The sequence below is a fragment of the Balearica regulorum genome, chromosome 9, assembly GCF_011004875.1.
Source record: "Balearica regulorum gibbericeps isolate bBalReg1 chromosome 9, bBalReg1.pri, whole genome shotgun sequence".
NCBI classification, from domain to species: Eukaryota; Metazoa; Chordata; class Aves; order Gruiformes; family Gruidae; genus Balearica; species Balearica regulorum.
Genome location: NC_046192.1, coordinates 14,277,498 through 14,349,586, shown reverse-complemented (window position 1 = coordinate 14,349,586; position 72,089 = coordinate 14,277,498). Strand labels below are relative to the sequence as shown.

General features: G+C 38.3%; 1 protein-coding gene across 2 annotated transcripts; it reads right to left on the bottom strand.

The window, feature by feature from the left end:
- Positions 1–12,141: 12,141 nt before the first annotated feature.
- On the bottom strand, positions 12,142–33,686 carry AGTR1 (angiotensin II receptor type 1). 2 transcript variants are annotated; one of them, XM_075761178.1, is made up of 3 exons: positions 33,520–33,683; positions 28,721–28,839; positions 12,142–13,366 (listed from the first exon to the last, which is right to left on the bottom strand). In XM_075761178.1, the coding sequence occupies exon 3, from the start codon at positions 13,311–13,313 to the stop codon at positions 12,234–12,236; it is 1,080 nt and encodes a 359-aa protein (XP_075617293.1). In that variant the 5' UTR covers positions 13,314–13,366; positions 28,721–28,839; positions 33,520–33,683; the 3' UTR covers positions 12,142–12,233. The 2 variants fall into 2 exon arrangements, with proteins under 2 accessions (XP_075617293.1, XP_075617294.1); XM_075761179.1 differs by lacking the exon at positions 28,721–28,839 and having other exon boundaries at positions 33,520–33,686.
- Between the last annotated feature and the right edge of the window lie 38,403 nt (positions 33,687–72,089).

Genomic DNA, 72,089 nt, shown 5'->3' with positions numbered 1-72,089 from the left:
TTCTGGTGTATAAAGTGCTTATGTTTGGATTTGAGCATTAATTCACAGATTGTCTCTTATTGTTTTGTTCCCAGCTTGGGAAATCCTATGGGGTATTATCCCTCAGGAAATCACATGGGGTGATGTCTTAGCTTGATTTATTTTTATTTGTGTATCTAACTTTGCACAGAATTGTCTTTCACAGCAGCATTTTTTTATGGAGATTTGTATTTCTTGGAAAATTTGGCAAAATGGGGAGTATTTAACAATTTGTCAATGAAACTTTAAATGAAATTTGTTGCAAATTTGTTGATGCACTTGATACTGGGCTGATAGGTGTGATGTAGTAAACTAAGTTGCTATTTTAAAGGGCTGTGGTCAAAAGATTATATTATGTTTTTTCGGTTTTGAAACAGCTGTATTCTAGCAAATGACAGGCTACATGTACAAACAGAAGCAGGGCTAGCCTGAGTCTAGGCTTAGTACTTCTCTAATACCTTGTATTTCTGTAGTACTTTCTGTCTTTGCTTCTAAACAAATGTTTCATGTGGCAGATGACAATTCTTCTAGAGAAGTAGTTTTAGCTCTTCTGTCTTTCCTATTCTTGAGATGACAGAAAAGGTTTAAAAATTATTATCTATCGAAAAGGATATTTAAACTGTGGTGGGATCTGCGTAAAGAGAAATATTCAAAGGTTCATGTTATGACTTCAAAGTTATGACTTTGGGTAGATTCTGAGGTAATCTCAGATATTTTTGTAACAAGAAATTTTCTTATATATATAGTTTTCTAATGTCTCAAATACATACTGTCTTGTTTCTGTGTTTCTTAGGTAAATATCTGTTTATTGTATTGTTGTTTATGTTTATCCAGCATCATAAATATACAAATGAATTTACAGAGCAAATGCATGGACTTGTCTCCCTTGCCTGCACAGCATTTCATTTTAAAATTAGATATAACAAGGAGGTCAACAACAAAGCAGGGGAAACTCATACATGTGAATTGGAAGAGGACAGAGAAATTGGAGAGCTCTCTGCTCTGGTGAGGCTCTGTCCCTGTCAACTCCACACAACTCTCTGCTCTCACTTGGAAGAGCAGAACAGGAAAACCCTGCTCCTAGAATTGGTGGCATAAGCACAGGAAGAAGGTGGTCACCCCTTCTGCACAGAGGAAGTGGCCTGCAATACCTACCTGTTTGACAGATATATCTGCTTGGTTGGTTGGGATGGGGGCTGCTGCATTTTTACCTTGCTTTATGGTTACATGCTGATGGTGGGCTCTGAAGTGGCATTTGGAGGGAGCTGTTGTCTGTCTAAAGCTTTGAGCAATTGTTTGAAATGATAGGGTTAGGATTGGACTTTTTTCAGTTTATGGAAATAATGTGATTAAATCAATGCCAAGCTTCTAATAACATCAGAGGATACCAAGGCAGAGCATCTTGTTTGGGTCCCTGCTATGAATAATTGTAAAAGTTCTCTGTTCTGTGGAAGCCTTGTTATGCGACCTTTAAAATGAAAACCCTTTTACATTTCATGACTGAGTAGAAGTAATTTTTTAGCTGTTATAAGAAAGGTTTATCTTTGTTTACATCATGATATAGGTGTTGCTGAAGTGCCTGAAGGACTTTGTGTAGACTTGACTTTATTACAACACTGATTTTTCTTTTTATAACATTTATCTTTCTGTCAATATTTCTGACTGAATTTATTAAAATTGTTTCACAACTCTCTTTTTCTCCAATAATTCCTTCACTATAATTGGACTGCATATTTTTCTCCTGTTGTGCAGCATAATGTAAATACAGGGAACATTGTATACAGTGTAAATATGAAGTGCATATTATTACTTTAAAAACTCTGGGTGACAATAATTACAATTATAAATTATTACAGAAGTCTCCTATTCTACAGTGGGAACTTCAGTGAAATGCTGGCACTGGATAATTAGCTGGTGCTAATCTGTGTCTTCAGTTTTGGACAGTCCAAAACAGTTTTGATGTTTCCTTTCCTGATATAAACAAAACCAGCTTCTGAAGTGTCAGAAAAGAACAGTTGTTCTTAAAGGGCTAATCGCTACCAGCCTTTGTCATGAGGTTGTAATTGTTTCATGAATTCTGCTTCAATCAGGGAAAAATACGCTTAAGTGCCAATAAAAGTTTTTATGCTGCTATGATTTCCTCCTGACTCATCTTCCTCCTCCCAATTTATGGCTTTATTCTACTGTCTCTGTTACTAAGCAACACTGTACGTGGTTTTAATGCAAATGATTTGAAACTCTCTGATAGTGAGGCAGAATAACATCAGGTTAATTTCCTGATTAATATATGCTATATGGGTAGAAAGTTGCTTCATAGCATAAGGAAATAAAGTATTTAATTTTTTTTTTAATTTTCTAGGTTGTCTTGTATATATTTAAAATAACCTTTCCAAAGGTTAAAATAACCATCCAAAGGTCGGATGGATAGAATTCTTGGTTCCATCATTTTGACTTGATCTGTTCTGTGTTGAGCCACCCAGCTGACTGCACAGTGTACATGCCTTGATGATGCAAGTAGTTCTCTTGTGGTTGCATGCTATACTTTCCCCTCTTACAAGAGGAGATAAAATGATTGTTCAGATACTATTTTTTGCTTCATTTCTAAAATTAATGGTAGTACGTGGGACTTTTTAGAACCAAGTGTTGTCTTTTCATTCAAATAAAATTCCAGCTGACATCAATGTGAACAGGATTCAACCAGTGTTCATGCTTGTTTGATAAATTTCTTCTGTTCACCACAGTACCACTCCCCATATTGTCAAAGCTCTTCAATATTGTGCTTGCAGGTGATGGCATATTTTTCTCTTTTTTTCCTTAATCTTAAAATTCAAAGTCTCATTTAACAGGCTAGCAATTATAATCTTGTCCTTACAGCAATATCATTTTAGATGGAAATAAAACAGATTTCAGCACCACGCTACAGAGATCTTAGGAGCGGTGTTTAGACTGCAGTGGCTGCTCACAGGAACAGCTGTGACAGGTTTATGTCCAATGTTTGCAGAACTGCTTTGACTTTACTTCTCTAGATCAATGGCAACGATTACTATTACAAGGTGGAATTTGGAAGTCTAAATGTAGAATATTAAAGGGTTTAAAGTATATTAAATACATGTTTACAACTTTGATTCCTGTGATGCATGAAGACTTACACCTTTCAAACAGCCTGAGGCAACATTGAGCCTTCAGACAACTGCCATTTAGATAACATCTTAGTTTGAAATCTACCCATTTTCAATGTAATGAAAATACTAGTGTGTAATGCAGCTCTAGGAACCACATCTGCATTGACCTGTCTTCAAATGTTTCTTGCTGTGTGTATTTTTAAACTTTTTTTCTCTTTGCTTAAAAAAATATTTTATCTCCCCTTACTTAGAGGCCCTCTGAAGGAGAAAGATATACTGAAATCACTGCCAGCAAAATCCTGTCAAATGCACCATCAGCAGAATGAATAGTAGGCCAGAAATCTAATTTAAATTTTAAAAAAAATAATGTTTAAATCATGATTCAAAACTTGTGCATAAGAATGTTTGTTTGCTTTTGTATTTGGTAGAGAACTCCTGAAAGAATTGCACTGTGCTTTTGGGAAACCAAACATTTCCCAAATTAAAGCATATAGAGAAAATCCTAGACTCCTGTGTTTTCTGTGAAAACACACATTGAAAAACAATGTGGGATTAACACAGTTATGGAGCACATCCTTAGTACTGCCCATGTGTTCTTCTCCACTGCTATAGTGCACTTAACAGCTATGCATGAAATACTCTCTGTGGGTTAGGAAAAGAACATACAGTAGAAAAAACGAAAGTTAAATGTAGACATGATTAATTGAATACAAGACTTTGCTAAATAAAAACAAGCCATAGTATATTTCAGTATGTATTTACAGTACACTAGTGTGCAGCAGTGGCACGTGTATGATACGTACTGGATAGCAGTCAGTATAATGTATTGCCAGTAAATGCAATACTGCAGGCATTGCAGGTGTTTCATTGTAGGTGAAATCTACGGACGTCCCTGTCTACAGTATTTTTTTTTCAGGGCATCATTGCCTCTGTGGTTGTATTGGGCCAGAGGAGTAAACTTTATTTGCAGTAAGCAAAACTGGATTTCATGATGGTGTGCTGAGCACACTAACATCCTGTGCAAGTCTGAATGTCGGAGGTGGTGATCTGCTTGTAGCTGGAAGTTATGGTGCTTTACAGTGTTGCTCAGCTTCTCCTGTGACACAGGCAGATCATCAATCAAATGATATCGCAGGAGAGATAAAGGCATGTTCTGTCATGGAATAACCTTGTCAAAATATTTTAATTAACTTGGCAGAAAATTTAGCCTTTAAACAGCTCCAAGATAAGCAGTGAAGTGTAAGGAAAATTTTATCTTGCATGTAAAGTTCGCAGTTGTCTTTTTGGGTTGGAGGTAAGAGGTCAACTTTTTGGGTTTTTTAGGTTCTTTTTTAAAGGTACCACTTACTTTTCTGGTGTCTTGACAGTATTATGATCCAGTCCCACATTTACTTGTGGGTCGCAGTAATGAATGTTGATATTTTGGCACCGATGTGTCCAGCTTTTGGAGTATATTTGTATGTGTTAGCAGTAAGTCCCACAAGAAAACTGAAGTTAGATGCTTAAAGAGACTATAGGTAAAAGAACTGTAGGAACGTATCCCTTGGTAGAATATTATCTAGCCTTGAGCAGTAAGTACAATGTATTTTTCCAATAAAGATTTAAAGTTTTCTTTAATTAACAGGAAATTGAGTCACAAACCTTGTTGATCAAAACAAAATTATGTGCAATTGCAGAATTTCTGGGGTGTGAACTGTACAGATAATGTACACTTTCATTTAGAATCCAGCATTCCTGTCAGACTCTGTTCTGGTACATGTGTTGGGAGTTAAAGCTAGAAACATAGTTACTTGTAGGTTTGATGAGAAACAAAACTTGAAAGAAACAATCTAACTATACGGTGTGAAGATTAAGTTAAACCAACACTTAAAGTTATTTTGGATTGTTTAATATTTTCAGTATTTCAAAATACAATCAGTCTTATGTAGATGCTTCTGTGGAAAAATGCTTACTTTGCACAGTTATGTTGGACAGAAACCTGTCTAAAATGTGATAAATTCTTCTGAAACAGCTGTGCATATTTACAGTCATGTAAAAATTACAGATGACAATATAGAAACCTATCATAGGTAAGCAGAGAAATTCAAGAATACCAGAAATATAACTTTATTGGATTTAACATGTATACACTGCACTGTATAGCACAGCCTAGTACATAATATAATTTCTCATGTACACTTATTTATGACCTGTCTTTGAAAAGTATCCTGCAAATCATATTAATTCCCTTATTTATAGGTGCTCCTCTACAGAAAGAGGGCTTTGGATCTGCAAATTTTTATCATGCTTGGATCTTTTTTTACTGTGCAAACCTGAATCCTTACAAAATATTAAAGAAAAAGCTACTTACATGAATAAAAACTTGTGAAAACAAACTTATTTTAGATCCTTTAGTATCTCATAGCTCTTCAGCAAAATTAAATATGCATTGCACTACTATAATATTTTTGTGAAATTACTTTTAGTTTGGTTTCTGATGTGGGGTTTTTGTGTATTTGAGTATTGTGTGATAAACTAAGCATGAGGAGGAGTTCAGGTGAGGTAGGCAAAGCTCATGCAAGTCTATATGCAGTACATTGTCGTCTTTTTCCCATGTAATTATCTGATGGGTTTCTAATGCATAATTTAACTTTTTTCTTCTGAGAGAAAAGTCAATAGTGGCAAATCAGTTACTAATACCTTAAACACATCCATTGACTGAAACAGTTCTGGTTATTGATTAAATTTCATAAAAATGGCTGAGTTTACGTTTGCTTGTGAATATTAGTGGGAGATGCTTGAAAATCTGTGGGTGTATGTATGGGGTTGTTCCTCACACATAATGTAAAATCTTTCAGTATTTTCTACTCTTTTTGCTTATTTACAATGAGAGAGAAGCTTTTTGGCTCATTTTGGTTTTAAAAAACAAATTTATATTTTTTAACTTAATGACCCTGTCATTAAGTTAAAAATCTTTGCAGTTTTTAATTTGTTCAGAAACAGTCTGCTTTCCACCCTATTCTAACAATTTTTCACCCTCTGATTATGCTGTATAGCTCTGAGGGATTGTATGTGTCTCTGTATACGTATACATCCTCCTGCACCAGAGCCTGTGCATGACTGTAGCCTCACAGCACTGCCAACACATGAAGCTCAGGTATAATTAAAATACACAGAAAATAAGTTATTCAGTAGAAAAGCTTTAAGAATTTCATAGGTCCAGCCTTTAACTGTTTTTAACTTTTTTCCAGTGTGTGACACTATAAAACAGAGTAAGAAGTGGGGTTTATTAGGCATATGTAGGATTAAATTCAATTTATTTTCATACAAATTCAAAATGGAAATATGTGATCTATTCCACCATTCTTTTCGGGGGGGAAAAAAAAGGCACCAATCATCTCTATTATGCTGGAACCTGATCCTGTTTCCACTGAAGCCACTGTACAATGTGGCACTACTTAGAAACACCAAAGCTAACTCTAAATAGGTGGATATATTTACATTGAATACTCAGCTACAGGCAGCCTGAGTCCAACTTTTCAGGGCCGTTATTCCCTATGTAATGTGATCCTGTATTTGACACAGGATTCTGGGTAAATCTGTGCCTATAACTTAATTTAGCTTCTAAAAAGTTAAGCCTAAATTCTCCTTTAACTGCACAGAAGAAAAACAGCTATTTGTTAAATATCCACTCCAAGGAAACTTACTAGTTTAGCTGGTTCTGGGAAACACAAGTGAATTGCTGAACTGTGGTTTTACATGTGATTCTGGAGCTAGCTGGGTATCCTTTCCACTATGAACTGCAGGCACAGCCTGCAAGAGTTTAGGGGGAGCTCGGTTAGACTTTGCATTAAAAGAAATGAGGAATGGTGGTATAAAATATTACAGTATTAGGTAGAAATACTTTGGTAAGGATGCTATTGTCGAAGTTATATAGCTATTGATATACTGATAATAGTGTAGTACTTACAATAACACAGAAACATAGCTCTTTGCTTTGGATGGATTAATACAGCAGTGGAGATAGCTTTCACAAAGAGATCTACTGATGACGCGTATGTTTTTGGTAATACTTCAGACAATGAAAGTTCTTACATAATAGTAGTAAACTTCTACAACAAAAACCTATTTCTATTGAATTAGAAAATGTTAACATCCACCACTTCACAAATTACAACTGCACAAAAATATTTAAAAGAAAATAATATCTAGTTCTTGTTACTTAATTTACCAAGTACTTTTAAAGCTGCAGGCCATGGCACTAGTCTGCTAAAAAGATAGCACAATGCTGCTCTCAAACGTGGTCTGTACCTATTTCTTGAGAGTCTAGCTGCATCTGCAGAACTCACCAGTGACAATGAACCTGACAGTTCTGCCGTTAACATTGAGGATCTGTTATTTCAGCCTTGGTAATGAGGTCACTGTTGAAACGGACTCAATGATTGATAGAACAACCTCATTGCTTTGCACAAGCTGGTAGGGTGATGGTCTGGCCAAGCTTGTAATGTGATGTAGAAGAGCAGAGCTGGAGACCCTGACCTTGTGAGCAGGGTAAGAATGGTTTGATATGTTCTCAACTGAGCAGGATGGAATTAATAAATTTAAAAGAGCCTATCAAAACTTTCTGGAAGTTTTTACTACTTAGCTGAAAGCTTTATTCTTAGGTTTTGTGGTTTGTTTTTTTTAATCTGTCAAAAAATAAAATTAAGTATTTACATTTAACACCAAATACTTCCAAAAGCAAGCAAGTCCCTACTTTAGACCTTCTGCCCCGTCCCAAATATTTGTTTCTCCTTTCCATGGCAAACTTCTCCCTGGGAATACTTCATTCACTACAGTATACTTAGGAGGTCAGTAAGTAAATCATTGCTGAAGCTGTGCAAGCAAAACTAAACCAAACCTGGGAATCCTACTACATTCTCTGCTGCTGTCAGTTTCAAGTAGATGATGAAAATTATCACCTAAATAGTAATTCTGGTAAAGTAAAGGACTTTTGGCCTCATACTTACTCTATAACATCTTGATTAACAAAGTAAACATGAGGAAATTGTAAAGCTGAGAAGTCAAATTAATCCCTGCTGTACCTGTAATGGTTTTGGTGGAATTTGGGCTAACCAGTGCAGACTATATAGTATGATTTAGGATAGGCATATAATAGGCAAGTGAGTTGAGAGTAGAGCATGAACATGAGTCATATAAAGTACTATTGCACAATAAATAGAAATAAATATTGTGCATGTACATGTCAAACATAATGTGATTTAGTAATTATTTTGCCAGCAAAAAGACAGTATTCATTCAAACAAGTCAACAGAATATAGTTGTGACAGAACAGGAGCTGTGATTCCTGTAGTTAGAGCTATATGCTGTCCCCATTAATACTGGCTTGAGTGCCTCGCACCAGGAGAGCACAGGGACAAAGAGTTTGTCAAGTATTTTACTTTGGTCATTCTGAGAATGAAGAGCACTTTGAATATGCCTTTTAAAAAAAAAAAAAAAAGGCATACTATTACATCTTAATTAACTTTGTGGTTTTTTTAAGATAGTGGGAGTTTGTTCTTAAACATATATAGCTAGTTCTTCTTTTGATATTCTCAATTCAAAAGTTCCCCAAAGAGGGCAAAGTCATACAGAGCCAAACCTTACTCCCTCCTCCTCTATTGGCAAGGAGTAGGTTCTTGCACCAAAGGATACTCTGGCCATCTCCTACCTGCCTCTCAATAGGGACCATACAGCCAAAGGTCCATTACAGTGGCCAGATCTGGCCTCTGTCACCCTGCTGCTCTGCACACCCCACACACAGGTCTCCAGCGGAGTTTTCAGCAAGTAGGTGGGCAGGAGAGTGTAAGGCTCAGCAACAACAGGTTTCTCAGCACCTGCGTTGGTTGCAGCTAGATGCGTGATGGAAAGCGGTGTGGGTGTGTGGAGTGAAACGGGGACGACTCAGTTTGCTGCTGGTGTGGAGCTTTGCAGGGGTGCCCACAACTGCAGGATGTGGCTGTACACAGTACTCCAGAAGAGTTTGCTCTCTGCTGCTGCCCAGTTAAGAGTTGCTGGAGAGTTTTACCTCTGGATACTTGTCAGTATCTATTGATTTGCATAATTTTTTTTTAAGGAAACACTACACTAGGATCCATAGTTGTTTCGCAGCAGATGACCATTTTCCTACCCCTTAAGAGAATAAAAATTTTCCGGCATTATTTAACAGCAGCTTTGCCCTCTGATTTCTTTGCCTATCAATTCAAGGTCAGTATTGCCTTCAAAGCACATCAGCTGCAATCCCTTCCTGCCTTTCCTGTAGCAACCCAGCCAAACGCGCGTGCTTGTGCCTTTCCCCATGACGCAGATCGGCACAGGTGGCAGCAGCAGCCTAGAATACACAGTGTCTTAAAAACACAGGATCTGGCATGAAATGATCAAAATCATTAACCAATGGCTTCTCTCCTGTTTTCTGCTGTAATACAGTCATCTTTAGCATTCACAGTCACTAGATTCTGCTTCTTTTTCTTCTTGGTGATAAATGAGTCCTTTCAGCTGAATACTTAGTTATCACTTGCACAAACGTGCTTTTCTATTTTTATACATATATACATTCTCTTTGGAATGGTTCTTATAGTAATGCAATCAACTTTTTGCAAATGAGCTACCTACTGTGGTTGGGGACACTTCAAAGGGATCAGCAGGTGATGAGGAAATACTTGCTTAGCCCCTGTCAAGGAAGTTAACAGATGGATGAGTTGTATTTCATTTCTACAGGAGTTTTGCCACAGGTAAGGATCTACAGATCCATCAGGAGGCAGGGAAATGGTGCTGTGTCTGCCTTTAGCAACTTTTGAGATGAAAACCAAGTTTGCGGCTGCATCCAGCAGGTGGCAAGCACGGCACACTGAATTATGTCTGAGAAGGAGCTGCTTCTGCCAGGGGAAGCTCCTGATGCTGATCAGCATGTGCCCATGTGTACAGGAACAAAATATCATACAGATAAAGGGCAAGCTCTGTCGGTCCTTTGTCAGCTTCCTGAGTGCTGAGGCAGTGGTACTGCTCTGGATGCTATTTATAATGCGTGGGACTATCCCCATATTCATTTTTAACGAATGGCTGTCTCGCATGCAAGGATAGATATAAGCTGAATATAAAGCATTATATATAATAGGAATAATTTAACTGTGTCTTTAAATGACACATTCAGGTTTCAAATTTTGACATGCTATCTTGCAATTAAATTAACTTAACCTTTAATGAAAGACCATTTTTTAACAAACAGCTTTAAGTGAAATTTTAGTGAATTCTCACAGTGCCTTGCAACACATATGAGTACAGGTTGTTCCCATTTTGCACTTGGAAGAACAACGGTAAAACTGAAGAAATTTCCCTTAAAAATAAGTGAATGAAAGAGCAGGAAGAGGCGCAAGATTCCCAGACCTGGTTGTAGTCCCATTTTTTTTTCTTAAAAAGTACTAAACTACAGAAAACTTTTGTTGTGTTTTGATTTAAAATAATTTCCTGAAGAAATAATTGAAAATAGTATTTGTGTATAAGAGACTGATAATCAGAAAATATGGATAATCCAACCACTTGCTACCTGAGACAAATGTTTAATGTTGACAGATGTATAACTTTGAAGATTATAAATATTGCAAATTCTCAAGGGTCATGTAATTGTCTACATGATATATGTAAAGTTTTGGAGTTTTTCTTAAGTTTTGCTATGTAAAAGTATTTATGAACTCATTTATCTTTGAAGAGAATAAATGAGTGTGAATCAAGAATAAATATTTTCTGGAGCTCATTATTTGAGGTAAAAAGGACATATGAGGATATCATTAGTTGAAACTTCCTACAGTGCTTATCACCTTTTCACCCCCATTTGTACGGAGAGTTTGAGCCAGACTTTTGTTCTGATTTATGCTAGCATCAACTTGAATTTGTTTCGTACACACAAAAAAAGGCTCTACTGAGGGGAAATACTCTAGGCTTAGTTTCGTATAAATGGAGAGAAATTCCATAAAAGCCAAGAGTGAAGTTTGGTCTTGGATGTTTTGTGATGTGACTAAAAGCATTATTAGTTAAACTGTAATAGAAGCATTGTCACGCTTTTGCTTATCAGAATGTGAGTTTATTAAATGCCCAGGAATTTGAAAAAATGAGTGGATTTGATTAGTTGGTAACTTCTCTCATTGAGTGTACTGGTTGCTATACAAAAATAGTTTGAAGTTTTCTGATCACCTCTGTCCCAGACCTCATGTTTTCAAATACAGAATTTCACTTTTAGTCACATAGAGTATGGAGTCAACCCCCTCCATAAGTAATGTTCTTCAAAGTCAGTGTGGCATATCATCAGGAAAGGTTGAGTGAACCCTGGTTTTGTGTGTGTATATACATATACACTTATTTTTTTAAACTACTATAGAAATATCCACTGGGATATAAACGTACTTTTATGAAGTAATGTTTGAAAGCTGTGAGTAGGAATATAAATCTAAAAATATATTTCTTCTATATTTAATAAATAAATCTGTGTTTTATTGCATATATTATTATGAAAAAACTGCCATTTTAAAAAAGAAAAATAGCATAAATCAGAATGAGACCAATTTCAAGGACCTTAAATTTCCATTTCAGTTTAAAATTGGGCCTCTATATATAGCATATATTTTCAAATATATTATAAATATGATGGTATGACATTTATGTCACTAAAAAACCCCTCAAACAACAAAACAAGCAGTGTAGCTCTATCAACTTCTTGAACAAAATTTGGAATAGCTCATGTATGTGCAAAAAAGGTCCTTCTTAATTCATGTAACTTATTTCTTTAAAAAGACCTCTGAACCTGTTAGTTTTCTCTACCCTTCTTTTGTAGTTCTGAGTAAACTCTGACGTGTCTGTCCACTGTTCATGTTGCTTTCAGTAAAGAAAAACAAAATGAAAACCAAGCAGTCCTCTTCACAATGTAAAATAAAAGGCCACTGCTAAACCTTTACAGTGTGATTTCTAGTGTTTCTGTAATGAGCAGTAAGCTGTGATGTTCAGGGCTGCAGATGAATTTTGTCATTCTTGCTGCTTCATTCACAAGGGTGTTCAAGGAAAAAAAAAAGTATATTGCAAAATGCATCACTCAGTGTCGAAAGACCCAGCAGTCTTTTTAGCGGGCAAGCGTATATTTTCTGGTGGCCGATATGAGAGGGAGCTCATTTTTGTTGTTAGGCTTGGATGTGCGCTGACGTTTGGTGGAATGTATTTTATTAGCTGAAGGAAGTATTTTTTAAAGTTTTTTCCAAAAAAAACATAAAAAAAAGGATTCAAACAGTTGTTGAAGTAAGCAATGCAAATGGTGAAGGGCATAGCCGTATCCACAATATCGGTGATTTTGCAGTCTGTTATTACATGTAATTGAATTAATACATCCAGAAAAGTGAACACTTGATGAGGAATCCAGGAAAAGAAGAAGAAAAATACTATTGCCACAATCATCTTAAAAATATCATCATTTCTAGTCTTATTTTTTTGAATTTGATATGCCTTCTTCAGGGTTTTCCAAATTAAGGTGTAGCTTGTTAATATGATCAGAAAAGGAATTAAAAAGCCCAGCAAATTTTTGGATAAACCCAACCCAACCCGGAGCGTTGTGTTATTGTTGTCATACCGAAACCCACAGACTGTCATGTTCAAGTTCTCGGCAAAGAATATATTACGGTGAATGATGACGGGCAAACTGGCCACGCCGGCGAGAAGCCAGATGGCAATGCAAGTTATTCTGGCAACAAACATGGTACGTCGAATTCGGGACTTCACGGGATGTACTATGGCCAGATACCGGTCAATGCTAAGGCACGTGAGGAGGAAGACACTGGCGTATAGGTTGAAACTTATCCCTGCTGATGCCAACTTACATAAACAGTTGCCGAAAGGCCACTGGTACTCCATGGCTGTGTAGGCTGCCCAGAGTGGCAGAGTTAGTAAAAAACACAAGTCAGCCAGTGCCAGGTTTAGAAGAAAGATGCTGGCTACTGTTTTTAATTTCATGTAGCAGTAAATGACAATAACGACCAGGCTGTTCCCAAATATGCCTATGATAAAGATGATGCTGTAAACAGTTGGAACCATAACGTAGATGTAACTGTGCCTTCCTGAAACGGGACAGTCAACGTGGATTCTCTTAACGGTTTCTTCAGTAGAGTAATTTGGGACCATCTTGATCTCTTCAGCTGTAACCTAGTTTCAGGGAGACAATGTGAAGCTCACACCTAGGAAGGGAAGAAGAAGAAAATATGATTCATGACAGGGGTTTAATTTTTAAAAAGTTTCAATTAAATGTCAAGTTTTTGTCTAACACAATGTGTCAATGTTTTCAAATCTAAAAATAAGCCATATTCAAGTGTTTTCTCAACCAATTTCTAGTCTAATATAGACTTTGCAGAACAAAACAGAGGTGCAAATGTTAGGATTTGGCTGAATGTTGTTGGATTCTTTTTAACATCAATGAAATCTAACAAACTTCTTAAAATTAACAAGGTTCCAATTTAAAATAAGACTGGTTAATGAACATATGTCAAATAATAGTAGAGGCTCAAAATAGCAGATAACTATAAATTCAGGAGAGTCTTTGTTTGGGTGTGGGTTGTTTTTTTTTCCATAAATAGGTAATATATCTAATGAGAAAAGTTATTCAGATATCTCAGAAACTGCACTTAAACACTCTGAATACCAGTTCATTCTGTAAATGAAAGTGTAATGCATTAAGAAAATAAGTGAATTCAGATAAGGGTACTCATTTTGATCTCTGTGAATCTATTTTTTTCTGTTCATTAAGATTCTTTGAGACAATTTTTATATCACAGAGAACAAACACAATCTAGCGTTCTGTTGTACCACAAATACCTTAAATATTCAGAAGTTACCCAGCTCCCCATCTGGCTTGGAAATATGGTATTTAACAACTAATGAAGAAAAAAAAGATCTGTGAAAATCCAGATGTGTCAATTTGTTGCACATTAATAACTTCAGAAAGAGATTAAGAAGGGTGCAAGGGGGAACCACAACTCACATTACCTTTTCAGTTACTGACAAAATTTATTTATCCAAGAGTTGTAGTCTTAGTGTATCAAAAATATTTCTGGACTGCATTAAGTGTATGGAAATGCATGAAATCTCCTTTACAGGGCACGGGTTTGGTTTGCCAGGGCTTGTGTGTTCTGAAAGAATGATTTCCTTATTAATGACTTACAGCATATTACCTGCTTCCTAAAGTCATAAGTGACTCTGATAAATCTTTTCCAGAGTCTATAAATAGACAGTCTTACCTCAAAAACTGAAGATTTAAAAAAAAAAAAAAATTCAATAGCTGCTATTGCAGAGTAGTGTTTATTGCTGTCTGCAGGATCCTGACAGCTGCCAGAAAAACCCAACTTGTGCTGCCTCAAACACAGATTAAGTGAAATATATTGGGTTTAAAACAAACAAACCCCTTATAAATGTAAGTCACTTTTAAATAGGTAAATACATACACCCTAAACCCCTGGGCAAAATGGATGCATTCAGAAAGAAAAGATGCCTGTCACTATAGAAATATGGCCTATGCTGTTATGGAGGTGGTTGCTCATTATTTGCGTTGTTCAGCACTGATATTCCTGTTAAGTGCAGAATGCTACTCTGTTAAGTGTTTGACATGTTCTTGCTGGGAGACAAACCTTATTCCAAATGGATTGCCTTTTTAATAGGGAAGCGAGGCATAGATATGTCTCGGCAAAGCCCATGCAGGAAGTCTGAAGCAGAGCTGGGAGCTGAACCCAGAATATGGGTTGCAGGCAGCATCTTGTGAGCAAGGTCACCCTTTGGCTCTCAATTTATTAGCTTTTAGAAGACTTGATATTTCCATAAAGCTAGCAGGCTAATTTCAAGATTTAGGATCTTGATAATTCTATCAAGTTTGGAATATCTAGTTAAATGTTGAGATGTGCAAATGCGACACCTCCCAGTCTCTCCATTCTGTGAATTAATCTCGTTGCCTCAGCTGGTATAGATGCCTCAAAATTAGATCAGCTATTTTTGCCATGTTTAAGAAGTTAAAAAGTCAAGCAAATACAGCTGACACAAACAAACATAAACCATTCTGATCCCGTGTGGGACTGTAATACATCCTAAGCAAAACTTCCTAGCTTTCAAACTATGCTGCATCTAGAATACATGGTGTTTGGCTCTGTGGAAGGCCATGCTATCCATAGGACAGGGAGAACCACAATAAAAAGATTTTAAGATAAATCGTCTTATCTCATCCCTTGATTGTGAAAGTACCCAAGGAGATTTGACAGTAACTGATGGGTTCACGCAACATCAAGGTCTGGCAATATTTGCCTTGTTCCAGCTACATGCTGGTGCTGTGTGGTCTCTTCGTTATTACAGCCTTTCCTCACTTACACACCCACTGAGATTACAGCCCAGAATTTGGTCAAGAAATAGTACGTTACTTCAATTTACCTGTGTAAGACTGTAACCCTTCTGGAATTAAATGTTTTGGTGGAACACTGAAATCAGTGTAATTGCGCAAAGGATGCGTTTGGTATGTTATCATTTTAAATTATATTAAGGAATTACAATCAATAAAGAAATCCATCACTATTTTCAGTAAATGAAAAGGAAGCAGAAATATATAACGCGGTTGCTTTTGAGTAAATAGATATGGATTACCATATGCGTATCTGAAAACAGTTTGAATATTGCTGTGAGAATGGATCTCGTAAGAGCCTTATGACTGAAGCACAGTGAGGCACTGCTAATCCCAAGCCAAATTTAAAAATTTCCTGGAAATTTTAAAGTTTCAGAGCTAGCCTCAGGTAGATCTGCTGCCTTGAGGACATCTGTAACTTTGGAGCATTAGGAAAAACTTCAACACAGGAGAAGACAGTAATTTGTTTGGGCAGGCATGGGCCCATAGCTGTGGTGAGACAGGGCAGCTGTGGTGGTGTGAACTCCTTACAGGCAATGATTTCTTTTCTGTACCACTCTCATCTTTGCTGTTATTCTCACTTGCCACAGTTCACCTGCTTGTCCCAGGATCATGGTTATATACATTTTTTTGCAAAGCAGATATTTCTAGGTGGGAAGTACTGCGGATTGTTTGAAAATGTTACAGAAATAGATGGCTGGTACAGCTTTATGCTGCCAGAATTCACCAGAGCAGATTAAACCACTGGCCAGTTAAATGCAAGTATTGAAATTGTGCACATTGATAATTCCATTTAAAGCATTTCAAATGACCTGAGTTAGCATAACGATAATTGGATCATTTTAAGGCTGATACACAAGAAGCTTTTTCTAAGAGGATTGAATTGATGTGACTGTGAATGGTGCGGCTACATCAATCTCAAAGCAAATTATCTGGTGAGCAGCAAACCCGTGTTGTATGTTACTGTCCTGTTTGACCTTTTATCTTTTTTAATTACAATGATTATAATAAGTCACTGATAATGAAATGCTTGAAACTGCTTTACCAACTATTATTTACCACTCCATTCATTGCTTCTGTTGGGTGAACATGCATCCTAATTAAACTGCCTGGGGAAACAACAAGGAATGCTGAGCCCATGCAAGGTAAACAGCACTTTGCCTACTGAGAGATAAGATAGCACTGACTGGCTTTCTGTGAGAACTTCATCAGCTATAAATAGGTAAGCAGGTGTCACAAGTCAGATTTTAAACAAAAAATGTAGCTTTGATATTTGCTTTGACAAAGACTAAATAAACTTAGGCTGACCAACCTGACACAGTTTAGCTACCTCACCATTAGGTAATGTGAGGGTTTGTGGGTTTTTTTCTTCTGATGTAGGTGGATTATTTACTTTTCTTACAATTGAGAAGATATTTCCATGTTTAAGAAGATGACACATCCTATTTTTATATAAAATTATTGCACAGGGAGAAGAGAGGCTGAAAAATGTTTGGAACAATATGTTCAATATATTAGCTATGTTTGTTTATTTCTGGTGGCATAAGCTTTTTTCCTTTGAGAGTTTAGTGTCCCTCCTTTCCTAATTTCTTCTGAAGTCTTCCAGTTGCTGAGAAACTGATGACACTTTACACATGCTTTATTTCACAGCCTTCCCCTCCCCCCCCCCAGCAGAACAACCCCCTTTAATCTTTGTTGCCTTAATGAACAGAATTTCTTTTTCTTCATATGCCTACTTCAGTGTCTTCTCTGCTTTCCTGGAGTTCCTGAGCAGTAACACTGTGAAGCTATAGACTCACCTTTCTCCTAGCTCTTTTCTGCTGTTCCTTCTAACAGTCTGTATCCCCTACTCACAGCTTTCCTAAGTATTTTTAGTCCAGAGTTGATAGGTGAATTGTGGAGGGTGAGAGAAATGGAAACGTTTGAGCAAATAAAGGCACGTAATTCAAACCATTGTGGCCTCACCGTGTGCCTAGGCCTCCTGTCATCACTGCCACTATCTTCCACAGAGGTCACAGTAAATGACAATAAATCAAAATATTACTGAAATGAAACTGCAATAGGCAGTACAGGACCAGAACAGAGTCTGTATGTCCGTTGATGAGCACCAAGAACAGCAAGCAAGCTTCAAAAGATCTGTATTAGTAACTGTCAAGCTGGCTGTTGCTTTGCAATTTTGGATCAGGAGATGGTCTGACAGGAGAACAAATGGAATTTGCAGGACCTTGTACTGGCCTGTGTGTTGTCATTTAATAGCTGTTCTCGTGGTCAGTCTCTCATGAAGCAATTGCCAGTCTGTTGAAGTTGCTGTTAATTTTGTGGTGTTTGCTTTTCTTTATTCTAGAGTATAGTATTTATCTTTTCAATTCTCTAACCTGTATGTGGATTCTTTATGACTTCCCCTTGCAAGAGCTGAAGCTGGTTCATTTGTTCTAGCTCTATATAGCTGGAAAACAAACTGCCTGTGATCCTTCTAGGATCTGGTTCTTCTATAACATCAAAACTCAAAATTGCTTATTACTTATTTTGTGCTAGCAGAAGACCCATTGCTGCTACCATGTAAATGCAAACTGTTTATGTACTCTGACCTTCTCTGTAAGAACTCTGTATTTATTTCCTCTAGCATACTTCAAAAGAGTGTGCTCTTCTATATGATGTTTTCATAGTTTATTCTGAAAAGAATGAACATCTCTTCTGTTTGTTTTCATAGACTACTCTCATTAATTTTCCCTTCATTTCCCAAGTATCTTTCAACTGTACTCGGTTTCAGTCATAAAATTTATGTGAGAAAAGGACAGATGAAAGGACTTTTTCCTCTGGGAAAAATCAATGCTTGTGGAATGACTGAACAGTGGAATTGGGGGGATTGGGTGATTTTGAAGGGGCGGGAGGGGAATGTAAAGGACAGTAACAGAGTTAAGCATAGTGACATTTAAATCGCTTTGAAGTTTAACTCGTATAATATATATTTCGACCACTAGAGGTCTGTATTTCCTATTTTAAAATAAGAGAATGGCGCTATTTTATAGTCAGTGCCATAATTTTTCAAAATATCTCCTTCCTTCAAGCTTATTTAAGATGCAAACATAAGGCAAAATACCTATCATTGGTACATTTACATTACATAAATGCAGAAGTTCAGAGTGAACTATTTTATCTTCGTATCTACTAGCTTATATCTAATTTCCTTTATTCTAGTACATTCCTGGTTTTGCTAACCTTCAGTCCAGTTTTTGCACTTGTAAATCATGGAACAAAATCCTGATATTTTATTTTTTTCAAAGACATATGCATCTTAAACTTTCTAAAGTTTTTGAGCCAAATTAAGAAGAATATTTTTAAAGGGAAATGAAAAGTATAGTTTACTTTAAAAATGCAGATGGAAGAATAGTGACACCTACTCATCGGACTAAAAGATTATTTTAAAACTAACTAGGCATGTTTTTAATCATACAACTCTTTCCAAATATCAGCCAGGGAGTATTCTTGAAAGTAATTTTAGGTAATTCCAGGTTAACTTGACTCAAACAGGTATTTTCCTTTTTGGAGGAAGATATTTTTATTGTTGAAAATGCCACTTCAGGACTATTTTTAATCTTTTTTTTTTTTACGTGATTTAAAGGATGTCTGAAAATTGAAAGGCAACATGATCCTACACATTTTTTGTTATCCAAATGGTGATTTTTAGACCTCAAGTGCTGTATATATTTCATGAATTGTAAACAATTTAACAATTTGAAAATTTAAGCATCTGTACGCTTTTTAGAGCGCCCCCCTCTTCCCTTTTATTAATACACCTGAGTTTGTCATTACTCCTTTGGACAGTGTCAGTGCATGATAATTTTACTCTGTTTCAAACTATTTACCTAAGTAGTTCTCTAATGCTAGTATAGGCAAACAGCTTTCAATCTAGGTAGAGAAGAAAATTTGACAGTGTTATGGTGACATTTATTTTATAGTAGATGAGCAAAGTAGAATCAAAACATTGATATTAACTCTATTGTCTTGTGCCAGATAAGTAGACATGATCAGTGTCTTGTCCTATATTTATGTCAAATGGGTTATACAGTGTCAGTACATCTCTATGCACTTAAGGGATGTTTGGGTACAAGCATATGACATTTATATCTTGAAGCTGCTAAAAATAGGAGCATTTAGAGACAATACAAGTGACATCTACAGATAGTAAACTAACACGCAGTTGGACAGATTTAAAATGCAGACTAAAGAAAACTAATCTGTCATTTGCACTCTCAAGGACTTTGTGTTAGAAATGGATGTGGCAAAAATTGGCGTGAAAGACCATCTGTAAAACACTATGGGGCTGTGGAGTGATGAATAAAATCTTCCAAGTACTTTTTTTGGACATTAAATGCTTAATAATACTACAATGTAATATGTCACAATTTTTCTGTATGCTTTTTTTAACAGCCTACAGTGTAATGATATCGCAGTTGCAAATCTAGCAGTTGCAGCAGCAGTGAAAGTTTGGACTACCTTCTGCATATGCTCTTGTAGTACTTAGAGTCAAGAAACACTGGAAATATCTCCGTGCTTCTTAGCTCTTTGGCCAAAGTTAACTCTACCAATTCCTTCCTCAAGTATGTTTTTTTTCCCAGAAGTTGGGAAATTCTGATGTATGTATTTCTATAAAATTTTACTTGCAGATGTTAGTGCCTAGGAAGAATTGCTCAACTTCCAGAGTTTCTCAACCTCACTAGAACTTAGTGGTTTAGTGAATGCTAGCATAGTAATGATTAAAGGGGTTTTCTTGTACAAAAGTTTGACTGATTGATCCACAGCGCACTCATAGTTAGCCAACAATTTTTCAGCTGAGAGTAAGTTTCAGTATTTTAGTTTATAGGCTTCATTTTTCAGATCCTCCAGGTTTAGGTTTAAAAGTAAACATTGTTTCCTGGGAGGTTTTCCTCTATATACACAAAAATTTGTTCTCTCCCCTGTTAAGGTCAGGAAAAACATTCTTGGGTTCAATCAATGTAGAACTGGACTCCAAAACACTGAAGGATTAACCGTTCTCAACATGCAGTGTGTTTATCTAATCTCTTGGGGAAGATCAGCGAGGTGGTGGTTTTAGGGATCACTGCTTTTGGCTTGACAGAGTACCCGATACTCCAGATACCTCAGATTTTTACACATAATTTTCTGATCTCTTTCTTTCACATTTATCCATCAGAGCGATCTCTGTTTTCTTTCTTTGACCAAGGTTGCATGAATGTGTTGCAAACTCTCTGGTGTTTAATATGTCTTAGGTATTACATATCCTTAAGATAGGTGAATATAAAATTATCCGCACAGCAGTATCTTAAAACTAAAAAGATAATTAAATAAAGTACAATATATTTCTAGCTTAATATTTCTAGTTCAGTACATCTGAAACTAAACATCAAAATGCTAAGCTTCAGAAAAGATGAAGTCTGAAAGATGAATCTCCATGTGATGTCCCTTTGTTCCAGTCACCTCAGTTGCTCTGTCTTGACATGAATTAAGATAATCTTTTCTTTATTTAGGTTATTAAACCTATAGCTGAATTAGTTTTTAAATGTGAAAAATTGTTATAGCAGGAGGCAGTTGCTGCTCTTGTTTACACCACAGGGTAAAGAATTGCCTCTTTTTCTAAAATCATCGGAAGATACTTAGACATATTAAGATTTTGAAATGAGGGCATTAACTTTCATCATCAATCCAGCATGGATTTTTGCACCTCTGTTCTAGCCATTAGCTTTACCAAAAAGGCAGATTGGCACCCCCCTAGGAGATAAAAATGATCAATAATCAGCAGGCTAACCTAAAGTCTGCTTATCAGGGACATGTCATCTCCTCCTATTGCTAACAATGCTGTTTACTGCACATTAAATGACAGGAAAGAAAAAATAAATCTATTGCAGATCAAGGTTGGGCTAGAAGTTCTAGGGTTTTCAGCACTGACATAAAAAGACTTTTGAAGGGCAACACAACGTAAGGTACTATTTTATTATGCACATACAGCTTACTGCATGTTCATAACTTCAGATTTGATGCCTAGTTTTGTAGTACGTTTAGGGTATTTGGAAGTACCTGAAAGAGCCAATAGTTAACAAGAGTTAAGCCATCAAGTCCCAGAACGAATAAAAGTGAGATTAATTTGAGCTGTGAAAGGTTACATGCTGCACAGTTACTTTCTCTGAGTGATAGTAAACGAATGGATTAACACATTTCCTTTATTGCAGCTGGAATTGCCTATATAAAATATGGTGTGTCCCATGTGTTCATTTTTAATGAAAGATAGAAATCAAATTCAGGTTTGTTAAGTGAGAGTGAAATCATTTGATGAATTTTAAGTTTCTATTCTGATAGCTTAGTTCCATGGAATAAGAAGTTTTGAAGTATTCTTTTTCTAATTACACAACAGCGCACATCCTACACTAATGTAGCTTCCAGATACCTAACCACACACCTAAAATTTCTATTGGGACTATTATTTCCATATGGAATGAACCATAAGTGTCTACTGTGAACTCCTCCAACCTGAGGTTTAAGGGAATTTACATTGATTCAGGGCTTGATCCTGACATATATTTCAGCCTTGTATTAAGGCTGTGGAGAGGCAAGAGAGAAAAAATCTTACTGAAATAAAAAGCACTGCTGAAAGCCCTTAGCATGCCTTCTAACAGAACAGAGATCAGCTACAATGAATGAGGTATATTACCTCCTTTCAGATCAGGTATAAAATAGCAGTTTGACTTACTGGATATTTCATATACCTATAAATCTATCTTTAAGGTTATGTGTTCTTCACTGAAGCTTGTGGGTACCTTCATAAGTATACAAAAATACCAGTAACAGCAACTGTTCTTTCTTCCCCACTTGTAGGGGAAATACTGTGTTATATTACCATGTTTTCAAGCATGTAGAGCTTAATAAGGAGTTACAAGACATTTTCCGTGCTGTTTTGAGTATCATTGGTCTCTAGTCATTCTTATTTCTTGCTGGAATGAATGTCTTTGTGCATTCAACACTGAAAGAGTTCTTAGTTTCACTGTGCAGATCTTCGCAGTATTAGTCAATGATTTCACTGGTCCAGCTATCACCTGGAGAGTGGCCTTTTGGGGGGAATAAAGGCTACTTCCACAAATTGCTGTGAATGCAAGACAGAGGCTTTCTCTTCTACCGCTGTTCAAGGAAGAGACAATGTTCTGAGCAGCAAGGAGAGACATCTAGGCAAATAGCTTGTTGCTTTGCTGGTTTTTAACAATATATGAATTTATAAAGCCAATAGTTTCAGCTCTAGATGCAACATGGAGGTCCCAATTGTGCCAAGAATTGCTGAGGCCAGAACTGGCTCTGACAGGAAGAAACAGTACTTCCACATAAAGAATCTTTATAGAACTGAGGATCTTGAGGTTTTTTATGCCCATTTTGAAATTCAAAACTATTGAAAAGGTGTCAATGTGATTATCAAACCAAGATCATCTCCAATGCTCAAGGAAAGGCAAGTTTTCTGGATTTTCTCTTCCTATTGGCATTCTGTGTTTAAACCAGCTGACTTGTCTGTACATCAGCCACTTGCTCTTTCTTTAGTTTCACTGAGGCATCAAGAAACTTGCCTTGTAGCAATGCAGGGGCTAGTCTTTCGTGGCACACTATGCCCACTGGGAGCTCTTTATCTTTACAGCTTCTTGAACACAGAAGAACATGGAGTCTATAAATATCAAAGATCCTGTAGTAGGAATTATGCATTTATGATATCTAAAATACCTGAAAGGATGATGTTTTAGAGTGCTGCTGCAAAAGGCAAAAACTGTTGTAAGGAAGTTGCTTTTGCTAACTTAGCAAAGCACGTAGCTACCATGTGCTTTTACCATGTAGATTTTCCAAAGCTACTGAAACTTGGCCAAGCTTTGGGAAACCTAACCCCACTGGAGAGGATGATGCAACTCTGAAGTCACTACGCACAAGGTCAGGCAAATGCTGGAAATCTTGCATGCAGATTGTTGCTCTTCCGGTGTTGCATGAATAGTGACTTTTCAAAGCAGCATGATATTAAGGGCATGGGCAATGTGGAAGGGTAAAGGAAAGGCAGCTGGACTTTGCTAAGGAGTCCAAACTGAAAGGTTTTAACAACTCGTATGCACCAGCGTTGGTAGAAAAGAACAGCTAGCCCCTCTTTTGTTAAAATACACAATGAAAATTCATAGCATATGGAAATTGTTTTTATACAGCAGAAAGGAGTGAGAGGTTAGTAACCTCAGGAGTGCTACACAAATCTCTCTTTTGGGAGTTGAATGAAATCTTTGCCTCTTTATAGGTTATTATTTACATTCTGGGATTTACCATTTGATGATCACAGTTACGGTGTAAGTAATGTTTTGGGACCTTGGGAGTAACAGCTACTCACGTAGACTATGGCTTGTAGAACTGAGTCACAAAATATTAGTGTCTCATGAAGATTCCTTGCTCACAAACTGTTACTCTGTTACTGACTCCAGGACATGAGAGGACACATGTATGTATTAGCTCTTCCTCACAGTTTTTGCAGCATATAGAACTCTAACACGTTGTTGTATTTTAATTTGAAGCCTAAAATATTATAAGTGTGCATTACTGCACAAACAGCTGTTGGCCAGAGCAATTTCTGCAGCACAGGTCCTTCTACAGGGACGTGGTGCTACTTCCACAGGCAGCTGTGAGGAAGCGACAGGTACACAGTTCAGTTCTCCTCTGACTCCCCTGCCTCCCATCATAAAGTTCCTCTGCACTCTTGGCTTTTATTAATTGAGATGAGCCAATGACAAAGGTAAATGGTTATAACTTTTAGTTTGTTACAGGTAGCTGTACTGCAACATAATGAGTGTGAAATGAAATGCATTGTGTTGTGAAACCTGGGTCCTTTGTGCTTTTTTTGGTCCAGGGAGAAAAAAATGTGGTAAAGGATAAAATGTCTCTCATTCTATTAAGAATGCTAAAATGCCAAAGTAAATGTGTCCTTAAAGGATGGAAAATATGGGTAATAATGGGGAGGCAGACAAAAATAAGAAAATTTCAGTATAGCCAGGTAAGGACTGGCTGTAGGAAGGGTATTACAATCTATTCTGTAGAAGTCCAGATACTGAGTGAGGTCAGTAAGTATATGCTTACCAGCCTCTGGGTAAAAACAGGTAAAATTTACGTAAGTTTAAACTCTTGCTTATATTAGTGGTTGTTGACAATTCAGCAGAAAATGGGATTTCATGCATCTAAATTAGAAATGATAATGTTCTAAAATGGTTAATATATGAGTGACTTGCCCACAGCAATATGCAATCATTGTCAGAATCTTCTCTGTCGCTGGCAGAGATTGCAATAGAACATGGAATGGAAAGCCCAACATTGCAATTATTTCTTCACAAACCAAATCCCCTACTTTTGGGAGAAAAGCTTTTTTGTGAATCTAGGTGCAAGTTCTGTCTCTTTCTATTTTACAGCTTTACTGTGAAAGACCCAATTCAATCAGTGGTGTTACTAGTATAAAACTGCTGAAAGTGACATTTTAATTAGGTTTCTGTTGCTTCCTCTAGGCAAAGGTGTTTGTAGGAAGAAGGGTAGGGGACACAGCTAATAGCTTTGTAGACAAAGATGGGAGTTGATAGGACTTCTTTGTGGAATTTCAAGTTAGTCCGAAGAGACACTTCCTTGCTTTGTCCTGGTAGTTTATTCAGAGACCGTGGTGCCATTTGCCTACTCTCCTACAGTCATCTACTTTTCCGCTAAGCCACAAGATGCAGAGGCAAAAATGAACATTATGCAGCTTAAGCTCCTGAACAACTTTCCTTAGTTAAAAGCAAGATGATAACATGACAAGCAATGAATGTTACCTCTACTTTTTTGGTATAATGAACTGCCTTTCTGTACTTTCTTGTAAAACAGTAAGAAAGGTGCTACACAAGAGCTTATATACATAGATTTGCTATAAGTCATGCAGCAAATCAGTAACATTGTTTCCAAGCATGTCAAATTCTGATGTGTGTGAGGCCCTACCTCTGCATTAATCTTCATTTTCCTGCCATTAAGCTAAGTCACCAAGGTGGAGCCATGATACCTGCAATAGCTCTACAGGCTTAACACGCAGCCCCTTCTGCAGGATGTGCTCTTTATTTTCAGTCACCCACCCCCACAAAAATAGAAGGCAAGTGTAAATTAATGAATAACAAGCTTCAGAAATGCATTGTGCAGGGCAATACAGTTATCTTCATCTGCAACAATGGCTAATCTGTCAGAAAGTGAGAGAGAAAAGAAACCCTTAAAATTCTCCGCTTCTACTCCAGAGACTGAGAGACCTCTGTCAAACAGAGGTGTTACACTTTCTATTCTAATGGAAATTAGACGAGTTGGCTGAGTTGTTCATGTTGCACATTGTTATCTAAAAAGACTTTCCCTCTCTAAAAACCTCTAACAAATCACATCCCTGTTTCTTACCTATCACCAATGTGGTTAAAGTGACTGATACAGCTTTTGCTTTGACTAATGAAAAAATTAACTGAAAAGCAAGCACACATGCAGATGCAGCATGTCTATGTGGACACAGACATAGCACTAAATATCACTAAAGTATCTGTCATGTGAACTAAAGCAACGAACGTGGAAGTTTTATCACTATACTTCCAATACCATGGCTAGTGATCTCCACATAACTTCCTACTAGTCAAAGTGTTATGGCGCCTGGGAAAACAAACCTCACATTGAACTTTTTTAATTTTGCCTTTGTGCTGAAAAATAGTGTTTGCCTTTCTGGAGAAGGAAAAGCAAGTGTTTTGGAGATTTCTGTGCAAGGAAATGGACGTTAGATTTCAACACCTTTGTTCAGAGGAAGCTTTGTCTTCCATGTGTCATAATTCAGCAATACATAATAGGATTTGGTTCACTGTGTCTGATTTGAGACATTTGATTACTTTTCTTTTATATAATTAATTTAGATATCCTTACAGTGGGAAAATATCACACAATAGCAATACTCCTCAGAAAAGACTTTTCCTTAAATGAGAATGTTAGGAACAGCCTGGAGGGAAAAGTTAAAAGATTAAAAGCAAAGGATCAGCATGGAGGCTTCCTAATGAATACCTCATTAGGGTCAGAAAAAGGGAACTACAGGCAGAAAGGATAGAAAACAGTATGAGTAACTGGTAAAGTACAAGCGTTTATTCAGAGCAAAAAAAATCTTTTAAAATGGTAATGCAGCTAAGCCCAAGAGAAGTTAGTATCATTGTAACTTTCAGCAAGCATAACATGGAAAACAGAGGCCCAATTGTGCTTTCACTTGCACAAAACTCCTGTTAAGGGCAGATCATTATGAGGACTAGAAGAAAATCTGAGTAGCCAAATATAAAGAAAAGCAATGTATCTGTGATTTTTGTACAAGTCAATTGGACTAGTGAGGTGCTAAGGAGTCAATCCAAGAGAATGAAAGGTCAAATACAGACACCACAATGAATGTCAGTGTGAAAGGTATTATCACCCATGAAAAAACTGAAGATATGGTGATCCTTAGTGCTTTGTCTGGAAGGCAGCAGCCTTAATAGAATGATACCAAAATAGATGTTCTGCCAAATTCGTACAGCCTGTTTCCTGTTTTTTTTCAAAGTAAAATTTATTGCTCTATTTTGAAAATAAAACTCATTAGTGAATTCTCTTTACTGTCCTGGCTCTGAGACATTCCTTGTGGGTACTGAGTACCAGCGACAGAGGTAGCAAAACAAAGGAGGCTGTTACAGCCAGAGTGGGAGCTGAGCTATGATGCTGTGACTCAGTGCATCCTCCATGAAGTGCAGTCTAGGTTCTCAAGCAAACGTAACAGCGCAGATGCTAGGAAAGGGTAGCGCTGTGCCTTCCAAAAGGTGCCACATGAGCTTTACCTTAGTGCTAGGAAAATTACCAATTGAGCTGAGCAAATGCTTGGATGTGTGGCTGTCCTGTACTGATATGGCTTTTTTTGATGGTATGTTTAAGAACATGGAACAGCATCATAAAATGTATTTCAAGGCAAAATATTTTTGAACCCTTTTCCTTTGAAGTGCTTTTTTTAGGAAGCACATGGGTAAAGAAATATCTTTTACCTGAAATAAAACCTGATTTGAGAAAAAGAAAATCTGTAATTGTCTTATCATGGTAAGCTGTTAATAACAAAACCAAGAAGAAGACCAAGACAGAAATTTAACAGTAGAGCAGGAGTCCCTCTTTGAAAACAGATGCTGATTCCTGCCCCATGCTTTCCATGTCTGATCATTGTACGTTAAGCAAAGAACCTGAGGAGGGAGGAAATCTTGAGCAACTGCCAGGAATTGCGTGGTAGCACACCAACTCTTGGGCTCAATGTACCTTTTGGGGGGGGGGGGGGGGGGGGGGGGGGGGGGGGGGGGGGGGGGGGGGGGGGGGGGGGGGGGGGGGGGGGGAACGTAAAATTGTATAAACTTTTAGGTTTGGGTAACAAGAATTGAGGGGTGATAGGAGAAAAGATGAAAACCAATAGGAATTTATAGAGAAAAAGATGAAAAGGCAACATACATCGTATAAACTCAGGTCAGGAGGGGCATGCATGGTTCCTCAATAAACAAGTTCAGGCTGCAACTTTGTATGTTATGTGCTGCGTCCTGCAAGCAAAGGGTCGGGTTAGGCTGTGATGATGCTAAAGCAGCGTTAAATGGAGGATAACTGCCAACAGAACACTTTTTAGGGAAGTCAACTAGTGCATTTTTCTCCCTTGCGTAAGCCCCCCCAACATAAAAGTACAGCTGTTCAGTGGTTTTCTGGAATGTTTTACTATTTGCATGGGTCTCTCTGAGCTAGAACTGCTGAGGCACAGTACTCTCATTGAGTGTATCCCTCCCAATTTTCAGAAAACTGAGGGGACTCAAGAATGCTGTTTTGTTTTTCTATTTCTGTTCCTATATTTCATCTATGGATTATTAAATTCCACTAGCCAACAACCTATCAGTAACTGACAAACTTGTATGACCTAGGAGAAAAGAAAAGAATAGGTGAATTAGCTGAAATGAGGCATTTGGTTAAATCATTCTTTGTTCTGGCCATAACTCTAATTACAGCTTTCACCTCAAACAATGAAATACTGTCTAAATATTGACCTTGCCCAAATTCAGTACCAGTTTCTTTAGATATTGTCAGTTACCTTTTTGCTGTAGCCTGCTTTTTGTCTTGTCTTCAATCACGCCACTCACTGATGCATTGCCAATCTGATCTCACTGTCCTGCTGTGAGGTCATCTTCAGTTATTACCCATTTTCTGTGCCTATAAGAGAAATGCTACTCAACTACAATAAAAGCAGATAAACACCACAAATAGTAACCAAGCACTCTAGCTAGTGTTGTTATATAGTGGATACCTGGACAGTTTTGATATCAAACAAAACCCAAATGGAATGAAAATTGTAAAAGACACCTGACATCCCAAAATCTGTAGTTCTTTCAGATGATGGTGCATCACAGAATACTAACAGCATGCCATTTGGAGCGTGATATTTTCCTACCCTTAGTTGCAATTCACTTGAAAGCTCAAAGTAATTTTAGTATAATCTATCTTTTATCTGAAGATAAGGCCATAAATGATTAGACCAGCCATTCTATTTCATATGTGCTTCGTCTCAAACAATCATAGCTGTTACGACTTAGACAAGATGACTTCTTTTCACTTGTTTGTTACAGCTGAGGTAAAAATTTCAAGTAGAAGTATCATAAATCCCCTGGTTTGTCAGATTTGTTAAATTCCCTAAAATGTTAAAAAATTACACAGATTCTTCTAGGGTACATATGTCAATTACTGTTTCTTTTTTTGGCAAAGGATAAGTTTTAGAAGATGGTACAGAACATGGTATGAGTGCTCCAAGTAGTACAATGACTGTCTATTGGTGAATGTGATCTTGACACAAATTTGTTGATGGAAAGGGAACTAAAAGAAATATTGTGGTTAGTAAAAGCTTACTGGTTTGCTTTTCACTGCAGGGTTTTTAGGACCAGGAGGAGACATAAAATGATACTGTTATTAGTAACTTTCTGTACAATAGTGGCTGTATATAAGAAAACAGCTCCACTGGAGCCTTTCTGATCTGCAGCGATTGGGCCTCATGCATGAGGTCTATATACCTTCAAGCTCTAAGAGTAAATTACGTTGCCACCTACTCAAAACTTTCCAAAGTATTTGAACTCACCTTGTGTATACGTGCCAAAATTTTAACTTTGCATCAAATTTTAATTCCAGGCAAGTAGCTGAGGTTCAATTCTCAGCAATAGCAACCTGTTTATTCTTGTTAGCATGGTGGAAACTAATCCAATAGTGAAAAGAACAAAATAAGTCTTCCCTCCACTTTCCCCTCTCTTCATAAGTGATCCACATTTTCTATTTTGTTTTCAGAATTCCACGAGACTTCTAAAAGTTTCTCTTTGTGACACTCTGCAATTTTATCTTACCTAGGTTCTCAAACCTGATCCTAACAATGTAGAGGCTGACTTCTTGAAAATACCATAGCCTCCCTTAGGATGAACTGTCCAAAAATCAGAACTGAAAAATTGTTAATATTTGAGAGGAGCATATGGTAGAACACAATATCTGTGTCACGGCACTTCTGATGGAATTGTTGCACAACTGAGAGCATGAGGCACAAACATCAGCAGTAAACTAGATAAGGCTTGCGAACTGAAACAAGATTACCCAAAGGCTAGAGATTTAGCTAAACATACAACAGAGCCTACAACACAAGGAGACTGCCGTGAGCCTGTAGTGGCCAGGCTATACCCTGACCCAGTCCTTCCAGCTGTAAATCTTACCATGCTTGCAACTCTGAAGGGATTCTGAGATTATACTTCTCTTTCTGGAGAGAGATGATGGTTCCTGCCAGTAACACTGTCAGAAAGCGCTAAGGGGTTTATTTTGCTTTGCTGTCCACCTCCCTTCCCCTGACTTAACCATTTGGCCACTTTCTTCGGCAGATCTAATGTACTGCCCAAGCAGATCTATTCATATGCTGATAAATCTTGATAACTCATTTCCCCAACTCAGCTTTAGGTATAACATATTCAAATTAAATTTTAGTCTGTTTCTTCTCTTATTGAGGTGTCTCCTGGAAGAAAACCATTAAATTCAGCTAAAAAAAGCACAAGATTAACCATATAATGCAAGTCAGACATGGATATTTATGCATTATTTTAATGAAATACTATGTTCTCTATCCAAGCCAAGACAGAATGTGACCTTTTATGAACTCACCAAGGCAGAAAAGCAGACTTGAAGTGTGGGGAACACAGATACATGCCAACCATTCAGGAACAACTGGATGCTTTTCACAGTGTGATTAATGCTCTAAAATTTGTGCAGTAATAGCCACAGGAGAGATTATGAATACTCCTGGTGGCACTAGTAGCTTCTGGACCTCAAGAAGGTCCAAAGAAAAAGGAGAGGTAGTGAGCAAATTGGGAGTAATTTGTGACTGCTTAAAACATTTTCAACTAATAATATACTTTTGCATAAACAAGAGTTTAACTAGGACGGTATAATCGGAGCTTGTAGTTTATGTAACTTTAAGTTACCATATTAATTACTGGAGCCATAGTAAGGAACCACAGGCAGTGCCAGAGAAAAGGACTACCAAAATGTATTCCTTTAACAAACACGGAGTATAAAATTACCACAGTGCAGAAAACTTAAGAGTGTAGGAAAATGCAGTGAGTGCCCATTATGTGAAATAAATTTTTAATGGGAATTAACTCCAACACATCTCCATATCTGCAAACACAGTCCACATGTTTCAACAGAATTATTCTAGAAAGTGTAACTAAATCACCATGTTTATGTTCTGCATCTGCCTCTGTTTTTATAGTACTACAAATAGCAAAAAGAAATGAGATAAATTTTGAGATCTTTAATAAATTAAAGATTATATTCATTCAGCAGGTAATACAAATACAAATCATGCATCTTCTTGTTCTAAGCGGACTGTAAAAAGCAGGTTGTGGAGTTGTGACACGTTAAACTGAAAGGCAGCACTCCTCACTTCTGTAGTGCTGTGGATACTGGCATTTCAGGCTGGTATTTACTGCCTTTTTAAACCAGTAACTTCTAGGTGCAGTTTGCACATGCTGTCCAGCCCAAGCAAGGTACTGCTCACAAGCAAGAGGTAGGACATCTCACACCACTCCATAGGTCGGCTCTCCTCCAGTGTAAGAATTAACTCTGTTTCCATCTACTACCTTCACAAAAGTAAGGGGAGAATGAACCAACTATATTAAATTTTAATGATAAACGTGACTTCCCTTAATTGTACAGGATCACTTTGCTTTCTCAGTTTAGCAACATAACCTAGGAAGTACTTTATAGATGTAACTGATTTTTCTCTGCTATGTAGTTCAAGTTGTAGAGAGCAAAAGAGTACAGAAATACCATGTTTCTGCTGGAAAGGCATATAGTTAAAATTCTTAATACATGAGTGAAAGCTTAATTTGTAGGTATTTCATCATATCTTTGAGAGATACTGTAATTTAAAAGATCATGGTGGCAACAAAAATGGACTGCCATAGTCAGGACTGTGAAACATCTGTCTGACGCTAAATCAGAGCTAAAAGAGACTTTCTACATCACCATGGTAATTACCTGCTTCAGGCCATACTCAATCCTCCTATTCAGGCAAAAATCTAATCATGTTAGCGGTGTGGGTTCATGCAAGTGAAAAGAGAAGATTCCCGCCCCAAACAAAAACCCTTCTTTACCCTCATCCCTTTTCGGGGCTTGTGATTTTTCCTGAGCCCATTCACTATCCTGCCCCACGCTATGCAACATAACACAAGCAAAACAAGTACTGCTACTTCTGGAAGTGATGGAAATTTACAGTGAACTGTAGCATGCTCTGGACAGAATCCTGCTGTTGCTTATTGCTACACATCTCATTAATTCTAGTGGATTTGCAGAAATATAACAATGGGTGTAACTGAATCCTGCAATTTATTGTTTGTACATAGTGTGATCTGATTTGACTTAGTTACCAATGTGCCAGCTTTCTCGGAAGACTATAGGGCTTATGTGCCTGTAAATAACTAATAACACTTTAAGTGTTTTAATGTATGGAGAGTGGGAGGACAGTAAGTATGTTACAGAATTTCACCTGAACATGTTGAAGAATTCTAGTCCAGTTTCATTTTTAAGAGTCCAAGCTAAGTTTAGAAGTTGGCTGATGCCAGGAAAAAAAAACAAACCCAAAAAACCCACAAAAGGCACTTTAACTTCTACTAACTAAAACTTAATCTCTAGTTGCACATCACTCCATTTCTATTTTTTTTTCTATAGAAAAGGGATAAGTCTGGTTATGGAGAGTGTATGCTACAGTTTTCATGAAACCAATACCAGTTGCTAACTGGCAGAAGTTGTATTGCTTGTTAGACTGAAACCCAGAAGCATTTGCACAGGTCTCAAAAATCATCAGCATTGCCTTTAGTGATTTTTGAATAATTTATATAAATTTTATATAAAAAAAATTTCAAATGCTTATCTGTACTAGACTAGAGCTAAGAGGGCTGCCTCTTGTAACCTGTTGGGAAAAGCCTTAATGGTGAGAAAGCGTTACTGCTCCGAGTGCTGTGCGTTCTGTCAAAGGGTGCCCTTGCTTTACAGGGCACGGCTGTGAGCCTGTGGGACATTCAGCCGTCCAAAATAATTGTGTGGTGAGGGCTTAGCGAGTGGGCCTCGAAGGGCAAAGCCGGGGCACAGGGCTTCTGTCCCTGCAGCTTGTCCGGAACTGAGACTTCCTCTGTCAACTTCATCTAAACAAAGTACTGGACACCACAAACACCTCCCTTCCCCCGGGGCCAGGCAGCGTGTTCCCGACGAGGTGTCGGTGAGAAGCGGCACGACGGCAGGCTGCCGGCCGGGCTCCAGCGGCAGAGCCGGCGGCGGGCGCGCAGGGGCCGCCGGAGGGACGCGCCTTACCTGGCTCCGCGGAGGGCCGGCCTCGGGGCGAGGAGCGGCCGCGGCCCGGCTGGGGCGGGCGGCTCAGCCCCGCCGGCGCTGGCACCGTGCTCGGCTGGGCTGGGCTCTGCGCGCTCTCCCTTCCCGGCCGCTCCGCTGCGCGGCGGATTTATAGCGAGGGGCGTTGCAGCACAGCCCAGCTCGCCCGCTGTCTCTCCCCACCCATCTCCCGGGACAGACCCTTCTGACCCGTTTCCCTCCCACTTTCCCCCCCCTTTCCTATAGACCCCCCCTCCCCGTCCGCTGGCACGCCCGCAGGCAGAGCACCCCCCAGCCCGCTGCGGGTGCCGAAGCGGCCGGTCCGCATCGCTTCGCCGGCAGTAAGGGGGTGCCCAAGGTGGGGTGATGGGCAGGACGGGTGTCTCCCGGCGCTGGGCATCGCAGGGTAGAGCCAGCGCCCAGGGACTTGTGGATGCTTCGGGGAGGGTGACTGCCAGCGCGGCGCAGGCTGCGTGGGTAGTGCGAGGGATGGGCGTGGGACGCCCGCTCCTTCCTTTTGCCTGCAACTTTCTGAAGCAGGGGTCGCAAGTGGCGTACAAACGTTTCCAGATTCTCTAGGAATCCCCCGAGCCACCTATAAGCACAACTGAAATGTTCATCACTATTGAAGTTGCAATATACGTAAAATTGCCATAATAAATATGTCAAACCTTATTGTCTGGGAGTGGAGGGGAGAAGCAAACAGGTATGTCAAACCCCCTGGAATACATATCCTAGGAGGTATGGTCTTCATGTTACTGCTGGCTGACATAAAAAAAAGGACTGCGTATGAGGGATTGTTTGTTTCTCTCCTTGATCTGGTAAATGGGACAGGGAGCAACTTTTCAGGCAGGATTTCTGAGGTTGTCATGCTCATCAAGAACAGGATTTCAGAAGTTCTGTTTCATTTTAGGGTCATCTGACCATAGTTACAGACAGAGCTAATGCCTCCAATGGGAACTGCACAATTACAGATTGCTTTCTAATCTTTTTATATACCTAGTGTGTTTTTGAAGGCCCTTTTAAGGAAGGCATCATGACCTAAGATGGTAATACCTTTCAATGGTTGGCAGTGTAACTTTATTGTGGCTGGGAGTAATTAGGATCTACTTAGCAATAGTGGTAGGAGAAGGCAAATCAAGATGAAACATTTGGATTCTGCAGTAATAACAACTTCAGCTGGAATAATAATTGCTTTTCAGCATCTGCACATGTATAATCAGTAAGGTCTTGTCTGGCTGTAATTTGTTTTTGAAAGTCTGTTAGCTAAATCAGAGGTTCAGATAGAAATGCAGAACTGAGGCCCATTACATGAACTTAATTGTTCCAGGCTGTGTCTGATGGGCCACAAGTGTGTTACATGGAGACACTAATTCACCTGTGACATATTATGCCATGTCAAGAAAAATCATCTGCATTTTCATCAGAACAGCAGTCAGGATCGAAGCAGTCTATATTGGCAGCGTGCTGCCCTCCTGCCACTTGGAGAGTTTGTAATTGGCTTCCTCCCTGAAGAGATCATGCTGAGATATCTTCTAATGATGAACTATGTGCATGTTCACAGATTTATCATGACAAGGACTGGAAGCCACTTGCCAGTAAGTACTATTCAGGCCTCCACAGTCCCTGAAGCCAGCTACAGCAGTGTGCTCTTTTATTCCCATGTATGTTGTTGCTTGTATTGCATGGGGCTCTTGACATATGGGACGCATTTATTCTATCCAAACAATTCTTTGTACATGTGTGACTGATTACAAAACTTCACTGAGTATCAATGTATTTGGCAGTTATTGCACAAATCTGCCTCAGCCTTTTCTGTGGTAAACCTTGCTGGATAGAGCTGATGGGGAGGAGACCTCCATAAGGTGATGCTTGCAGGGATTTATCCTCTAGTGGTCTTTCAGCTCTCTAGAGCTGAGCTGAAGGAACTGAAGTCAAATCCTAGTGCCAGCATCAAACACTGGCTACTTAGAGTCACAAAATGCCTCTGGGGTGTGAATGAATCACTGTCTGGGATCAGTTGTTCCCTTTATTACCTTCCATCATCCCTTCTCTTCGGGAAAGGGATGGGGAAAGTAGATGATAACTGTACTTTTAACCAGAATAAAATGCAAAACTAAACTTCTTTTTTAATTGGTTTCTTTTTTTAAAGATGCACCTACTATTGAATTTGGGTCTGCATCTCTCTGAGTTTGGTCCATCTTTGGTGGATGTGCATAAGAGATAAGATGTAATTTCATGTAATTTTGGGAAAATCTCCTCATTACCAGCAATTTTGTGTCTGGAATCCCAGTAACATAATTGTAAGATGATGAGCACTGAAACATGCACTTGCTATAGAAATGTGATTTACAGGAACATCCAGCAAATAATAGAGTTGATGACTAGAATTCTGTTTTCATTGACCTGCTGTAAATAAAGAGCCTTCTTCCCACCAGAATTGATTGAGGTGACTATAATGCAGAAAGGGCTTCAGGGAGCAGGTTTCACTCTGCTGCTTGTGTTAGAGCAAACACCTGTCATTAAGAAGGTGACTGGACTGGGCAATTTGATTGCTATCAAATAGATAGCTCTTCTAATAGCAATGTTTATTAAAATCACTAGTACTATTTTGAGAAGAAATTGTTTAAAACAAATCTTCATTAGGACTTCAAAATAACATTGCCTTTAAACCCTCTGATTTTTAGGAAGTAATATGTTTGGAATGTTTCACTTCTGAACCTTTTGGTTGTATTTTTTTCACATTTTCAAGATTTTTTTTCTTTTCTGCAAGAATGAGAAGTAGAAAATTATTTTCTGTGTTGGAAGCCAATGTTCCATACATAGATCCCCATGCCTCTGGGCTTCAAAAGGAAGCACCACAGGTTGTGAGATTTGTGGCGTGCTGCTTCTGTTAGTTTTATTCTTTTGTATGTATTTCTGATGCATTTTCCCACTGTTGCTTCTTTCAGGAAATAGATTGGACCTTTGCACATAGAATATACCTGTGCATTGGCTTAGATAGAAGAAAATTAGTAATTCAGAGGTAGGTCTTTGTCTGTATTGGAAACCCATACATGTCCTGGTAGCAAGCTGATTTGAGTATGCTGAAGATAAACAAACTTACAAATGCTTTTGACACTTCTTGTCAAAAGACTCTCCTTCTGCTATAATGAGTATTTCAGTCATATCCTGTTTACATAACTAAACCTTTTCTGAGAAAAGCAGGAATTGATCCCAAGTCAATGCAGCTATTATTTAGAATTTTTCATTCTCTTTTATCGGTGAACTGGGTTTCCAATGTGAGTTCCCTTTCTTCAGGTCTACTACAACCAAAAGTTACTGGAAATGTTAAGCAAAGAAAATTTTGGAGGAAAAGTGAACACTGTAGTTCTCAGTGTCCTCCTCTTGATCCCAAACTTGTTCAGCTGTGGGAATAATGTTAGTAGCTTGTCTTGTAGGAATATGAATGTATGCCACAGCTGCCATCCACTCTCTACGTGATGCTGTTGGAGGCCATAAGGTCTTGCTAAGGCTAAAAGACTTTGCTAAGAGTAATATGTATTTGTGTATGTGAGAGAAGAAGAGAGTGGGAGAAGGAGAAATATCTTTTAGACAAGTGAAGGAGGTCATTTGCAGACTTTTGAGCAGCAGTGGTGCTAATATCCACAAGGTCTGCCTCTCCAGAGCTATGGAAATTTACGTTATTATTTTTTTCTGATGAGGTCCTCGAATAATTAAGAGAGTTAATCTCTTTCCAGGAAGCTATATGCTTTAACTTTTAGTCTTCCTCAGCTTGTATGTTTTAATTGTATCCCTTATAATCATCATAGTGTACAGCAAAAGGGGAGGCTGGGAAAATATGAACACTAAGGAAGCCAGTGTTTCAAATCTCAGCATACTCTCAACACTTTAAAATTTAACTGGTTTTATTTTGAGAGATAAGTAGTAGATTTTTTGTTTGACTTCTACTGTGAATTTGGGAAGCTGAACTGAATGAGAAGTGTGTGACACCCTCATTTTCTGAAGTTTATAAAATAAGGCAATTATGTACTTATTTTTATACCTAGATTGGGGTTTGCTAGATAATTAGTTTAACAGCAGCAACTGCTCTGGGGGGTTTGGACTGTTGAATTCAGTGGCAGATATAACATGTGTAATGGGCTTGGAGTGCCAGGGTTGCTGTGCAGGTGGCCAGCAAGAGCAGGCTGGCTGCCTGCTGGGTCTGGATTGCAGCGAGACTGGACCACATCTGTGGGCATATAGTGAGTGCAATGCATCCAGCCCTGCATGGGCAGCTTCCATTCCTAATGGGAAAGTAGTATTAGATGGTTCTATGGGCAGAGGAGGGATGGAGACTTAGACTCTTCTTCATTCCTAAAGTAAATCCATGCTTGATGAAACTGTCAGGTCCCCACATTAATGGCAGTGTCCAGGGACTGGGCTGGGCTCCCTGAACTGTGCTTGCACTGCTCTGCAGTCCACAGGGTCAGGGAACCATAGTCAGCTCTTTGAGAAAATAACTGGAAAGAAGCATAATTTGGGAGATATTTCCTCTTCTTTTGAAGACTTTCTTAAGAGTTCATGACAAAGTTCATCTGCAAAATCCTAGACAGCAATACTGAAATACGGTATTATTCAATGAACACTTTTGTTCTTGTTTCCATGGCCTCTCTCTTAGCTGGTAAAGCTGAAATCAGTGCGGTGCACTCTGGCCTTTGGGTGCAGGCATGCGGGATGTGGAGAGAAAATGCAGGGAAGCTGGCTTTGCTGCTCATGCACTACTCAGTCCAACTGTATAGTCACAGGAGCTGCTGCAGGACTGGCAGTTCCAAAAAGCAGATACCTGTCTTCCCATGTGGGCAAAGTATCTGTGTACAAACTAGATACAAAGTAGGCCCTGGTTTCCTGGAGTCATTATTTAGTTTAATATTAAAGTAGATAGGAATGAGGGGGGTTTTTTTAACTGTGTGATGTGTATCCTTCATTTTCTTTGCTGTCCTCATTTGTCTTTCTTGCTCATGTCAAAAATCTGGTGTCTGTTTAAATGAATGAAGAGCACTTTTGATAAGGAACCTTTTATTCTGCTCATGCTGCCTTTCACCTGACTGGTGCAGGGAGAGCCAAAAGCCATCTTTTGAGTGCTTTTAAGAAATGTCAGGCTTGAGTAGAAGTATGCCATTTGTGAGGAGGCAGTTGTTTGGGGTCCTTTAACAAACATGTTGCTGTGCTCTTGGAAATCAGCCTTTTTCCCTCAGACTTATAGGCTTTACTTTTTAATAGTGTTTCATCACAGGCACATATATCATTTAGCTTGGTTTTGCCATTTAAATCTGGCCTGGGGATGTTCACCCGTTCTGCATGATCATGGCCACGTTCTTTCTGGGAATTGGCAGCAAAACATTATATTTTAAATGTGTTTTCTAAAATGATACATGATGTTAAATAAAATATTACACAGATCATTCCATTCAAAATAATATTTTTACAAAATTCAGCACAAGACAGTGAACACTGAATGCAATCATCATTCAAAAGTCTGTGAAGCTTGGCTCTCGTTTTTATCACTGACTGTTGTGTCTGTTCCAGATTCAGCTCTGATCTCCACACAGTGCCATCCTAGTGGCATCATTTATGTTTCAGATGATACAAAGGCAGAAATTGAGCCAAGAATGTATTCCTGTGAAAGGAATTATGTTTAGATTCCTTCGAGCTGGTGGTGATGTAAGTTTGGAGAGGCTGTGTGATTTATTCTCAATATGTGATGCTACGTGTGAACTGAAGTGAGTACTGTTAGTGGGGGAACATGCTGCAGCCCTTCATTTACCCTTCCTTTGAGTAAAAGAAGCAAACTTTATGCAGAAATTATGTTCAGGGTAGAACTGAGTTAAAAGTGGGAAGGAGCATATTAAATACTGAAATAGAGAAATCTAAGTTGTAAAATTTGTGACTATTGTGTATGTGGTTCTTTTATTGTGCAGTAGAACAGGATGGTTTGGGCACCTTCTGTTGACATGTTAATGATTTAAAGCTCTTGTAGGTCCTAAGAACTATCCCATTTAATTTTTAACTGATCATAAAATTATCAGTTTCTGGAAAAGGCTGTGGTTATGGTAAAGCAAGCTGTTGTTTGCATTGCTTAATCACCTCCGAAAAATGGGTTTGGACTAATGTGTAATTAGTAATTTTTAAAATATCTTTTCTCAAAACAACAAACAAGACTTCCCATTGTGGTAAACATAAATACAGTATGTATTCATAAAAACACATTTATACTTTGGAACAAGGGGAGAAATAAAAATTGGTGTTTGAGCTTGTCTCTACTTCTTGCTGAACTTAATCATTGTGATTAAAATTTAATGGAGAGTGTGCAGTGTTATCAGTGATAATTACTATGTGAAAAACACTCTTCTCCAATGTAACTGTGGAAAGACTTAGAAGCCAGTTTTTACTTCTGGAATTCTGCAAATTTACCAAGAATTACAGCTATAAGACCCTCTTAACATTATTTACCATGTTCTTTGAGCTAAGCAGAAGCACAAAAAGATGGATCTTCCTCTGGTCAGACTGATGGAAGAAAATGCTATTTTCTAGTTAGAAGGGGGTTTTCCTGTTACTGAAAAAGAAATGTAACTAACAGGAGAGTAAAAAATGGTATTTTTAATACAGAGGTATTAAGCAGCTTCTCTACACAGACCCATCATTTTTTCCCTCTGCATCAGAGCAGTTAAGAGTGAGGATAATAATTATTGTAGTTGTGGCTGAAGACCTAGTTGTTCCAGGCACATATTTGTCATCAACCTAACCCTTCCCAATTCCTGTGGGACGAAAATGGACAGGGCAGAAGTACTATTGTCGTCATCTCACAGGGGAATTAGGCCGCTTAATCACTCAGTAACTTGCTGGAGAACCTCAGGAAGCTTATGGCAGAGTGAAAATTCAAACCCCTGCTGTCTCAGCCCCAGAGCAGTGCTATCTGCAAACCACTATGGTCTGAGAATCAGCACTTTCTAATCAAGTTGTTATAAATAAAAGCAAACATTTTATAAAGTAAGATAAAAAGCAGCTCAAATCCAATACTAATCAGCTTGATAATTTTAAAAATAAGTGCAAGTTTCCAAGTACAGAGTGGTACCTGGTCTACTGTAGAAGTGATTGTTCCTCACAGATCTGTCACTTGAATCAAAATCTAATCATAGTAGTAGTATGTTACAGCACAACAGAGCTTGATTCTTCATTATGTCACTACTTACACCTATATATAGACTAAGCATAATATCCTGGCAGAGCAAAAATGGAAGCAATTAATACCCAATGCAAATGTGTGTAAATGGCTAGAAAATGGGAGCTACCATTTTGCAGGAATTGTCCACATTTCAAAATGTGTGTTTGTCCTGAACTGGATCAAAGTTGGCCTCTCTTGTGAAGGGAAGAGTTTGGAAAAGACTGGCCTAGAATTATTGCTTTGAAAGGTGATAGTATAAAATCTTATACGTGGTTAATGTAATACACAATAGTATGCTATGTTATTTAGGACAGTATGAAAACTAAGGAATATTTTTACCTTTAAAAACACATCATCACTTCACTGAAGCAACTTACCTCATTGTACAATGATAGAATCATTCTAAAGATCACTAATGAGAATTTCTCTTTTAGTGTTTCAGTAGATGTGAAATATTTGTTTAAATAACACGTGACTGTAGCATAAAAATATGAACTTTGAATAATCACCTTGGATCAACAACGTCTTTTTTTGAAGGTCCTTTATACTTTCCTGACTCCTGCGAATAGCTTAATAAGTACCCTTGCTGTATCACCTTTGGCAATACAAGAGCCAACTTCTCAGTTTGTTGTATTGGTGTTTATTTTTCCAAAAACTGTGAATTTAGATCAGCTTGCAATTTTCAAGCACTCCACTGGTTTGGAGTGTTTGCACTGGAGCCAGAACTTTGGTTTTGGTTCAAATTTCAAAGCATAAAATCCACCAGAGATTCACAGATTTACACATTTGGCATGCATTTTGAAGTCCTTCCATTGTGGAGTTGGAAGAGCACCTGGGTGAACAGGCTGTGGCAGGAGCCTCCAGCTGCTGTACCTGCCCATGAGGCAGGAGCAACCCTCTCTCAGCCATGGAGCTCTGCGTGTGGGGCTGTGACTGGGGTGAAGACATTTTGGCTGTACTCGTCTCTCTGCCCCTCCACTACATGTCCCAGAGGGTGAAGGGCCAAAAGAAACATGGCACTGCATAAAATCCACGGGGAAGCACTGCTGGGGAGACAAGGCTAATTAGTGGGGCTAACTACCCCCTTGGAGCCATTTTCTTTCACGGTTAATGAATGTCTAGAAGACCTAGTTATTTGTGTTAATTTTGGTTGCTAATGGCCCAAAGAATGGGGACATACCTCTGTAGGATTACATATGATTTAAAAGTCTAATATAGGTGGCTAGTTTCTTTGTTTAAATCTTGGCCAGAACACACTGCCATCCCTGTCTGTAAGTGATTATCCCGGTGCTCTCAGAGAGCCTGGCCAGGCCAGGGTGTGCCTTTGACACTCCGGTTTCATAGCTTTCAGATGTTATCTGTTTTCACTGCATGTTTTGGAGGCTGGGTTGTTTATGCAGGCATTGACTGTTTTTTTTTTTAAAAAGTAAAACTAGCTCCTAGGCAACCTTAATGAATGGTAAGAACACGTTAGTTTGTTCATAATTTAGATTAGCTTGTTTACTGTGATGTTTGGTTTATTGCAATGGGCTGGCTTGGCTTATTAACAGTGAACTATGTAAATACAAGGGATGAGAACAACAAACCACCAGAGGATCACAACATGGGTATCAGGCTTTTTTTCTTTAAAGTGTTTTTATTGAATAGGTTTATATTGTTAAGTTTTTAACAATAGAGGTAGCATTTAGAATGCTTTGATCTTTAGAAAACATGACTTAGAGAAGGTGGATGACAGTTTCCTAAAGCCTCTCTTAGTGTACCTACATAGAAACATAAAAACGTCTAGATATGTACCTGTATTCTCTGTACATTTACATAAGCTTATGTGAAAAAGGATGCTTTGTGTTATAATTGGCATTCAAAATTTTTTTCTCCGAAGTACAGATCTGTGTTTTTGACATGGTTGCCCTTTATAGCTTGGACTATTAGGCTTAGGAGGACAATTCTGGTCATAATGACTGATCTTCATTTTCTTCTCTGAAACATGCATAAAGGGTCAGGATCACTCCGTGTTATGTAGTCAGCAATCATTAGATGTTGAAATCATCTAATGGGTGATGTCAACATGTTGAAATGTTGCTAAAATCAAAATAATAGCACAAAGACATACAAATCCTTTTGGAAATGTACTGGGGGAAATATATGTGCTTCCTACACATAATCAGGGAGCAAGGCCGTATTTATGGATACATTTAATTATTAAGGTCAATTTTCGGAAGAGTCTGGGAAACAGAATGTGTTTCTGTCATTCCCAGTTTATATTTATCCCAGAGCATGTTTTCCTGACCAACATGCAAAGATTTGGATACCTGTTTTCTGAAGGAAGAGCTGACGCAGTGCAACTGGAACAGTGTTGTACCACTGAAGAATGCTTTGAACAATTGGTGTAAAACATGCTTACTACCTCCCTTTTGTGGCACGTATCTCTAAAACTAAGCACATACAAATCTTAGTGAATTGATACTACCCCACAGACCTCTGTTTGGAAGTGCCAGGTACATGTCTTTGTTCATATTTCAATAAACTATTTATAGGCATCAAGATTTTGCATGTTTTTCAAGAGCTATTATTTCTTTTACAGTATTTGGGGTTTTAGCTTTGAGCACAGGGTTATAACCACATGAGATTTACTTCAACATTAGGGCAAGTTGAATGGAAACAATGTCTGTTCTGGTTTAATTACATTAAGCCAAAAAAAAAGAGAATCCATACAGGAAAGTGTAGCTATGTGATATAATAACTCTTTATCAACTCACAGAATCAGTAACGTTCTTGGTAATTTGCCTTGTATCTGAGCAATGTGAAATCAGCACAGTATACTTAGTTCTGATTTTTTTAGAGACAAAACATGCTGTTCTTTCCCTCACAGAACTGTATCTTGTTTTCTAGTTTTCCTATTTATTTCCATAGGCCTGTTCAAGCAAAAAGCTAGTTCTAATTTGGAGTGAATTGGAAGAACCTGGGACTATGAAGATAGGCTTTTACTTACCCAGAAGTTACAGCTGTAGTGAACTCTCTAGAATTGCATGTGGAGAAGCTGGCAGGGTAAGACCTCTCTGACGCATCTGGCAGGTCTCACTTTTATTGCAAGCTTTGATACTTATGAGAATCCAGAATTTAAGAAAGTCACAAAGATGGAAAGAGGAATGTTTGTTGCCTCACTGAATAGTATGTGTACAATGTGTTTCAAACTATGAAAATCTTGGGCCAGACTGTGTCAGTTGTGTTGCAATTTCGGGTGTGAGTCTGCTTCTCTATAGCAGACTACCAATAGCACCCGGGAGAGATTTTCGTAGCTGGGAGAGGAAACTTCCCCCATTGCCCCTCTGTTCTTTATACTGTGTCTGAAGCCAGGATGAAATGGGAACAGTCAGAAGCTGGAGTCTCATAGAGGTCAGCCTCTGGACATTAGGACAATATTGCTCTTGGGCAGGCTGCTCTGAGGCAAAGCAGGACCTGGCTGTGCATTTCTCAAACTTTCATCCATAGGCATCTTGATAGGAAGTCTTCTGCAACCAGCATACTACTTTGTCTTTTGTAAAGGATATTCTGCCTTTTAGCAGTGATCATGTCCCATCTCTTTTATTGCCTTTTCTTCTCCTCTTCTGTGAACTGTGTTTGTCTGCTTTTTCTTTCTTGTGATTTTGCTGCCTTAGCACCTCTGACCCTTTCCTCGCTGAAGGAGGTCTTACTGGATTTGTCTGCCTCCGCACATTGTTTTGGGATCTCTCCTGCTTGTGTGCTCTGAAGAAAGTAAAAGCATAGGGTTGGTTTGTTTGCTTTTTAAGAGCTATTTCAAAAGAGCATTAGCATTTTAGAAAAGTCTGCCATAATCAGGAAATGAAAGAGAGGGAAGAACATCAATTCACAAGCAGATATTTTGCCTGCTTCCATGGATTCCCAATTTAAAAAACCTGTTGGCTTTCTTTTATTCTTATAGTACACCAGTATCTTAAAGCAGCATTGAGGGCCATAACTCTAACACAAGTTTTTGAAGTACTCATTTTTTCCTTCTATATTATTGCTGACAAAAGAAAGTAGATGAATCCCAAAACCTAATATAGGGCTGATGAGTTTGAAAATTGGTATCCAAATACCAGTGTCAGGTGTCTCTGGATTGCCCCCAGGTATATTAAATTAGGGTAAATGAAAACAGCTTGAGTTGTTTCAGCTGAGTGGCAATGTGCCTTCTTGGAGATATGTTCTCTGCTGCAGACAGATCACAGAGGTAAGGTGAGCAAAATAAGAGAACTAAAATCCTATTTAACATGTTTCTTCCTGTTTTTAGTGATATGTGTCTATAGCTTGTTGGTAGTGGGAAAAGTTATAGTAAAAACAAGTTCAGCTAAGTGCAGGATGTTGATAATAGGAACTTATAGTAAGAGTTTAGGACACCTTTTTACTCATGGAGACAGACCACAGGCCTCATTAGGAGACTCTGCAAATTAGAAATTATTATCATATTTTCTCTCCTTGGCCATTTTTCTATTTTACTTTGCTGAAAGCTTACCAACACTTACAATATTCTATCCCTGGTATCTCCAAGACTCATTTTGAGCCTTTCTTGGGAGACTTTTGTTGAAATAGCCAGTGCTTGCAAATGCATTTGAACAGCATTGAATATTTTCTGATCTGTAACTTGGTTTTTTGTTTGCTTTTGTTGTTATTTTGGGGAGGTTTTGGTCTGCGTGGTTTTTGGTTTTTGTTTTTAACATTCCTGTATCACCTAAAATATGGCTTAGGAGAAACTAATGTGCTTTGAGGGAAGCTCCTAATTCTGTTTAGGTTAAGTGAAAGTGATATCATGAGATTTAACTGGCCTTACTAGTGAAAGTCATAAGTCAGAATTGAAATGCTGCTGCAGGCAAAACTGAATTTAGTAGAACAAAATTGGCAGAAACAAATAGCAACAGGATTTTATTTAAAATGTTATTTTGTTAAACAAGTGGTGAAATTGGTCAAGAATAAAATATAAATGGAAAAAGAACTCATCGGAAAAACAAAACATTTCTAACAATAATATCTGCTTGTTCGGACACACAAGTTCTATCAATGTGTGTTTCTCTTGTTGTTAAATGCAAAGGTTATATGTTTGAAATGCATAAAAGGCTAGAGGAAAGGTTTGGAAGATGATACTTAGAGGGAGTCAACACCATGCACCTGGAGAGGGCAGGCTCACTCTTCCAACCCCATGACTGTGTAAGCAGACCAACAAAAGTTTATGCTTTGTAAGAGTCATGGGTAGGACTGCTCCATGGTTGAATCTGGCTACTGAAACTCCCATCTGGGGAAGCTGAATGCTCAGATTCTATCATTAGTTAGCAGGGACTGGAGCATACGTAAGAATGGTGGGAAGAGTCCCAGCTGGTGGAATGGCTGGATGGAGATGGCTTTCTTTTGAAAGTGATAAAAGAGTGTGTTCTGAATGCTTAAAACATAGCAAATTGGTTCATGTTATTTTGTGGAGGAAGGAATGAAAATTATAGGACCCCAAGGAAGTAGCTGATGTACCTGTGGAAAGATGGGAGAGGGGGATAAGTTGCGATAAGCTTAACAAGGTGCATCCACGTGCCTTGCTTTAGGAGAAAATAGATGGAAAGTTAGAGGAACTTGGTGAGGGCCTATTCTGATAGTGAAAACAAGAGGAAGTAGAAATCAGTCATAACTAAGATTCATTAAAGAGAGTAACTGTTGTCAGCTAGAGAAAAATGGAAGGACCTCTTCAGGGTTAAATTCTCCAACTCTTGAGGGGCTTGAATAGGCTGAACTCCAGCTGGATGATGAGCTACAGCTGCAAAACTTGGGTGACAGAGAGAAGCAATGACTTAGAGGTCAAGCAACTGAAAAGAAACAGGCTTTATAGAAGATGAGTGTATGAAATGCCAATTCTAGAGTGGGGGAATAAATTAAAAAAAAATGTAGGTGGCTGGAGAAAATGTAAATGTGTATCTAACTTGAAAAAGGTTTGATACTGCTCATAGACTGTGTGGAAAACCACTCCCTCAGCAAGGTATAGTCAGTAAGATGGGGCTGACCTGCAGAATGAAACTCTTTCCTTAAATACAGTACATACAAGAAAAGTATTCAGATGGCATACAAGCACTTGAAGAAAAATAGATGTGGTGATCCAGATAAGCAATGTGGAAATTAATGAAATGTGTTGTGGTCACTACTGTGTTTTTTAGAAGTATAATTGCATTAGAACCATTATGTGCCTGGAAACTTAAAATGTAGCTAGTGATTAAGTACATAAGTTGCTGTTGTGTTTCTAAAAGGTAGCCCAAGAAGGAGTGGCAAAAGCCAATTTTCTAGGATAGGTAGCAAGTTGATGTGTATTTGAAAGATAGAGAGGGCAGGAAAAGGACTGGTAACTTGTCAGGAGTCCTGAGAAAGCAGTAGGTAGATAGTAGGAAAATGCATTTTTTTATATCAGCCTTTTTTAGGTAGCTTGCACTCTGCCTGCGTAGTGGTAACCAAGTGATTGAGGTCTTGGGATGTAGGAAGTACAACTTGCTATCAAGTCCAGACCCTGCTATCAGAGGCAGCTGGATTGTGTATTCTTTTACACAGACTAACGGTATTCCTTTATAAATGCCTGGGGGGGTTGCTGTACTGATGACTCGTGTTGTAAAATGCTTTATACAGTAGCATCTCTTTTTCCCCTACAGCAATACTACCTCTGGTTTGTATTTTAGAAGAGAGGCCCTGGCCAGTGTTTCTAGGTTTGTACTCTCCGTTTGAATTTAGGAGCTGTATAAATTTATAATGACTAATGTACTCTGTGCTGGGGTTGATCACCACCTGTTTGGAATGAAATATAAGCATTGCTGCTATAGTAGTGTCACTATTCCTTCAATTGCCGTCCTGTTCTGCTTCCTAAAATGTATCAATGATTTTGATGGGTCCAGGAGTTGCTGCCTCTTGTTTTTAAGCCTCTCGCCTGTTTTAGAGCTTGCTTTTCTCTTTGTGGTAATGGCAGCCATCCACATGCAGGTAGGCATGAGAGCATGGATTGCAATATTCAGCTAGTCTTTGGTATGTCTAGATCCCTTATGTAGGCTACAAACAGATTCTAAAGTAGACCAAAGTTAATACATTAAACTTTGTTTCTAAGCAAGTCTGTTTTATGATGATTACTAGAAGGTCCTGAACAAGCCAGGGTTTGGTCAGCGGATATTTATCCAACACATTTACGATGTGAGGCTTGCCATAAGCCAGACACTACTGCAGTCAGTCCCCTCCTTTCATTTTGGACAAATCTAAACACGCTTGTTTTGCTGACTAAAATTTACACAGTCAAGTTTATCTTCCTTGTATTCTCTCACATTGATAAGTGTCTCATAATCACCAGTGCTTTGTTTGCTTCCCTTCCCTGTTTTCCCTCACGTACACATGGAACAAAATGTGTCTTCTGAAGGTCTTCAAAGACTCTTGTCTTTTTAATTTACAAAAAAAATAAAAATTTAAAACTTCTGTTGGTTAATTAAAATGCTCTAGTTTGGCCGCACATAAACTTGTTGAGGTTGGTTTTGTGTCCCTAGATTACATGCTTATGATACTAGTCCTGAGACTTTACCTTTGTGAGGTTTTCCTGTTTAATTTTGTAGATGAGGACTTGGTAGCTGCTGGCTCAAGACAGCCAAGGTGCATATTCTGCCCTTGTCTGGGGCTCGGAGGACTTACCCAAACCCCACTGATATTAACTAAAAAGGTTTTCTTTAGCTTCGGATCACATAAATCCTTGTGTCCTGAAGGGCATATCTATAATATGCATAAACAACTGAGATGTATGCAGCAATAGCTCACAGATAGGAATCATGTAAACTGATGTGGAAAGAGATGTTAACAGTGTGATTAGTTAGCGTGATCTGTGTTATCAGCCATTAGTTCAGCAATGGGAAGTGGCAGATTAAATTCTCAGTGGAATTTTCCTTTCTTCTTTCAGGCAGCGCTTGCAGCATGCACATCCCCTCTCTAAAGGAGCTGTTTCAATGAGTACATGTCACAGTTCTTAGCAACAAAACTGTGATTCTTTTTGTCAATTTTTATGCCATATAATGTTTCTATTAAAAGGGAATAGGGAAAGAAATTGGTAGATTACTTCCTCCGCCTCCATTCTCCCTGAAGAAATTCATGAGCAGTGAATTTTCTACACTTTTCCTACACTTATTTTGTCTGTGTCTAAGATATTGGAGGACTTTACAGATGTTAATTAGGCTTCATGACAGATCTGAAAGTAGGAAAAAAATTGGTTTGTTCATTTCTAAAACATAGCAAGTTCTGAGTGGGAAATGATAGCTGTTTTGAAGCTAATTGCAATGCTATGAAATAGTCCAAGGGAGGAAACTGCACATTGTGACAACAAAAATTTTGGAGAAAATTAGGGAGGAAAGCAGCAATTGGAAAAAAATGCTTGGAGCCTGGGGTTAACAAACCTAAATTTCAGAGAAAGTACCATGAATTTCATAGTGATTATATGTGGAATTGCCCTTCAAAAATTTCCTCTTACCAGCAACAATTTTTATATGTTAACAAGTTGTTTTATAAATTGACTCTGAGATGTAATTGTAAATATGGTATCTGGCACCAGAGACCTAATGTTGCCTTGTAGCGTTTTTGAAAGCAAACGACTACCACATTCAAAAACAGGAACAAGATTAATCTATGCTGTTCCTACAAAGTCAAATGATTATAAATGTTCTGTTGGCTCAAGGCAAAATCCTTCTTTTCTATCATTGTGCAGCATGCTAGTGGCTGTTCGAAAGGTGCAGGAGCAGATTTTGAGAGGGTTAAATGTTATACATTACACACTTTAATGCTAATCCTAAAAGAAGCAATCAATGCACCGTCTGCTCCCACTTCAGCATCTGCTCCCCCTCTCTTAGGGGCCTCAGATGAGGTAGTGAGAGTATAAAGGTGCATTATCTCACACCTCCCGTGCAGCAGTAAATGCGTAGTACCTAGTGAACTACCCCAACTGGGCCCCAGTTCACTTATAGCCTGGTCTACAGTCTGCCATCAATGAAGGGATTGGTTTTAATTTCTGTAAACTGTGGGCCAGATCTCCTGTGTTTAAAAACAGTATTAGATGATTTTTCCTTTCTTTTTTAATACATTGAGATAGATTAAAATGTTATGATTATTTTCCCTGCAAATTAAATTTTGTTTCCAAAAGGTCCTAATCCTAGCTGGAAGCTTTCTGAATAACAATATTGAATGAATGTTAATGGTACTTAAAATCCATGCAATTAATATACTTAAAGACTTAGAATGATAGATGTTGTCCATAAGGTCTGAAATTGTAGGAGGATTATATACACTTTAGTCCCTGTTTAACTGCGTGTATTTTAATAAGATTTTAAATTTCTGGTTTGTGTTTTTATTTCAAATACCAATAACAAAACAATTATATACAAAAGGGATTTATAAACTTAAAAAAACCCCCCACATAAAATTCGCAATGTGCACTAATGCTTATTATCCTAATTACAGTGGTCCCTTTTGAGGCATGCTTTGGTGTAAAATAATTAATTTTGATGCCTGCAGCTTAAGATGTGTAACTTGCTTCCGCCAGTTGTCTTATTGTAGAGCCCACAAGGGTGGAAACCGATGCTTAAGTATATTTTGTTATTCTAATCAGTCTTTTTATATCTTTAGAAGCCCTAGCTGCCTTTGAGAGATCAGAGCATACAGTGTTATTCAAGGTTAATATCAATGTTCCCAGTTAAAAAGAAATGTAAGAGTTCCCTAAAGCATATCAGCATATAGAATTGGACTCATTTTGCATCAAGTTGGCTAGCAGACGTTTGTAGTTTCAACTATCTTCTTTCCCCAAATCAGGGTTTGTGTGTTACATTTGGCTTTGGCATGCTTGCTCTAACGTAGGTTTCAAAGTTGATGTTGGAAAGACATTAGCAATTTGAAAAGGGCTTCAGGGCATTCACAGTGATTGTGATTGATGGGGATAGCAGGTGATTAACAATACTTGAATATTGGAAACAGCTTTGAAACAATGACAGCCCACCTGGGGTTAGTGAGGTGCTGTGAGTGCTGTTAGCTCCTGCCTGCCCTGCCTGTGAAGAATGCTGAACGCTGGAGGTGGAGGCTGAAGTGGGAAGAGGTGATACAACCCAGTTAGGTAGGTTTCTTTTTCGTAGTGTGGTAATTGGTTTGGGTTTAGTGTCTTTTGGCTCATTAGTCAACTGGGAGGTTATAAAAGTGGCTGGGTGCAGCTCTGATATTGAGCACCTTGCAACCTGAGCTGTCTGGATATTGCAGATGGAGCTAGATCATGTAGTACCTGATGATGTGCTGAGAATGCTGAAATTAAAACTGCTGGCAGAAATGTTGGTCTTGATTAACAGCTATGTATTTGTCTTTAAGTCTGCTTCACAATCCTTGTAACCTCCAGCCAGAGATCTCTCAATGGCAACCTGTTGTCTCAAGACCTTTAGAACTGCACAGAAAGGGCTCTGCCATTCCTTTAGTGAGGCAAAGTGGTCCACTGTGAGTGGCCTTGCCTTGGGGAGCTCACACTTAGCTCAGTGCTGGAAGAAAGAGGAAAAACAATGTCTAACACTGGCAGGGAGAGCTGGAAAACAAGTAAGGCAGAAATACAACGAAAGAGTGTGTTGTAGCTGTTTATAAGAATGGATTTGAAAGGAGATTATGGTGGGCACATACATATACTTCTTAAATGCATTTTCTACCAGAGAACTATATATTGTTTGTATGTTTTTCTATTAGTGAGGAAATATGCATTGTGATCTTTATTTTTTATAATTTAATTTGGCTCATCTGTGAAGATGAGATGCCATCCTTAATTAGTCTTTGTCTGAGAGGGGCTAGAGAATTTGGGATCTCTTTTTCTCAGAATAAGTACTTTCTCTTACACCTTTATACATTGTGAAACTTAGACTGAATGAGATCTGGATAGCCGAGTATGTACCTGGAATCACAGATATATTAGCCTTATTTTTATTTATTATTCGTTTCATTTTCTTTCCAAGCATTCTTAGAGGATGCAGTGTTGGTAGAAAACCCTAGTTTCCTGTAACTAGACGAGCAAAATTCTAAGTCTGTGTAAAATGAATGATGTGTAAAAGTTCAGATTATTACTAAAAGCCTCTACGGAGGAAAAGTTACAAAAACTTAATAAGAGTTTAAGGGGAGGGGTCTTGTTTCTAACTTTGATGTCAGATTTGGGTAAGTCTTCTGGCTCCTGCAATGTTTGGCTCTTTTGTATGCTTTGGGGGTTAGGAGCCATGTGGTAGCAAGCTGTAGAGTAACGAATGTTCTGCTGAAGGGCCTTACATCATTGCTGCCTCCTGGAATAGGCAGTGGTGATTCTACAGAGAGAGTAGCTAAGTTTGACTTGAAATGAAGCAGTTAATTTCTTATTGTTACAGACTTATTTGCACCCATGAAAAGATGCAAAGTGCAATTGCTTTTCTTGTATTCTAAGATAAAAAATGAAGGGTTTTATCTAAAAATTCCAACTTGTTAGCAGTGCTATGCAAGACTCAGCCATCTGGAGGACCATCAACCCTTGGAGCCTTCATGTGGCTAATAGAGAAATAATGTTCTTTTTCTCTATGTTAATAGAGAAATGCTATTGAAATTTCAGTTAAAGCTTATTTTTCATTGCTTAGTGTAAAGTATGTGCTTAGTGTATTCTGTTAATGACTTTAGCTGAACAATAAGGGACTGAAGTTACTGGCTTTGATTGTTCCTCCCAAAATTTAAGCTTCAGATTAGATAATGCAAAAAGACCCCTTCAATGACACTAATAAAGAGAAATGTCACTTGTCTAACACCTTCAAGTTCTTTCTCTGTTGCTGGCACACTGTTGACTTTGAGCAGCTTTTTCTCTAATGTTCCCCATCAGTGAGGACTGTAAAAACTGAAACCAGACCTGCAGATGTCCATATGGCCATCTCTTCCAAAGCATGGAATGGTGAATGAAAAAAATGGCCTGTGAACAAAATGAAGCACAAGGTCTGCCACTTCTCTTGTCACTTTTTTGTTAAACTGTGAAATTAAGTGAGCAAGATAAGGTGTCATACAGGAGAGGGAGAGACAAGGATGGTTTTCTATTTGAATCTACTGGAGTGGTGAAAGCACAAAACCAGTAACTAATTTGTCCTTTTTGTAGAACAGGAAGCATTGCAAATGTGGGGTATTTAATGAAAATCTTGTCCCAAATTGCCTTGTGATCAGTTGTTGCTGTTTTGGTCAAAGTGAACTTGATATCCTAGCTATCAGCATCAACAATATCAACAAAATGCTCATCTGTTTTACTTAATGCTTTGAAGAAATACATTGAGGCAGGTTGCAGTACAGTCCTGCCGTGTCTTGTTTTGTATGTGAAAGAGTTCTCAAATGTGGCAAAGTGCACATCTGTTTATTTTACAGTAAATGATAAGAAAACTCATCAGTGTCTGTCATCTTTCTGACCTCCTGCATATTCCTCAGTTTGCTAATTAAAATGGGTAAAGGACGCACAAGTGTCTGGGTTTAATTATGGGTGCTTGTTGCATAATAAGTAGCAGATTTCTCTTATGCACAACTATTTTGTCAAAACATATGTTCTATTATTCTTTTACTGCGTTGATGTATGCAGTGGTCACAGCCAGAGTATCAGAGATGTGCTTGCCAAGGTGGTCAGTGGCAGCACCAGCAAGACTCGAGGGCCAAATAAGAGATCCAGTGGGACTGGTTTCACTTTGAGAAATACTAGCAAATTCAAAGGGAGTAATACTGATAAATGAAAGCTTGACTAAAGATTAGAAATATGTAAACAGTATTTGCTGTGTTCTGTTCTTCCGCCTCAGAAAATTAATACTCAACCTCAGTAACTGAATGAGTGTGATTCTTTACAGTGAATTCTGTCTCCTGTACAGAATGTGGATTTGGATGCATTATAAAACTGAATCACTTCTGTGGAAGGTGGCATGTCACAGACTATTGTTAAATCTTCTAACCCTGAGTCCCGATCGAGTGATGAAATCGGTGGTAGGCAAAAGTACTTCTCACTTATGGAATGAATTTTTGGAAGGTGCACCTTTCGCAATGTTCTCCTGAAAATCCTTTCCATATGGAATTGCTCAATGTTCAGTTCTGCAGTCCCTTGCACAGAGAACATCTTGTCAATTTATGAAAGCTATTTGGTGTTAATATGTTAGTCTACCACATGTGGGTGTTAACTTTGGACACGTACATATGTATTTATTTAATCCAGTACTTTTTGTACCTGTTGCGATGACTGAGTCTTATCTGATAGTTTATCTTTTTTGATAAAAAATTTTGCTGCAAATTAAAGACAAAAGTGTTTTTAAAATATAGGGCTCTGTACATTGCGTTAGCAAACAGCTACACATTGCGTTGTAAACTCTGCAGCCTTCACTCTGGATCACCTGAGTTCTTCCTCTTTGCAGTTACTTTCAGGGTTTCATTTAAGCTCCTTCCCTCTCTCTGGACTCCCTTCTGCTCTCCGGCTGCAGTCTATGTTGGGTGACTCCTTTGGTTAATGATCTGTCTGTCCTAGCTTGTCCCACTAATACATGTCTTCACACTTGACCACAGTCATCTTCCTTCAGTAGCAATGCAATCTCATCTTGGACACCTGCCTGCCAGCAGACCTTTAACTTGTCTGGTTTAAAAATAAAGAAACAAAGCAAAACCTGACCATTGTGAGTCCTGGCTTCACCTGAGCTGACATGGCCCAGACAGCCTTACATGCCTTGGACTTCAAGGTGGAATTTGCCATTCAGCTTAGCATCAAGGTGGCTGCAGGAAAATGTTCGGGCTTGGTTTCTGACAGAGCTGTGTACCATAGATGGAAGCAGACCTCTGTTCCTGCTTCAGATGTCTGGCTTTGTCCCTTTCATCAGTTTTACTCAGGGAATTAGATTCTCTCTTCTTATATGCAGGAATCCTAGAAATATACATTAAAGAGAATTTATCTACATTTCACTCTTGTGATGCTGTTCCGCTTTGGTGCTGTTTTTCCATCCACTTCCTAATGTTTCTATTTGCATGGTGAAATATTGTTGTATCTGTAGCCAAGCACTGTGCAGTGTTTCCTGTTCTCTGTGGAGAAGATCCTGATCTGAAACATGCTTGATTTCCTTTGGCCATGCTTGATTTTAGGAAATAGCTTTAAGAAAAATCACTGTGTGTTACGTGAGTTTCTAGCAGAATAACAAGTGCCTGTCTGACCAAATCTGTGTGCTAAATAATCTTTTGGTTGTTTTTATTAGGCCATGCACATTTTGTTGCATTGACTGAAGGACAATTGCCCTGAAGTATAAATGATCTGAATATGTCATTTCATGCATAAATAAGTAGTGTTGATAAATACTAATTTTACTAGATGGTAGCTTTATAAATGGCTAAAATATGGTACTTGGCTCCAAAGCGAATCAGGTTGTAGTCTGGGCAAATTGTTTATAAGATTATATCTGCTTTAAAAAAGAAATTTAGAAAAAACCTCATAAAACAATTAGCCTTTCAGCATTCTCTGAATCTATGCTTCTTCCCATGCACGCCCTCAAAAGCGTGTACTGGAGAGAACTCACTTCTCCTGTTGTCACTAATACCTGTTCCGTTCTTAAGAAATCCCTTTAGTCCCTCTGAAATACAATGGCTGACTGGCAGATTATTATTATTAATTTTCCCTGCTGTTGGAGAAATTGCTAGCAAAGAATAAAGCAGAAGATTCCTAACTAACGAATAGGATGTCCAAATTTTCAAAGAATGATTCTTATCATCTATTATAATTTTTATGAAGTCAGAAATGGCTAAATACTATCTAGACTTAAGATATCCCACATTTACTTTTGTCAGACCAAAACACCAACAAGGTGTCAACAACTATCATGTTGTGTCCTCAAAACTGTTCTTGGAAAGTGAAAGAGAAGGGAGCACAACTCTAAGAAAAATAAGAATTACTTTTGTCTGCCATTTAGCATTGCCTAGCTAAACGTTTTTTCTGCATACCTTACATAGTTTCTGTTACTATTGAAGAGTGCATTATATTTCTACTGTTAGAATAATACTGGTTTTAACTGATGGTATGGGTGACGACTATGGGACTGGTCTGCATGTAATCAAACACTGACTTTGCAGGAAATTCAGCATGTATGTATGGCTAATAACAACAATCTTTTGGCAGTGCTGGCCCTTTTGAAACTTCCAGGTAGCTTACCTGTGATACATGTGCATCAATCTGTGTTTATTTTTTGTTTCCAGTGCTTGCAATAGAAAGTAATACCTTGTAAGCTGACAAATACCCTCCCTTAAGTTACATGGAACAAACAGCATTTTCTGTTTCTAACCCAAGAACAGTTGTTATTGATGCTTTCCTTCAAGTTATGTAGTATTTTAAATTAAAGAATAGGTGATGATACAGAGGTGTAATCAACTATTCTGAGGGGTCACATAGCTCCCCGCTGATTTTGGCAGGCAATGTGAATCAGGTGCACTTTGGTGCCCCTTGCATCTTGCACTCCATCTCTGGCACCTTATGCATCATTTCTCCCTTCACAAGAGAAGGGACTCGGTGGTACCTGAGGTAAGGAGTCCTTGAGGAAGAGACACTGCCCCTTCACTGAGCAGTCCCAGTGATGCTGCACACTGAGAGAAGGTCCATTTGAAGTCTCATACCCGAACCGAGCAAGGCAGCGCATCCCTTGTGGTGCTACAGGATGTGCATCCTTCTTGTGCAATGAACTGGGAAGCTGTGCTTGTCCTGTCGCCTCAGGTGTTGGTTCCCACGCAACAGGAGTACGTGCAAAGTCTGTCTGGAGGAGAGCACGGTTCCTCCTAAGTGAGCTTGGTTACTTCTGTGGATGAATAGGCCTTTATGGTGTTTGTAAATTTTTGTGACCTGGGTTGTTTTCACGAAGAGCTCACCAGAGAGAAGGGATAATATAAACCATGAAAAAATCTTTCTTCATACTTGCTCCCCTTCTATGTTGGAGGTATCTTTTGGGCTTTCTGGCAGTGCGTTTTATATGGATGTCTTGTTCTCTCATACTCCACTAGAAGCTCTCAGTGGTCTTTGCTTTTCTCTGATGTAGTCATCCCACCTTTGCTGCATTGCCCTATTTCCTTGTCAGCAATGACAGCAGCTTCTAGCTAATAAAAGAAAAAAGCACTAATTTTTTTTGTTTACTCACTGAAGTAGAATTAAATATGCTGTTGTCCTAAAGGAGGCCAGAGTAGGGCCTTAGACCTGCATTTCAGTACCTAACAACAGCAAGGAATAATATATTATAGCAGCTCTAACCATACCATACTGCTCTGGTAGTGACACAACAAATCAATACTGCTTTCCTACCTGGGCAGGGAAATTGCTGTTGCTTGTAGGAATGCCTGCACCCTGGTTTTCTGTAACCCAAAGTGATGCATCTTCTACAGCAAGATGTCTGTCCTGGGGCTCCCTGGAACTATGACGCATCTTCTGTGCTCGTCTAGATGAGAGTCTCATTACCTCTGAGGACAGTATGTTGTCATTACTGTCACATACACGCATTGTACTGCCAAACAGCTGTTAGGAACGTGAGATCCCCGTTCTGCTACATTTATTTCACACTTCACACATTTGTTCTCACTTCCAAAGTACTGCATGGTGCTGTGTCTAATCATATTTTCATGTGCAGGGAAAGGAGATTTGCAGAGCAACTCACAGAGTGAACTTATTAGTAATAAAATAACTTGGTATATTTGAGAAGGCTGATAAACTGGCTTTATGCTATACTAACAGACTGAATCCTAAATTAATAAAGATTCATACTTCATGACAATCTGTGGGGGGAAAAAGCTGGTAATGCAAAAGTTTAGGTGCATTGCATATATCTACTTTATATATGTATATATATAAAAAACTTGTTACATTCAATTCTAATGCAACTTCACAGCTACTGTTTGTATAAACATCTACTATTTATATGAACAAAATTACAAATAAAAAGCTCATGAATATAATTGGGAAGGGCATATTTGCTTTCAATTGCAAAACATCATAAATACCAGTGACCGGAGTCCATTCTACTACATGCTGTGTTAGAATCTGATTTGTCCGATTTATTTAATGAATTGCTACATAATTCAATTCTGAAATACTGGAGACACTGTACCAAGAACATTTTGGAAAATGAAAGATTTTAAATCTCTTGTAATACAATAGTATTCAACATTCTGCAGAATAGGTCCCAAACAGCAAAACCTAATGGTAATTGAACATTATTTAGGGATATAACTCTGGACATTTTTATTGTGTAATCTGTCTTCATTTGTGTGAACAGCTCCATTGGTAAATAAGGACTTAACTTGATTTAACACCCATAAAATTGCCGATTGCTTTGAAGTTGAGCAAAATTAATTCATTTCCAGTATGGCAAAGGAGGAGATTGTATTTTGGTCCATTTTTTATTACAAATGATTTGAAGAGCAGCTTCTTATTAATCAGAGTTGGATAGCAAAAGGGAAGTGCTGGAGAGAGACCAAGAGATGTCCAAAATGGATCAAAGTACCTTTCTTTTTAAATTTATTTGAAAAATCTCGATACTAAGTGTCTTCTGTGGCTCTGCTCTGTGCTTCAGCATGGTGGGTGTGAGAGAGCAGGCTTACTGACTTGAGGACAGCAGACGATCGGAATCCTCCCTCAGGGAGTAAAAAGCCCCGTGCAGCTCTGCTGGCTCCTTTCGCTAGCAGAATGGCTCTACCTTTCCACCTGCATAGGTGCCACCGAGATGGAGCTATAAATGCTGCCAAATGTATTACACCGTAGGTCTTCATGCTTTATTTATTGCTTCTGGGGAGCTATATCATGGGACCTGTATTTGACCCTGCTTGGTCTTCGTTGTGCTGTGTATGAACTGCAGCCCAAGCTAACTTCAGTGGTGCGGCAGAAGTGTGCCCAAAGTCGGGACTTGGCAATTAAGCTACCTGGAGGTACTCACTGTGTAAGCAGCTGTGGAGCTGGTGCTAGTGTTTTTTAACACAACTCCATGAAGTTTGCAAAAAGGAACTGTAGTTTTCCCAACGCTAGCCAAATAAAGAATATGATAATAATAGATGGCCTGTCTTGCTCTATCTAGACTAATGCCACCATATCACTCCTGAAATTTCATAGAAGGGAGAAAATAACTGATTTTTATGGTTTCTAAGTTTTCTAGGCATAACAAACCTAGTTTATTCTTTCAACTGCAAGTCCTAGTCACTTACTACATGAAAGGAATGACTGTATTTTATTTAAATTTGTAGTTTACCAATCTGAATAGAAAAAAATAACAATAGTTGCCTATTATCACTCTGAACAAAATTCTCATTTTTAACCAGAACAACCCCTTGGATTTTCCTTTATCTGTTTTTTACCATTCGGTTACCAGATAATTTTTAATGTGTCCATCTTATGACAATGCTGCCTTGAGTTCATTGACTCTTAGAGCACATAGGGGGGAACTCTCTAAAACCGTGTGAGTAGACAAAAAGGTAGTAGATAAGCTTCAGTGTAAGCAGTGTAGGTAAGACGTTGTGGAGGGAACATGCCTGCTTGATCTTGGACTCAGAGCTGGCAGTTAAAACTCAGGAAAGAGGTCTTTGAGTTATCATTTGCAGTTCCCTGAAATCATCCTGTCAGTGTGCGATTGTCAAAAAAGCCAACAAAATATTTGGCATCCTTAGGAAGGTTATTGAGAGGGAGGCAGAGGCCATTGCCTATATCTGTTAGGATGCTAAAGGTAATAGGCAGAGATGTACTGTCTGGTATTAGCAATCAAGGTAAGCTGTAGATACTGGGCAAGGCAGCGGGACTGCAGTGAGCGTGCTTATATGCTCTTCCCAATAGTTTCTCTTAATGCTGCTGTGTGGAGTACGTTTGTGCAGTACAATGTATGCACAGGATCCCAGTATAATGCCCCACGTAATCAGTTTAAATCTTACTTTTGTCTTGAGCAGGGAAACTGGAACAGTCCCTCAGCTGTCATGTAGAATAGAAATTTTGGAGCCATTTTGTCCGTATGTGAAGATAAAAGTTCATACAAACAAACCAAGGTTAATATGTCACCTCTTAGTGTATTTCCCACAGTAAGCCGGAAACATATCCTTAACAGGAGATGCCTTTTATATTTATGAAAAATGGTTTGCCACTTTTCTGTATCGTTAACATTCCCCTTGGATAAAATCCAGTGATGAACAACTTCCTGATGGAAGAGGTCGTGGCTTTTCCCTCTCCCATAAGTATTAAATGTCAGTAACATGTTTGAGAGTAGTGATGCAGACAAAGATTTCGAGCCATGGGGCCAGTGACATTAAAAGAATAATGTAAGCTGTCTGCCAGGACTGCTTTTAAAAGAGGTACAATGCATATTTATTATTAGGAACAGGGCAAGAAATTAAAATTCTTCGAATTTCTTGTACCTACGGTACCCTAAGCACGGTACAGCTTCTACCCATGTATGGGAACTAGTTAGTGAAATGCTGTTTGTGCTGCATAACCATGCAGAATGATGGTATATCAGACACAAGATGTTGACGGTGAAAGGAAACCTTTAGGCACACAATCTTTCTTGTTGTTTGAAAGGTGCAGAAGTTTAGTCAATTTGTAGCTCTTATGAATGGCCCGTACTAGTGGGGATACTTCAGTCCTTCCCAGCTAACAGGGGGATGGAATCCACACTGCGGCTTGCAATGCCCTGCAGCCAGTGTGTGTGTGCATGAAGGACCACCTTATGCATATAATGTGCTAATGGAATCACAGAATAGTTAATCTTCTCCAAATTCTATACTCTTGTTTCCAGTAATATTATTTATTTAAGCTGGAGTGTGACTGGACATTTTAATTTGGATAAGGAACTCATTTACTGTTGTGCTTGTATAGTAAAGCACAATACTTTTATTTTGTCCTAAAGAGTGTATTTTTTGATCTCTTGATCTTTTTTCCTTGGTTACTATCAGGGTCCTAAAATAATACATAACTTTGATTCATTGAAATTTGTACACTGAAGACAGCCTCACAGGATTTTTTTCCTGCATTATTAATGGAAACACTGTCATTGTTTAATTAAAAATTTAAATTAAAAATATTCCTTCTCTTTCTAAATGAAACCTCTGACTTTTATTAAAGCCTCTGAAGGAAAGACTTTGGTCTCAGAAAACACTGTCAAGTTAAAGTGATGGTTCTTTCTTTGACAATCAACTTGTGTGGTCATTTCCCCTTGGCGTCAGAGCTAAACTGTTATGAGATTTAAGTTTAAATGTGTGAAAAATGAAGAAACAAATGGATGATTCAGGACTCTTGTTATCTCTGGCTAGGGCAGGAGAAAAATAGCTTTCAAGAAAAGGATCTGGATCAATTACTAAATTCAGTAAGAGGGATGAGATTTTATTTTGGAAAAAGTCTAAATTCAATTCAGAAGCTAATATTTTAAGGCTTTCGTCTCTACCCCACAACACAATAAAGCTGGTGTTTCCAGGGAAAACCATTTAGCTCCTGAATGGATATATGGGGTAAATTATTCATATTTTATGTGATTAATACCAAATGTTGCATTTAGGACAAATATAAACATGTCCTATTGATTGATAATAATAGGTACATTTGAAACACTTAAACCATTTTAAACAAACATCCTCAAGTTAAACTGGGGGCAGAGAGCTACATGAAGAGCAGTGACTTAGGAGTTATGTCACGACTTCAATAGGATCAAGAATTTGGTCCCGTTGACAGTAAATACCCAATGAATTATTACAGAGCTGAAGCTGTAGGTTATTCTTGAGTGTTTTCCAGAACAGACCAAGAGCTGGATATTTGTTTCCTGTTACTGTTTTTGGATGGTTGCAACATTGCTGTCTTTCGGTGTGTTTTGGTGCGCTGCTATCTTAATGGTTGCCTGTCTGAAATTGAAAAATCTTGCAAAGTTTTAGTCAAACTGTGTATGATTTTTTCTTTTTTTTTTTTTTTTTTTCTTTTTAAGGAAGATATATTTTAGTGAACTTTAAAATTAGAGGCACTATGCTTTGGAGCAGGAGCTTTCTGCATGAAAAATGGCTTTAGTCACTTTTTGCACATGCTGTTTTGTGTAAAAAGGAAAAAACACCTTCTTCTTTCCTAATTCCTCATGTCCGACACCTTGCATTTGTGTGTCAAGGCTGAAGGCAGGGAATGTGTGGTCTGATGCTTCATGAGGAAAGCAGGGAGGCCATGGGTATTGCAGCTCTCAGGCAGCAGTGTGAGTGGTGGGGATTTCTGCAAATTCCAAGTCTTGTCTCTGTGAATTTTGTGTTCTCTGTTTTGTGATTCATGAACTGGTTTTCTCCTAATTATGCATACCTCTGCAAGGTGATGATGAGGATTAAAAGTTTCTTAGTTGATGGATTGTCTGGAAAAAAAAAAAAATCATCATGAAAAGCTGTTGCTACCAAACATGTTGTTGAAAGAATGGATCTAACTACTTTTATCCGTTCTTTGGCCTGGTTTTATAAAGCCAGCGTAAGAAATGTGAGGAAGCAGAGCAGCAGTTAGGTGTTTAACTTCCCTTCTGCTCTAGCATAAGGCATTGTTTAAAGTTTCCCCTCTTTCTGTGAATATACCCAGTAATAAAATTTCTCAAATGCTTTGTTCTGTAAACATTACGTTGGCCAAAATCCACGTTACCAAAGGAAAGCCCTAGCTGTACTCCTAATTGGAAGATGAAGTGAAAGTTATGTACCAGCCCTGGAAAGATGAGACAGATACACAGAGTGCAAGAAGGTGCACTCTGTTCTGCAGTCCTATAGTACAGTTATCTGTACTCAGTAGCGTACAGCCAACATAATTTACTGACTAGGAGACCTTTTAAGGGATGTTTGTATGTGCTAAGGTGGTTTCTACAAAAGCTTTAAACAGAGCTTAATTGTGGAGAGGCCTTTGAACATACATGTCTTTCACTTTCTCAGTACTGAATCATTAGAGCTACTTGCCATGATACACATCACCATATAGTGATTTGCCTTTTTTTCTAAACTCTTCTAAAGCAAAGTTAATGTAGAAATGGTATCAAAGGATATATTCAACCTTTTATGAAATGATTCTTCTTTCACATGTAGTCCTTGTTGCTGTGCAATAAAATCAAGTAGTAAAATTCATAAAGTCAACTGAAACGTTTTAAAGATGAAATTGCATCTGGTTCTCTTGGGCTTTGTGGTTTACTATCTTGTGTTACCAACCTAAATCTGTTTGTGGAGGTTTTGCTTTTAGCAACAGATCTATAAAATAATCTAAGAGATGTCCATGGAAGTGTTGTAGGAGTTCATCAGATAACAGAAAACAATTATTCAGCACATGGTAATTTTATGGATTTCCCCCCCTCTCTTCCATTTAAGAGCAGGCTGATTTGCAACCTGGTGGAGTAATGCACAATAATCCTAAAAGGGTCTTCATGATAGAGTTCTCGTGGAGTAGTTTTGCATGGTTATAACCCTGGTGTGTCCAGCCAGCTCCCCCACTGAGCATGGAAGTAGGAGGAGGATTGGCACTGAATTGTTTAGGCCTCTTCAAGTGCTTCTTAAATAAGTTTTTGAAGTTATTTTGTCTAAGATCCTTCATCTGAGAAACAACATCTAATTTTTATAGTGGAGTTGGAACACTTGGAGAAATGGAGGGACATAAACATGAAAAAAAAAAATTTACCAAGGCAACCAATAGAAACGGCTCAGAGAATACCTGACAAGTATTTTTGCATTGCAAGTTTAGCTTAACATAGTTAAATATACTGAAGTATATAAAGGGATGAAAAGATTTAATTCTTCCTACACTGTTGACATCTTTCCAAAGCCATACTCCATTGACCTGGACAATTTTGAAATAATGTGTTTTCCTTCTTGGCACAAGAGATCTCTTTCTCTTAGTTATTTAGAAAAGGCATTCTCGGTGAGCTACATTCTCTGAAAATGTGTAGGCAGTATTTCTTTTTCTTACAGTAAGTTAATGGTGGGTTTGTGTGATCAGTAGTGTTTATTCAGATAAATGTGTTTTGTGGTTGGACTTTTTGTTTGGTTTTGTTTGTTTGTTTTTCCTCTCCAAGCAATTTCTACAGATTTATGTTGTTTAAATGATCTGCTATCATGGAAATGGGGATGCCCACCCAGGAATATCCCAGGGCAGTAATTACGACAGTCTTGAAACATAGGGAAAGAGACCCTACTTCAAGCTTGAGCTCAAAATTCACCTTGAGCAAAGTGCAAATCCTCTCTCAGCTACATGGTAACAGATGATTTAGTATTTGCAAAGGCATTGTTATCTTCTAAAGCATCATGTCCAAAACGAAATCATAGAATCGTAGAAATGTTTGGGTTGGAAGGGACCTCAAAGATCATCTAGTTCCAACCCCCCTGCCATGGGCAGGGACACCACCACATTGCCCAAAGCCCCATCCAACCTGGCCTTGAACACTTCCAGGGATGGGGCATCCACAACCTCTCTGGGCAACCTGTTCCAGTGTCTCATCACTCTCACAGTAAAGAATTTCTTTCTAACATCCAATCTAAATCGACCCTCCTTCAGCTTAAACCCATTCCCCCTTGTCCTGTCACTACACTCCCTGATAAACAGTCCCTCACCATCTTTCCTGTAGGCCCCTTCGGGTACTGGAAGGCTGCTATAAGGTTTCCCTGGAGCCTTCTTTTCTCCAGGCTGAACAACCCCAACTCTCTCAGCCTGTCCTCATAGGAGAGGTGCTCCAGCCCTCTGATCAGCTTCGTGGCCTCCTCTGGACTCTCTCCAACAGCTCCATGTCTCTCTTGTACTGGGGCCCCCAGAGCTGGATGCAGTACTCCAGTTGGGGTCTCACAAGAGTGGAGTAGAGGGGCAGGATCACCTCCCTCGACCTGCTGGTCACACTTCTTTAGATGCAGCCCAGGACACAGTTGGCTTTGTGGGCTGCAAGCACACGCTCCCGGCTCATGTTGAGCTTCTCATCAATCAATACCCCCAAGTCCTTCTCCTCAGGGCTGCTTTCAATCCATTCCTCGCCCAGCCTATAGTCGTACTTGGGATCGTGCCAACCCACATGCAGGACCTTGCACTTGGCCTTGTTGAACTTCATTAACAAAATCCATTTGTTAATGCAGTGAAATGTTGGTCAATGAGCTAATGAACTGTTTTGACATATGATATTTTTAAAAATTGTTGGGTGAAATTTACAAAACTAGGAAAAAAAGGAATTATTTCAGTTTCTAGAAAAATGTGGTTTGGGTTTGTTGTTTGGTGTTTTTTGTTTTGGTTTTTTTTTGTGTACATATGTCCAGCTTTACTTAGTGTTATAATTTGCCATCACTGAGAGGTTTCTATGGAGTGTGTTTGGTATAAACACAAAAGACTGTTCCCTTCTGTGTGTATTAGGGGATTTTAGTGCCCAACCTCCACCTGAACTCTGAGTTAAATCTGGCTTCCTTTGAAGTAATGGAAAGGCTCCCTTGATTACTTCAGAAACTGGAAGAACCTTAAGAGTGTATCACTTATTTCCTTACTTGAATTCAATCAGAATGCTTTAGTGTTCCAGAACTACCTTTTTTTTTTTAATTATTTTTAGTGAAATTTAGTGAAACTTTTTTCTTATGCTGAAAATCGTAACTATCCTTACTAGTAAGGGCAAGTATCTGCTGGTTACTTTAGGAGTAAAAAGCTTAGGAGATTATAATGTCTATGCTGATGCTCTCTTAACTTCTGTCATTTAGCAAACATGCAATTTTTTTTTAAACTAATCACTAGGATTTTTTTTTTTTAGAGGGGGTGTCCTAATTTCTGCTTCTTTCAGAGAATATGCAAGCTCCCATTCAGTTCCACAGAGCTTTAAGTATGTTTTTCAATCTTAGTCTGTTCCAACCCTCATATTGGTTTAAATCAGGATATGTTTCATCAGCTCTAATGATGTGAGAGAATAGCTGGACTCTCAGGTACACCACTTAAATAAAACAAACTTTCAGTCCATGAAAGGTAAAAATGATATTTTTTTCCTGTATATGTTTAGAATGATGGAGACTTAATAGACCACATGCTGCTTCCCCTGCCCACTCCCGCAAAGGTTAGAGTGGAGTGATAAGCATCAATTCATGAGGGGGAAAATGTGATATGGAAAAAATATCAGCATTGCCAGCAGCCTTGCTGGTTCCTGGCAACGTGAAAATATGAAGGGTGGCAGGCAGGTATGCCTATGTAGACATTGAGCTCGCTCTATATATAGTCAATTTTCTGCTCTAGATTTCATGACGTTTATTCTTGGGACACTTTGTAACATAATACCCATTTTCAAGGTTGTAAGAGGCTTGGATGAATTGAGTAAACATTTTAAAGGAAAAGAACTTATGTTTACCACCAGTCATCCTGCCCTTTATCAATATGAACAATAAAATCTCTGCAGTGTCTGTTGTTTCTCCGTTTTGGATTCCCTTCTGCATATAAGTAATTTCTGAGTAATAAAACTAATGAAGCTTGGCCTCCCTACATTTTCGTATATGGTACCACATTTCTTCTGTCTATGGGCGGGAGGACACACCAGAGTTGTGCATGTGAAGACTGACTTGCTAATATTCTCAAGTTCACTGCTCTTCTTGACTGCTTGGAAAGCCTGTGGAAAGCCCTGACTCTTGGCTGCCGCATGTGAAATAAGCGGCTTTAGGGGCAGCGTGGGGCTGCACGATGCCTCTAGGTGTTTGCTGTAGAACCTTCTTGTTGGAGACCCACGATCCTCTGTCAAATTTGGTTGAAGTTGGGCAGTGTGTTCTGAAGTTAGTATGAGATGCTGATGTGATCATGTAAGAATTGCTTCCTTGGAAGACTGCTCAGAAGAGTGGATTTTTTTCATCTTTGGCTGCCAAGCTCCTCTTCGTGGCAGCCTTGACATTCTTCTAGTGCCTTGTTACATGAACGTTTATTTTTTGCCCTTTGCTACCTCGTCTGTAAAGAGGACCTGGTTATAATTTTCCTATTTTTGAAAAGTTCTTTGAGCTCTGCAAACAAGAAATAGGTGTGGAGAAGTTACAGGGTATCTCCAAGGGTCACTCTCCAAGTGTGAGCGATTTGCAGAATGTGCTTAGGGTGAATTTAGTGTAGCTTTGGGAGTTTTGTATTTTCAAGCCTATATCTGTGTATTTTTACACTTTCCTAATAATTTTATGTTTGTCTATTGTATTGTTTATCCTAGTTTTATTTAAAACCTGATCTACATCTAATTATGCTATATTTTTTTTAGCGCACCTGACTGGCAAATGTCTTGTATGGAGATCTGGAGATATACCCCTTGACTGGAACTGAGTACTTTGTCTTAATAATTTGACTTGTTATGCTTTGAATAACTTGCTCCTCTTTGTGTATTTGTGTTTTATTGTGAACTTGGAACAGACAAAATGTAGAATGTTCTTTCTTGTGTAATGCTGGTGAATTTTAGAGAAACTGAGATAGAGCAACAGTGCCAGAAACGAAAGTAGAACCTGGATTTTTTCCAATTTCCAATCCTCTGCCTGCTAAGCTACTTGGTAATCATACCATCAGTTGAACTAGTAGAGCTGAAATGAAAACAGGCCATAATATTCAATGGCACCTCGTTCCTCAGTTACAATGCAAGCTATAAAACCCAAACAAAAAATTTCTTCCACAGCCCAATTTATATCAATTAAAAGAATAAAAATCTTGGGAAAAAAATGAAAAAGCCTTCATGCTCAATTTGTATACAAAAAACAGTAAGCTCTGAATCAGCTCCATTTTTACCGTTTAAAAATATTTTTCTATTAATGGAACTTCTTTGTTTTGAAAGTGCCTTTTTTTTTTTTTTTTTTTCTTCCCAGGAGATTCCCTTTAATATGGGAAAATTGAAAAAATCCTTTAAATGAAATACATGGTAATTTCAAAGGAGTCTTGTCCAGACAATCAAAATAAACAGGGATTTACAATTGAGATTTATTATACAGTTGTGGGGGGGGATCATCTGTGTTATCTGGTTTAAACATAAACACAACCAGACCTTCTAAATACAAGATATATAAGCAGTTCTCAGTATGCTAAATATTGTTGTGGTTTAGTGTATATACCCAGCATAACAGGCAATCATATAGAAAAGTCAAAATGCATTGTAAAATTGTTATCTGTAACAAATGGAATTATCTCTCTTCCTTCACTATTGATTGTTCATGGATGATCCCGGGTTCAAACTGGTTCTGTATTCATTTGGCTAGTATTAGTATTTCCTCTGTGCAATCAAAATAAGAAAAAAATACAAACAAAGCAAATGTGAGACTAATGTATTTTTAGTGTGGCTGAGTCAAATAGAAATATCTTTCATTTTAAATTCCAAAGCCCGAGTTAAACTTCAAATTGCTTTGGATCTTGTCTTAGTGAAAACCTTGAGGTTTCAAGGAAGAATGAATCTTCCATAAAACAGGAACAGAACTTCATATGGGAAAATCACGACTGGATAATTAAAAAAAAAATTATATATATTGCAAGCAAAGCTGTATAGAGGAGCTGTGATGTAGGTAATAAGCAATAAAGATTTACAGGTGCATTTTTTTGCTAGCTCTTAAGGAAACAGCTTCAGTACTAGCTTATTTCAAAGCAGGTAAAATTTTGTCTTTACAAAAGCTTCATCTGGTAGCCACTTGTCAGAGAGAAATATTATAGTAGAATCAAATGCAAACTAAAATAGGGATCAGAATGAGATTTATGAGATTTAAATAAAAAAAAAAAAGAAAAACCAAAATGCAGCTAGAGACAACATCAGTATCTCAATAGTTAAGAATAACTGACATTAAAGATTGTACAGGTACGTTCATGTTTGGGTCCATATTTGAATATTTTTTTTAAGGGGGAATAACACCATTCCTTTGTGTCTGCGGAGGCCACGTAACATCTAAATGCTTGGTTGTCGTGCATTCGGTATGAAAAGTTTATAGCCTGCTGGGAGTTGTCAATTCTATAGGGAAGAAGGTTCTTGTATATGATAAAATTATTCCAACACCCTCACTTTTAATGCTGATGCTCTTAAAGAAAAAGAAAACATTCTCTTTTCTGTGTCTCATTCTCTTGACATTTTTATTTACATTTCATTTTTACAGCCTCTAGTGCATGTAGGCAACTCAAGTTCCTGCACAGTGCTGGAGACCTACTTTAAGCATATTCGCTTTCACAGAAGAAACGGATTTTTTTTTTTTTTTTTTTTTATAAAGTCAGATCCAGAAGTTGGAACCAGAAGAATAGCATTGCCAATATTTCTAGGTGTTTGTCTCAAAGACTTGGAAGCTGGGAAGATGATGTCTAGCTATGCTATTGCTTTGATAAAAGTTGTTACATGACATATGCTTTATATACAGTCGGGTGGATAGAGCTTTGGAACAGAGCTGGGATACTGCATTTTATTTCTATATCTGCCACTGACCTGCTGTGAAATGTGGGTAAATCTTTTAATTTTTTCTTATCTCAGTTTTTCTACCTGCAGAAATAGCATTATGATGACTTTTGCTTAAAAGAAACATTCTAGATCAGAAGGTAGAATTCTCATTACTGTTAGCGATAGAGTATCATCATTTCATCTTGCATAATTTTTTCTATAAAGATAAAAATATTGGATGGTGCTGGAGTAATGTAAGTTCTGTTAGTCACGATGTGCCACTTATCTGCAAGTTTGGGTACTAAAATGTACAGGATGTAAATAGGCATACACAGGCCACTAACTCCTGTTCTGGCTTCCTGTGGTGAGGATGGAGGCAAGAAGGGCGTTTACTCGTTCTGCTCAGGATTGAATAAAATAACAGGCAGTTTACTTCAGAGTCAGAGGCTGACCACAGCAATCTGTGGTGTCCTGCCAAAATCCACTCCAAACTGTTGTGAGTGAAATCACAGTTTTTCATTTCATTTGTACTCTTGAAAGTAGCTGGGAACATTACAGTAGCCAAGTGGTAAACCCTGGATAAAGTAGGAAATCAGACAGCTTCCAGTTGTTCCAATTTCTGTTTAGTAAGTACTAATGATATAAGGCAGCCCACAGTTGAGCTCTTGAAATATCTTGGGCAGCGTTCTTTTTGTTGTTGTTTCAGATGCAGTTAACAGTAGAAATGTTCTTGTTTACTTATCTCTAGTACTCGATTCACTTCTAAATTCAGATGCAGAATTGTGGTCACTGCACTAATTAACTCCATATTTAAGCCATTTTGGAAACTGAGGATGTCTGTGAACTCTGCCATACAATATAGAAAGATATGCCTTTGTATAAATATGGCTTGGTAAAGTGCAATGCCTTGTCCTTGATGTGGGATACAATAATGTTTCCCTATTTTGTACCTTACATTCTCATTTTTGTAGTTTACGTTCTATGGAAAGTGGCCACTAAAATTACTTATATGAAGCCATATCTCTTTAAGGTACTCTAGAAACAGTTTTAAAAGTTAATATTCAGGTTGTTACTTGTACCATTAGGTGGTGCTTTCAAGCTTCTCTAGCACTAGGAGAGAAGGAAAAGGAGCGCTTAGCTTTGTGCAGGACGTGCTTTCACAGGGTTGTGGAGGGTGCAGAAATGAAGCCCAGCTGTGTGGGTAACAGGATACAACTGGGAGGAGATGGGTGAGGCTGAGATTTGGCTTGTGAAAAATTTGATGGGGTAAGTCACGTGCGGTGTGAGTGCTGTAAGTCTAGAAGATGATTCTGAGCCAAAGACGTTAATGAGGTTAATGCTGTTTTGTATTAGCTGAAAATATGGCTGATTGCATGCCAACTTTGGATGCACACTAAGGCCTTTAGCTTTCTCACTTTGGTTGCCTGCTTTGCTATGCTGCCATATTTGTTTAGAATGAGATTAAGCCTTTTCCACAGAGCATCCACACCTCTCATTTCAAGGAAGGATTTTAGATGTGCGTACTGGCTTCTGTGACTGGGTAGGAGGATCCTGGGGTCCAAGTTTCACTGGGTTTGGTCTTAATCAGGCCAAGTCCTGGCTCCTGGGAAGCTCTCTGTTCATGAGGAAAAGGAATAAAGAGTTGAATCTGAGCCCGTCAGGGCAATTGGCTGGTCAATGTTATTTATTGATGTCACTTTCCAAGTAGCATTACTTGGGCACTGATGAGAAGTGTAGACACTTTACATGTTGCATATAATGTACTTAACTCTTCATCATTGTATTAAAGGGTGGACTGGGCAAGTAGTATTGATGCTTGGGTGATCCAGATATGAGTAGGAAGATGTTTTTGAGCTCCTTGCTAAGGTGGTGTCCTTCTGCTCAGGAGGTCTTCTGAGGTACCTACTCTGGAATAATTTTCTTGATTGCTGTATCTATGATACACAAGTGATGCGTGGCCTGAGCAAACTGCTGAACCCCCTCAGTCCCCTGCCTACATCAGGTGATGAAGTAGGGGGCCAAAGCCTCCTTTCATGGTTTTCTTACCTTTTGTATGAATGATATGGATGGAGAATGAGTCCAGTGCTGAAAATGGTCTTGGAAAGCACCTTAATCAGTGGTGAAAATATAGCCATCAGGATCCAAGTAAAAATGTTGATGTGCAGAGCAATCTGTAATTGTCAGGTTTGGGGATTGGGACTGCCTCTGGAGAAATGTTGAAAATTGCTGTTAGAGGCAGTATGTTTGTGTTGTTGAATTACAGCTGTGGTGCAATATAGCAAGTCTGATTTTATATAATAATGTTACTCTTTTTCTGTTTATATCTCATCCTTGCCAGTCTATGATTGGAGTTACTTTAACTCTGTGGCTAAAATTTACTAGTAATTGACTCTTCATTCTGCTGTTCACCTTTGCATATTTTTGTTTTTTATCAAATCTCCAACTTTCAATGTAGCTAATGGCCCTATTAACCAGTTTTTCCTTGGTTTACAGAAAGCTTGTGGTGGCACATTCCCACAATATCATAATGACCAGCGACCACATCGTAACACCTGTTGTACTATAGTGTCATGAGTTTCTTTCCCTACAGAAGTCAATGATTTTGCACCTTTTATTTTCTTTTTCAGTTTCCACGAAAAACTAATTCACTGGTGTTTATTTTGATGGCTCTTTTGTGCTACTGATGCTATTTTTCTTTCCATGGCAAGATCTGGCTTACTTGGTTAACACTACAGAATAAAATAAGATTATTTTTAAACAAGATTGATATTCATTTGTTCTGGGTTATTTTTAATCTAATTCCTAACTTTCTATTTCTGCAGATCACTGCTTGAACTGTTTTTCTGGCATTTGTGGCTGGCATCCCAGGGACTATACAAGAAATCATTTAACTTACTGTGCTTTCTTATTTATTAAGTGCTTAAACTTTTTTGTTACATTTTTGCACCAGTATTTATATTAAAATAGTACGGAAATAATTTCTC

Bases quoted from the DNA above. Each gene is read 5' to 3' on its own strand.
- AGTR1 (XM_075761179.1), bottom strand. From the start codon at position 13,313: ATGGTCCCAAATTACTCTACTGAAGAAACCGTTAAGAGAATCCACGTT.